The sequence below is a fragment of the Pseudorasbora parva genome, chromosome 11 (genome assembly GCF_024679245.1).
Source record: "Pseudorasbora parva isolate DD20220531a chromosome 11, ASM2467924v1, whole genome shotgun sequence".
Classification (NCBI taxonomy): domain Eukaryota; kingdom Metazoa; phylum Chordata; class Actinopteri; order Cypriniformes; family Gobionidae; genus Pseudorasbora; species Pseudorasbora parva.
Genome location: NC_090182.1, coordinates 16534779 through 16606867, shown reverse-complemented (window position 1 = coordinate 16606867; position 72089 = coordinate 16534779). Strand labels below are relative to the sequence as shown.

At 37.4% G+C, this 72089-nt stretch overlaps 2 protein-coding genes across 3 annotated transcripts in view; both read right to left on the bottom strand.

The window, feature by feature from the left end:
* ldb2a (LIM domain binding 2a) overlaps window positions 1-27455 on the bottom strand; it is a 75990-nt gene extending 48535 nt beyond the window's left edge. For both annotated transcript variants that reach the window (XM_067457228.1, XM_067457229.1), the window contains exons 1-2: window positions 27185-27455; window positions 4398-4500 (exon numbers count right to left, since the gene is read on the bottom strand). In XM_067457228.1, coding sequence (XP_067313329.1) covers window positions 4398-4500; window positions 27185-27316 — 235 coding nt within the window. In that variant the 5' untranslated portion in view covers window positions 27317-27455. The remainder of the gene's footprint in view (window positions 1-4397; window positions 4501-27184) is intronic.
* Window positions 27456-49873: 22418 nt separating this feature from the next.
* qdpra (quinoid dihydropteridine reductase a) lies at window positions 49874-60815 on the bottom strand. The gene is made up of 7 exons (XM_067457227.1): window positions 60645-60815; window positions 60328-60420; window positions 58254-58350; window positions 57948-58088; window positions 55516-55624; window positions 53908-53991; window positions 49874-50385 (listed from the first exon to the last, which is right to left on the bottom strand). Exons 1-7 carry the CDS (start codon window positions 60729-60731, stop codon window positions 50283-50285), a joined length of 714 nt encoding a protein of 237 aa, XP_067313328.1. The 5' UTR covers window positions 60732-60815; the 3' UTR covers window positions 49874-50282.
* Window positions 60816-72089: the final 11274 nt, after the last annotated feature.

The window sequence follows — 72089 nt, the reverse complement described above, 5'->3', positions numbered from 1 at the left end:
TTGTGTAACCTTAATGTAACTATGAGCTTCAAATGATCAGATGCATTTGAAAATTTATTTCAATCAAATGCATCCACTCAGTCTCAGTCTCAGTCTTGCAAAGTGTCATGTTACGGTTTCACCAAATGAGAAAGCACTCAAAATGATTCAATCTGTGAGTGAGTTGTTTGAATCATTCAGATGGAATCACTAACCTACTGGACCAATACATTAAAAGGAACCTACTCAAAGTAGGAAAATTAAGCATCGCTAGTTCTGGGCTATGTTTCCCAATGTATCTATATACATCAGCAGCGCTGATTTACATATAGCAGAATAAAACGAACACATGACATGATTGCTGGAATATTTTAAAGGTTCTCAGGTCCGTAAAATGTAATCTTCTTTGATATTTATCAGTGAAATTTTACAGGGGCTTGTAACATGTTTGAGTCTTAAGTTTGACACAGATGTCATTTTAAAGCAACGGAAACCAACACAAAAAAGCAGATTCCAGCGGTGTTAATCCAATGTGCTAATAAATTCATCATTTGTTTGTTTGTTATTGTCTGATGAAGTGCTGCATTTCAGTGGTGGAAGTTTTCAAGGGTATCACAGTTGCAGGGGCATTGCATCACGCCTTGAAATTCTCCTCGCCTTGCCTCAGCCCAAAACAAGAACAGTGTTTCAGATCAGATATTAATTATTCCCCCGCTAATAATGTCCACAAGGAGAGATGTTAAGAAAAATCTGAACTAAAGCACTTCACAGTATTTCAGGAACAGGCTAAAAAACACAGCAACGACAACGGTTAGAGTATCGGCAATGGTCTTCTGTTGCTGTTGGGTGCTGCAGATCAATGAGATAAAATGTTCTTTTGAAAGGTTCCCATTTTAGCTGATAAATGTGGTGAAGTCACATACATTGTAAGTCTAATTCCAAAGCTAAGTGAGTTGCTGTCTCTAGTCTACATACTATAGGCAGCTGCCTTCTAAGATGAAATCCTACCTGAAATGGAAAGACATAAGTGACTGATTTGGAACGGTCTACATAGGCAGCTGCTCCACGCTCCACATTCTTGCGTGAAACACACAGGGGACTTGACCCACTATTGATTTCAATGGAGTTTGAAATGAACTAATATTTACATTATTTTTATTAAAATAGATATAAATATAAAATAAACAAATACATATGTTAAACAAATACATATACAGAGAAACATACAATGAAGAAACTAATCTTTTATCACTTTAAAGCAGAGGAGACAAGAAATGAGAGTGAACTAGAAGGAAAAGACTTCAGTCCTGGAGAATGAACTTGAGAGACAGAGAAAGGAAGGCCATTTAAACTAATGCATTTCAATAATCTATCCATTATCCATCCATACACAATGGTACTGCGGTGAAATAACAGCCACATCTTGCATCATACATGTTTGTGAACATAAGTGCAAAGACCTTGCTCCTTAAACTTCAATGCCTTTTGTTTTTCTGCTTGTAAGTGATATTTTTAAATGCTTGTAGATGGTTTAAGGAGATTTCTCAGTACTGAAGGAAGGCTCATGCAAAGCTTTTAATGTAATTTTTCAGCTACCCCAAGTTTAACAACCATTAGGAGCCTTTCTTTATTCAAAAACACCTATGAACATGCAACGTGAACGGGCATCAATTTTGAAAAAATAAATTATATTAATAAAATAATAAACATTTAACATTAAATGAAGAAGTGAAAGAAAACAGAATAATAAACATATGCATTTCTGTACATGGCACTAAAGATGCCATGCTCTGACCAAAAGGTTTGGTGTTCTTTGTCATTTTTCAGGAAAGCTGTGGTTTTATTTTGCATTTTGTTTTATTTATTTTTTGTTGCTGCCCTTTTGGATTATACACTTAGCCTCTTTTCTTTGATATTGCTTTTTGCATTTCATCTTTTTTTTTTTTTACATTGCAGAATATAATGTGTTTTGAGTACAGATATCATTTAGCTTAAAACAAATAGTTGAAATTCTTCATATTTATATTAACAATGTAATATATAAATCAGCATGAAATTAAATGTATTAAAGGTCCCATTCTTCGTGTGTTTTCGAAGCTTTGATTATGTTCACAGTGTGCAATATAACATGAGTTCATGTTTCGCGTGTAAAAAAACAGTATATTTCACACAATTGACTAATCTGTACAGCGCTGTTTTCTCCGTCCTAAAAACGGCCTGATGATTTCCTTGTTCTATGAAGTCCCTCCTTCAGAAACACGTAACGAGTTCTGATTGGGCCAGCGGTTCCCGTGTTGTGATTGGACAGCAGCTTAGCGCACTTTGCCCGGAAAGGTCCCGCCTCTTACCATAACGGAGAGATGCAAGCGCTGAATGCGCGCTCTTCTCCACGTGAGAGAGCAACAAGACCACGCCCCCTATTTTGCGTGTTCCTGTGAGCGGAGGGTTGGTCAACAAACGATTCTAGTGACATCATTACATCCCTGCACTTCCTGCTGTAGTCCGAACCGGCTGTTCGCTGTAGGCTTTGAAAGGGAACTTCTGTTAAATAAAATATCTCGCTTGGCATTGAACTTTGAGCTTTATAATTTTACAGGTATTATTTATGCTCTAACAGCAACATTACACACTAACTCAAGTTTGAAAGATGGAATCGCGAAGAACGGGACCTTTAAATTTAGTTTTTAAACTTTAAAGTTTAGACAAACAAAACATATGTACAATCAGAGTCCTTATTACTTATTTATGAATTATTTGCAATAATGACTGTCTGCTGACTGTACATTATTCTGTTTATTCGGCTACTTAACAAATAAAAAAATAAATGTACATATTGATTTTAGAGCTAACTATCTTATTAGTTTACTTGTAGATTATCTTAACGCTTCCGCTAAGGTTATCTGGGACAACAAATCAATTATACAGGTTAGAGGATTTATAATACAAAAAAATCTGACCACAATATCAAGTATTCCAGAGAGTGCATTAAAATGGGATACTGTACGTGTGCGATACGACCTTATTTTCTAATAAATAATTCATAAACAGCTAAATACATTAAATCAGAACATGGTGAACAAAAAGTGAATTATATTATCTTTGATCTGATATCTTGAAATAAAGCAGAGGAATGAGTTACTCAATAAAACCTGAACAGTGATTACTGTAAATATTTCATACAAAAACAAGCAAGAATAAGCAAGCATACAGATGTGAGGCTATACCGAAGCTGAAAATCCTTAATGATCCTTGGTGGAGAGAAAATCGAGAAATGTAAAGAGCCAGAGTAAACGCAGTATGCAGCGCTCGCTCGTGTATGTGTGTGTGTGACAGTGATGGAGTGAGGGTGTATGTTTGTGGCTGAAACTAAGAGGAGTCATTTCTGAAGACTAAAGATGAGCTGTCACAAGAGACGGACTGAAGTCCCCATTCAATCGATAAGGGGGATTGGTTCCCTATGGGCCTATATGCAAGATGCAAGATTTTGGTCTTTCCACTTTTAAACACTGTATGTGAGAATTACAAAATATTACTTTCCGCAATGTAGACTTAACATACAAAAAACCCTTTGAAACTATATTGGGGAAAATATATATTAAATGACAAATTATCCATTTTGTTCAATTAAACTTATTCAAACTGCACAAAATGAAGAAAAATAAATTGCCATGTCTTGAAAATGGGCTAAAGCTGTAGCTATCGGAATGCTGCCCACAGTCAAATGGCATATTCATTTTGCATAATAAAAGTATATATTTCTGAATCTATCAGCACTACAAAGACCCCTGGGAAGGGAGAGGGCTTCAGTCAATGTTTGACTCACTCGTTCTTTGCAACAGGCAAAGTGTTCTGCATGACTAACCAAAAGCAGAGAACTCAATAAGGACAGACAACGTAGCTCAAATCATCAGAGAGAGAGAGATAGGCAAAGTGTACAGAAGAGAAAAAAGACAAAAAGAAATGGACAGGCTAGCAGAGCTTTAGCAAATGCAGCCAAAATTACATTAGGGAGCTCACTGCAAACAATAACTCTCTCATGGTTTTTAAAGTGGCAAATTCTAGCAGACCTGCAGATAAAATAATGAACAAATATGAAGTCAGTTTACCAATTACAACACTTTCTTAGTATAGCTCTCGATACAACATGGAAGGAGATTAACAACAGTGTTGCTTTTATGTGACGTTGAGGGGCAGTTTCTGAAAACTTGTTTCCTGAAAGACCAATAGTCAATAAGATCTGAAACTGCCGGGTTTTGCTGAGTCAAAGTTCTCTAAAGATTTTTGTAAAATTGTTCTCTTCAACATTTTCAGACTCCACATCCCAATTGTGTACTCTCAAGCTTGTCTTTTAGCTGGCACATGTACAAGCACATTTGCAGACAAGACAACATGGCACAAGAAAAAGGCTTAAATCTTACTGTATCTTTTTGGTCCATCCTCCAAACAGAAGGAGAGGGTCAATGTAGCATCCTCCTCAAAGAACTCTGTAGCAAACGCATCCCACCACAGACTATCGCTCTCCTGGGGAAGAAGGAGAGTCACGGTTAATTAATAGGAGTTAATTATATGGTGTGATATGCTTTGTCAGTCTTACAAGTCTTTTCAAAGGGAGTATAAAAAAGTGAGAAAAAAACTAAGGTTTTGTGTATATACAGTAACTCCACTTATGAATGGATTTTATACACAAAATGTTTTCCATTTAACCATAAACATATAAGGAAACTATTTTGTTTTATGAGGGAGGAACAAAACACTGAACTTGGTTAAAGTATTTATCTGATAAAATGATTTGTCAAAAAAAGGCAACAGCTGCAGAATTTATTTTACTATGCAAAAAATGCATAGAATAAACTCACAGGAAAAAACATACACTGACTACAACATAATTAGTTATTAATATTTCATTGTCTCTCTTACATAATCTTTTTATACTAATATGTACATTTTCCTGGGCTAGACATCAATTTTGTTAACTTGTGTTTTTTTTAAATAAATATAATAAGTTTAGTTCAACATTAATGTAATCCTACCCTGACATGTTTCTGTTTTTAATATTGAATTATAATTAATAAGTAATAAACACAGTCACCAGGCGCTTGCTTTCATGGTTAAGAGGAACCTACCTTCCCTGATGTCTTCCTCTTTTCTCTTAAAGGGGTCATGCTTTGTGAAATCAAATTTTCCTTGATTTTTTACATACAGTAAGAGGTTACTATATACTATACATATCCTGCGAGTTTTTAGAATGCCAAAAAACAGCTTTTATAGAAACCAAGCTCAACATTTTGTCACATTATTATGTCATAGTGTACCGATAGACTGCCACTGCAGAAGAAGATCAACAGCTGTGTTCGAAATCGCCCCCTATACCCTCATTCACTATTCCCTACACTACTTCACTAATATAGTCCTTGAAGGAGTGAATGAAAACGAGTTAGTGATTTTGGACATTGAGTACACCGGAAGTTCTGTCAGGACCACTATCGTAAAAGATGATTGATTGATTATCAGCATAAAGTTTGAATTGCCGTTATGGGCAAGAACTCCCTGCGCATCCATGCAGCCTAACATGGATAAGAGCAGGGAGAGCAGCAATAACCCTCCTTAGGGTAAACAGAACAATACCAACATGATGTATTGCAGATATCATTAATTTTGGTATTAAATGTACAAAACTATTCAGGAATTTAGTCTGATTCAAGAATACCAAATCCTGTGACTGACAAGAGGAGGAGCTGGAGATGGAGGAGGGTAAATGAACTCTGGAGAAATGAGAAAGCTGCTAATATTACTGAGGAGCTTATATGCTGATAGATGTCGTATTCCTATAGGTAAAAGTGATTAGCTGACAAGCCAGCTGATGCGAGCTTGACTTACATGACCTGCCAGAACTGACGCTATAAGCTTGATGGCTATCGCTTTTGCAAAGTTTGTGCTTACTGTTTAATGATCACTTGAAACTTAGCAAACTGGCTTGAACTATAAACAATTTAATAATCAAGTAAAAAGGAATTTTTACTTGTATGATATTATGCTGTAGCCGCATTGGACCAGCGGTTTGGAAAATGTATGGATGATTCAGCTGCGGGTGCCATCTTCTAGCGAGACATGAGTTAATTTGGTGAGACCATCATAATGCATTATGGGTATCCTCTAGCCATTGAGCGTACATCGATTGTCCACTCATTATTGCGGTGCATTGTGGGATTAAATAAGTGTGCTTGATAACGTCCACTATAGTTTTGGCTGTTATAGTGCCCTGTTTAGGGGTATGGGGGTGATTTTAAACACAGACAACATCTATTTCTACATCATTTCTTCTTTAGCCCCACCTACTGACTTGCTCATGTCATGTAGTAGTTTAGTATGAAGTGCAAAGTTGTGGAAAACAGTCTTTGCATTGCCTTTTTTGTGATCATTAAGAAGACATTAAAGCTACACTGTGTAACTTTTTTAGTTTATTCTTAACTAAAAACACTTAGTTCTTTCAAAAATATATGTGCTCATTAATGTATATTTACTTCTTTCAAGTAATAAAGTATTCTCGTAAGTTTATAATATGCCATTGAAAATACATATGGGTGAGGGGTTCGAATGCCGGTCGCCATGTTGCCCCTCCATCTTGAAAGTACATTAGCCAAAGAGGGACATACCCGTAAATTCAAGCTTCAGCTTTCGCGTTTTAACACGAAATTGATTGCCGTGTTAAACGAAATCAGAATTTAGAGGAACAGAAACTATTATTCCCTGGATTATCATATACCTTTTCACTGCTAGTTGGGGGAAAATATCACACAGTGTAGCTTTAAAGAAGCCCCAGTCAGATACAGTTCGTTTGTTCACTTCCTATGGCCTAGCCTACATGAACGAAAGTGCGAAAAACAGTGGTACATACACCACAATATATTATTGGTCAACTATGTGTTAACTTTAAGTACTTAAACTTTTTTGGCCACAACCAAGATTTATGAAGCATATGTAATTCTAGTATGTAACGACTATGACAGCATCTGAAGTTTTTAAAGGTCCCGTTCTTCGCGATTCCATCTTTTAAACTTTAGTTATTGTGTAATGTTGCTGTTAGAGCATAAATAATACCTGTAAAATTATAAAGCTCAAAGTTCAATGCCAAGCGAGATATTTTATTTAACAGAAGTTCCCTTTCAAAGCCTACAGCGAACGGCCGGTTTGGACTACAGCCCTGCTTTTCCTCCTGAGATGATGTCACTAGAACAGTTTGTTGACTAACCCTCCGCCCACAGGAACACGCAAAATAGGGGGTGTGGAATAGGGGGCGTGGTCTTGTTGCTCTCCCACGTGGAGAAGAGCGCGCATTTAGCGCTTGCATCTCCCCGTTATGGTAAGAGGCGGGACCTTTCCGGGCAAAATGCGCTAAGCTGCTGTCCAATCACAACACGGGAACCGCTGGCCCAATTAGAACTCATTACATGTTTCTGAAGGAGGGACTTCATAGAACAAGGAAATCATCAGGCCGTTTTTAGGACGGAGAAAACAGCGCTGTACAGATTAGTCAATTGTGTAAAAAATACTGTGTTTTTTTACACGCGAAACATGAACTCATGTTATATTGCACACTGTAAACATAATCAAAGCTTTGAAAGAACGGGACCTTTAAAACAATTCCATAGGTGTAATGGTGGGGATGTTGCAAATCCTTTTAATATGCAAAACTGTTACCCAATCATGGCAGCCATTTATTTCCAGGTCTTGAATGCGGCATGACCATCAAAAAAAAAAAAAAAAAAAAAAAACAGGATAGAAAATAGCTTATTGCAGTACTTCTAAATTAGGATGTTTTTGATCATAAGTGGACCCCAGAGAACATTATATAAAAAAGAAAAAGCAAAGCTGTTCATGACCCCTTTAAAAGCTCATTTTGAGACCATTCTATGATCTAGCATTCAACTTACAGGAGCTCAAGGCTTATAAATGCAAGATCTTTCCTGAACTGAAGACTGGTTAAGTAAAGGGCACCTGTGCACTGTTATTAAAAGTCGACAACAACAACCAAATTCATTATAAATAATGTACATCCAGGGCACCTAGAAACTCCAAATCCACTGCTAATGGAAAGATTTAGTAATTCGCTTGAATTAAATTAAGCCCACTCCATCAGATGGGCACGCTAGCTGAGAACATCCTCGGCGTATGTAAAATTAGACTCCACGGCGTCCTGTGATTGACAGAGTTCTGATTCTAACAGACGTCGTTTAGGCCAACGTTGCCATCTAGCCGATGTTGCCTGGTGACAGATCACAAGCCCTCTCAGATGTTTACAATTAGGGCTGTCGACTTCAGGCAGCGTCACATTGCATAGTGGCCGACCCTGGAGACCTTTACTCCTGAGTCTTGTATTCGAGAACCGCTGTTTTCTAGCGCTGAGGAAGCGGTCCCGTCTGCTCTGTGTTTTGGGAGTGAGTCAGTGCCCTATTACGATCAGCCGTCTTAGTCACTGTAAGTGAATGATCAGTTTTGACACCTTTGATCGTTTTTCCATTCAATAAGGCAGGAGAATGATGTAGTCCAACACAGCTGGATATTAGCACAACGCTATCACCCGTAACACACACACACAGTTTTGGCTAACACTCTTTTCCCTGCTTTCTACTTGTGTATGTGTATTGTGGATGTGTAGATAGATGTGTGTTTTCGTATGTGTGTGAATAAACCTGTAGACACACTCAGCAGGATGCATGACTCATCAGATAATCCTGTTTTCTTTGTTTTTACCTTTTTTCTTATCTTGGCCTCTTGTGGATTGTCAAACTTTTTTTTCTCTAAGCACTAGGCCTGGGTATTGACATATTTCACAAATCAGTTAGATTTTGATCCACAAGCTGATTCATAAACTATGTTATAACTATGTTATAGCATTACTATAATATTAAAGGTTAAAATGAACAAGTTCAAATTAATTTTAGATATCATAACACTCAAATGTTATGTTTTATACTAACATTTAAAATGCACATAAGGCAGTTTTTATATATATTTTTTTTATTTATGGTTCTACTTCAATTTGTTGTGCAATTTAACCATTTAATGGTGGCTGTCGTACCTATAACACTTTTCATGACAGATTTATTCAAACATACAATAAACGAGACATATATATTAATAATGAATATGTAATTTAATGGATATATTTATTAAAATAACTACTCTCTATCTAGATTATTCTATCTGACTAACAAGCTATGGCTTTACTGAGGTAAATGTAACATCACGTGATATGTTGTTGACAAGCTGTTTTATTGATGTCTTTCTGTCGGCAATTATATAAGATTATATAAGAGTTTCACGAGTTCACGCTTCGAAATCATTTATGGAGAGTAAATTTAAATGTGTATTTGCCGTGCTGTCTAGGGGGAGAGCTTAGAGCTCAGAATTTGGCCCGCACCCAGAGTAGTCTACCCCCCGTCTATGTAAGTGGTTTAGAACTAAAAAGTGTGGAGAAGGTGTAGTGGAGGGATGCTGATAAACTGTCAACAAACGGAGGTAGGACTGCTGCGTATATATATATCTCTATTGTTGATTGGCTGAGTGCTTTCCATCTGTGTCAGTTATCTAAACATGCTCATTCAGCACCTTGTTAACTCTTTCCCCGCCAAACAGAATTTTCCGTTATTTGCGAGAAAACTGAATTTTCTGTGTTTCCGTGTTTTCACTGTAATTCGCTAGGGGGCGCTATTATGCATCTTCTGAATGAGTACTGAATCTCCTGATCAAAACGCACGCGAGGAAGATGCAGTGAAACAAGCGATAGTATGTAATCATATGCATATGAAAATTAACTTGATTATCAACATTAAAAATCATATAAATCAAAACTGCCTAATGTTAGTTAATGAAATGTGGACCCAGGACAAGCTACAGGAATGCGCGAGCATTAGGGGTGTTGATGGACTCGGTCTACTCCATCTGTGTTTGATCATCACTCTGAATCTGATCTGGATTCCGTCTTTCACAAAAACATGATTTTCTCAGCTTTTTGTTCAAAATGTTGCTTTTTTTATGAAACTTACCCATATTCAAGTGTTGATAAAAAAAGGAATGCATTAACTTAGAATAAAACAGTTTAAAAAAAAAAAGAAGAGGGTCGGTTCTTTCTGTTGATATATTCATAAAACAAAATATTGTATGGGCTATTACATTTTGGTGAAAATGGTCAAAAACCCTGGTGGTGGCTGACAACTTTTTTTTTTTTTTTTTAAATGCTGGTGGGGAAAGAGTGATCATGCCGAGTTTCTGACAGTCAGAAAATTGTCATAGGCTATCTTTGGTCTCAAGAATGTGACAAATTTGAACCTCTCATTTTAAAACATAGGACCACCGATTAGGGGCCACGATCACAGAAATCGTCACGATTGTTTCACAATGGCAATCTCATTTGGGACAGCTGAAAACTGTGCAGTGTTGTTTTCTTTCTGTTGCTTTTAGGTCTGAAAAACAGATCTTGTTGAGTCTGTATCTTTGCTCAGTCTCATATCCTTTTCAGCCATATCGCATCACAATGCAGTTGTGATTGAAATCCCACGACTGTCTGAGCTCTCTTACAGTTCAATATCTCTTTGCAGCTCATTGATGGGTGCTCTGGAGCTGAGCTTATCAAACATGTTTGTATCAGCAGGTGTTGACTGCTCTCTTTGAGTGTTCATTGATCTCCTCCATTCCAACATCTTCCTGGTGCTGAGGTCAATGCCCCGCAGGGGGATCCATCAATGCTGTAGTCACATGAACTCCCCTCCACCAATGACCTTTAACTTCAGGTTAGGTCCAAGTGAATAACGCTGATGAAGTAGTAGTTTAAGTAGACTTTTTAGACTGGACCATAAAAAACACCATGTATTTAATTGATCTAAGGTGACAGTAAAGAATTTTACTTCAAGTAAAGAACTTTTAACTTTCTAATTATCGAATAATCCTGAATTCATGTATCAATTCCTACAAATATATGAATCAGCACAACTATTTGTAATAGTAATAAATTATCTAACATTGATAATAATAATAATGTTTCTTGAGCACCAAATCAGCATATTATAATGATTTCTGAAGGATCATGTGGACACTGAAGACTAGGGTAATGATGCTGAAAACTCAAGAATAAAATAAATATTATATTAAAAGAGAAAAAAATAAATAGAAAACAGTAATTTTAAATTGTAAAATTGCAAATGGGTGATCTCACATGCATTAGATTTTAAGAAACTGCTTTTCAATGTCATTAAAAATAATGATAACATTTATTTGAATAAGTGTTTAAAGGGTCAGATTATCATAAAACACATAACAAATAACATTTATATTTATGTCTATATACAGTGCCTTGCGAAAGTATTCGGCCCCTTGAACTTTGCGACCTTTTGAAACATTTCAGGCTTCAAACATAAAGATATAAAACTTTATTTTTTTGTGAAGACTCAACAACAAGTGGGACACAATCATGAAGTGGAATGAAATTTATTGGATATTTCAAACCTTTTTAACAAATCAAAAACTGAAAAATTGGGCGTTCAAAATTATTCGGCCCCTTTACTTTCAGTTCAGCAAACTCTCTCCAGAAGTTCAGTGAGGATCTCTGAATGATCCAGTGTTGACCTAAATGACTAATGAGGATAAATAGAATCCACCTGTGTGTAATCAAGCCTCCGTATAAATGCACCTGCACTGGGATAGTCTCAGAGGTCCGTTTAAACCTCTGGAACACACCAGGCAGATCCGAGATACTGTAGTGGAGAAGTTTAAAGCCGGATTTGGATACAAAAAGATTTTCCGAGCTTTAAACATCCCAAGGAGCACTGTGCAAGCGATAATATTGAAATGGAAGGAGTATTAGACCACTGCAAATCTACCAAGACCTGGCCGTCCCTCTAAACTTTCAGCTCATACAAGGAGAAGCCTGATCAGAGATGCAGCCAAGAGGCCCATGATCACTCTGGATGAACTGCAGAGATCTACAGCTGAGGTGGGAGACTCTGTCCATAGGCCAACAATCAGTCTTATTCTGCACAAATCTGGCCTTTATGGAAGAGTAAAACCTTATAAAGCATCAATGATTCGTGCACTATATTATAAGTGTTCTGAAGCCATTCCATCGTTTAATGCGAGTACAGATTAGTTCACGTCAATGCTTCCCTCCACTGCGGCTGTCAGTCACTCTCCATTCAGCTTTAAACTGTCGCGTTCGGTTATGACACTCAACACAATGAAACTTTCCAAGATTATTTATTGTTTCTGTTATTATGCTTGATCTGTAGATAATGCTCTAACGTTATGGTTTCTCAAAAAAATGGCTATCTGCTGGCGTTTATTGCTGTAAACCGTGTTACTTTCTACCGGGTGTCAGTTAGATCACAACACTGGACTAGTTATTATATTGTTTTTCACACACAGTAACTGAAATGTTAAACTATTAAAATAAACGGCTTATAAGAATACTGCATAGATATACTAAGCGTCTATATCTTGTTTTAAACTTCTCGATGCGGACGGAGCGCGGCGCGCTGTGAGCGTCTATGACTGTGGCTGTGAGCATGTGACTCCGTGTTGCTTCAAGCCCATCATCCTGCGCACGGGATGCGCGTAAGCGCTTTGTGCCGCTCTGTATTATGCTACTGTTGCGCTATGAAAGCCTTATTAATAGCTTTTCTTGTTCTGCTCTATCTATATGTTGCTGCCTCATTAAAAATATGCATTATACATTTAAAATAAATGCAATTTCTTAGTATATAGGCCCTATTTCTATAAATATATTTACTTGTTTTTCCTGAATATACTTTGTGTAACATATTTTACCAGATTTACAGCTACAGTTATTCACTTTTGTGGTTTCCTTTATTTTTTCCCAACTAAATGTTTTTAGTTATTTTTTATATTTTTTTCCCAACTAAATTCTACATAGACAAAACTGAATTGGTATCGGATCGGTTTAGTATCGGTATCGACTGATACTCAACATTTTTAATATCGGATCGGATCGGTTCTGGAAAAATGGTATCGGTGCATCCCTAGTTTAAAGTTTGCCACAAGCCACCTGGGAGACACACCAAACATGTGGAAGAAGGTGCTCTGGTCAGATGAAACCAAAATTGAACTTTTTGGCAACAATGCAAAACGTTATGTTTGGCGTAAAAGCAACACAGCTCATCACCCTGAACACACCATCCCCAAAAGGTGGCACTACAAAGTATTAACTTAAGGGGGCCGAATAATTTTGCACGCCCAATTTTTCAGATTTTGATTTGTTAAAAAAGTTTGAAATATCCAATAAATTCCGTTCCACTTCATGATTGTGTCCCACTTGTTGTTGATTCTACACAAAAAATTACAGTTTTATATCTTTTTGTTTGAAACATAAAAATATAAAGCAAGGCACTGTATACTTATTACTTGTATACATTGTATACTGCACTATCTATACTTATATATATACAATATATATATATATATATATATATATATATATATATATATATATATTGGTATACAGTGCCTTGCAAAAGTATTCGGATCCCTTGAACTTTGCGACCTTTTACCATATTTCAGGCTTCAAACATAAAGATATAAAACTGTAATATATATATATATATATATATATATATATATATATATATATATATATATATATATATATATATATATATACAATAAATCTCACGATTACATAATCTATTATATTTTTGATCCCTATTTAGCCATTCTATAAAAACCCTTCAGTACATAATGAAGACAATGACCCACATGTAAACAAATGGTGAAAGGGTGCTCCATTATGCTGAGAAAACAAGATATCCAGTATATAGGTTGAGATAACACAGACAAAATATTGAGTTAGCATGTAACATAATTACTTTACACTGTCATTGTTTTAATTACTTGGATATAAGCTAATTACGGAAGAGCATTAATTGCCGCTAACAGCATTATCAGTCCCTGCAACAGGACTCAGTGTTATAGGATTTCATTTATCTGGAAGGCAATCTGCACTGTCACAATCGATAGGAAATCTGATCACCCGCTTGCACAAATTAACCCTATTTAATGCCTCAGCAGTCCTTGCAAACAGTATCCGTAAACTTTTGTACAGGTATGTGATGTGCCAAAGTTGGAAAGGGCTGGATTTTTAACAGTTGAAAAGAATCATTTCTTATACTGTATAGTAGTTCCCTAGCGACGTGATTTGCATTTATAGTGATATATCTGTGCACCCCTGTTGTGCTGTTCTTGTATTTTATTTTATTTTATTTATTTTTTGCTCTTGACTGACTGATGGAATAAACCAAAGCTGCTGCATTTCAGAGACATAGATCATGTTTGATAAAGATGACATATAACACTGCAGCCAAAGGAAAGAGTCGGCTATAGATCAGTAATCTGTTGCTGACATAGAAAATGAGAGGTTCCTGCCTTCAGTGCTGATTGTAGCTGTCTAGCGTGCTATAGCTGATAGTGAACTTTGATGTACACCGCACCGATCAGTCCTTCAGGACCTCAGGTGAACTAACATGGGCATCTGCACGGGCTGCCTGAAGATAAAGCCGTATTGATTGGAATGTCTAAAGGGATTCATCAATGTGCCAATGGTGGCTCTCGACCCATTCACTGCTCCACAGGGGCCAAGCAGCTCAGATTTATGGTAGATCCGTGAGCTTAGAAAGACAACAACATCCCATATCCTTGGTAAATAACAATAGCAGCTGCTTTTTACAACACATGTGCAATCCAGGTGTCCAATCCTGCTCCTGGAGGGCCACTGTCCTGGAGAGTTGAGCTCCAACCCCAATTAAACACACCTGAACCCGCTAATCAAGGTCTTACTTGGCATAATAGAAACATCCAGGCAGGTGTGTTCAGGCAAGTTGAAGCTAAACTCTGCAGGACAGTGGTCCCCTAGGACTAAGATTGGACACCCCTGCCTTAAACCTACCCATTACAGAAAGTGCTCTGCATTTTGACATTTTCAAAGATGATTTATATATACGCTGTTTTCTCATTGGGACCAAACAATTTACCCACAGGGTCAAAAAATGACTGGTATTACTATCTTTGTGGGGACATCTGGTATATCTGAACCACACACACACACACACACACACACACACACACACACACACATACACACACACGCACACACACACACACACACACACACACACACACACACACACACACACACACACACACACACACACACACACACACACACACACACAATTTAGTATTAACAATTTAGTATAATTTATAAGAGGTTTTCCACATGGGAACCAAAAAAAAAGGGAGAAATTCAGGGTCATTGTCAAAAATCTCAACGTAGGGTTTAAAATTGGCAAGCTTAATCTTTACAAATTTTGTTTGTGGCTGTTTGCATCAAATTAAGTGAAATAATTTAACAAATTTTCTTTAACTCATACAGTTGCACCATTATTTGTGATTTCCTGCATGCTGGTTTATTATTGTGATGTCACTGTTTTCAGATTTACCTGCTACTAGTAGCACATTTTTCATTATATATGACAATCTTTTCCTTAATAGTTTACAATAATAACCCTGCTGACATCATCTAAATGTAAGTTTAGTGCTTGGCAAGCACCAGCTTCCAATGGCTGTTGGGTTGTGCTGGATCAGTGTGTTCACCCTGTTGGTGCTTGTTGTTAAAGTTTGAACAAGACAGTTGTGTTTCCACCTAAATCAAAAACTGATTTTGTTAAGAGGCAGTGTGTTACAGCATTAATAGTACTACGAGAAGTATCAACATCTCCGTTTTAAATGGTACTGTGCTGAAAGCAACCTAATCGTTCACAAAACGTGGGAATCGGTGTGAATTGTCCTTATATATCCACATCTGCGAACTGACATTTAAAAAGTCCTTAGCCAGGCAGACTCCATTTAGACTCACCTTTCAGGACTCATGAAATGTACACAAGGTCTTTGATGAGCTAAACAGAGCTGTGTGTGGGCAATCACGCGCAGGGTTTGTACAACTGCTGTTGAACTTCTTCCACCTACATATCAGTGACAGCCGCCGACAGATCTCAGGGAATACTAACGACGTAAACAAGCCAAAACCGCAGTAGAAATGGCAGTAAACACGCAAACAATTCATGATACCTCAATTTTCAACAAAGACAGCATAAACAACGTTTATGGGTATTTTTTTTAGCAAGCTGTTCTCATCTGCTTGTCCTTGTTCTGCTGTTGTTTTAAGAACAACTAAATGTTGACATGAATGTTGATAAGGTTAAGTGCACGTGAATTATTCAAATACAATAAGGCACGGGGAAGTGAACTAACGCCCTTCAGAGAGTCCTCACCGTATATGACACACAGCGCTGACTGGACCACTGAAAACTACTCCAGAACTGTGCCAACATTGCAAAAGCTTGATGTCAGAAAGCCTTTTTTTTAGATATTGAAATTAATAGATTTATTTAGCAAGGGTGCATTAAACTGATCAAAAATGACAAAGACTTTTTAAAATCTCTATTTAAATTAAATGTTGTTCTTTTGAACTCTCTATACATCAAAGAAACACAGTTCCCAACTTTCCACACACACGCGCACACACACACACACACACACACACACACACACACACACACACACACACACACACACAATTAAATAATAATAATTAGCATATTAGATTGGTTTCTGGATCATGTGACACTGAATACTGGGATAATGATGCTGAAAATTCAGCTTTGACATCAAATAAATACATTACATTAAATATTAAAACAGAAGTTAATATACACAATGTTACTGTTTTTACTTAATTTTTAATCAAGCAAATGCAGCTTTGGACTCAAAAATAATAAATAATCGTTTGAATGGTAGTGTACATATTTCTAAATGCAAAATGAAAGTATTAATTTGGTGCTAATAGATAAAGATGCATGAAGGTTCAACCTGTCTGAATATTGATGAAGTACTGTAAAAAACAACACATGCAAAACGTTGACAGCAGAGAATTTTATCAATGATAACACATTTGAGGCTCCTCAAAATCGCTCAGGGCTGGACAAAAGGAATCAAAAATATGATGCAGAAAAAAGTCTAAAAACAGGAAGTTGGTAAAAATGGGCGATCCCTCTTTATCTGTTATCAGCGTAACAGTGTAGCCTGGAAGGAACTTTGGGAAAGCCGCAGGAAAAAGGTGGGACTATTGTCCTAGTATCCTGCCAGTTTGAACACCACCTTATTGTTCCAGAGAATCATTTTTACTTGTTTTGTTTTCAATGTAATATGTCACATATCAGCCAGAACCTCATAACCTGTTTTTGCATAATGCAGCCAATTGATAAGAGGGTTGTAAGTTATATTTGGCCCGTAGTGAGTGCAAAATATTAAAGACTAAGTCCACTGCTACTACTAAAACCAAAATACAGATGATACACGTGTATTAATCGGAACACAAATGGATCGTAATATAATTGGATCTCAGCCTTATATGGCTGACTGCTTAACAAAACTCGTCAATTTGGGCACATCAATTGATGCTAGACTTTTCATGTGCTCTTAAAACACAATCATCGTCCATCACCTGCTTTCTACAAAACCAATTAAGTAGCATGTAATATAAATGATGATGGACATGGTTAGACTGATTTGCCATTTGGTGCCATTTTAAGCTCTTATGGGACTGTGGAAGATCTGCGATGATTGGTTTACCTCGAGGACTTTGAGACTGAGTTTCTCCACAGTGAAATGCATTATCGATCGCCCTCAGATCAAAACGAAACGCCGCTGTGAACTCGCACTGCTCCTTTGCATAAACGCATACCATTCCAAAACCATTAGACATATTAATAAAGCTAGCCTTTCAGTTGTTGTCTTCCTGGTGACCTCTCCTTCTTCTTACTCTCTCGGAGCTTGCGAATATTAAGAAGCATTATGCTAATGAGCTTATACCAGCTGAGGTCGACGATACTCCTCCTCTGAATGTTAACCAGCATACTTGTTTGCATATGCTTATGTGGCGGGTTATCCAGCAATCCTTTTAAATGGCAGCCAGCATGTTCCATGGTCTTTCAGCATGCCTGCCTCAAGGCAAATGCGTCCAAATGCATGTTTGACAGCGTACAAAACTCTATATGGCTTCTATTAAAGGAGCACTCAGTCATTTTTTTGTTTATGCTGTGCAGCAGTCAAAATGAACGGTGTGGATGCAGCATAATGTAAAAGCATGCTATTGTATAAATATTCAGTTCAGTCAGCCATGCTTAATTTACTTTGCAAGTGAAAGTGTCAAAAAAACATGAGAACTATAGGATAAAGTCTGTCTAAAGTATCAAAGTCCATTTCAAGGAAAGTTAGTTCACTCGGCAGCCATATCTGCAAAAGTGATGCCCATTTCACAAATTAATTTTTTTTTTTTAACTGGTTCTTATTAATGATCTGGAAGTTCACCAAATTGGTTGCAGCTCAAGTAAGCACGGATCTACAAGTTAGACTATCAGAAGTTACTTTCGGATGTGGCTGACAGTCACTAACTCAGAATTAGCTGATATTCAGGACTAGGAACCCTATAAAGGATGTTGGTGTGTGCCATCTTTATCAGCACTCCAGTTAATCCAAAAGCAAATGAAACAGTCTTTAGGACATATCCGACATGCTAAGGACTGTCTGTCGAGGTAGTATGTTTCTTATGTATTTTGCTGAAAATTATAAAGTACAAAAAAAAGTGTTAGAAATATGACAGTATCTGATAGCAGTGGCTCTTAAGTCAATAGCAGTACTCTGATAGCAGTCAAGAGTCGGTAAATTAATTTTAAATCAGCAACAAAATCTGACATTATCTTCTAACGGAAGCTACAGTGACACAATGAATTTATCTATTGACTACTGGCCCTTTTATTTAGAGGGATGTCTCTTATATATTACGCATTGCACTTTCTCACATTCTTAGTAATATGAGAGGCAAGGCAATTTGAGAATAATCTTGGTATATATACAGTCTTTATTCACCCGTATGAGCCATATGTGCAAATGTAGCCTACTTGATATTTTTTAATTTAATAGTAAAAAAGTTAAATGTTATTGTTTATATATTCTAACAGTTTTTAGAGGAAATATCCAAAGGCTTAATAAGTCTTTACATCAAATTAAAATGCACTGAAGTTTTTGAACAAGTTAGTTTTGCATGTGAAGTTGGAAATTTCCATAGGCAAATCAGTATCTGAAACTAATGCTAACTACTTTCTTGTGAAGTGAGATTGCAAAATTAGACTTAAACGCACAATATGTAAGATTATTGGATAAAATTACCCAACAACTACTAGAACAATGTTATATATATTTTTGACTTGTGCACTTACATTATCCCAAATGTTTCAAAGAATGTCTAAATCCTGAGAAATAAGCTATTTTAACCAAGACACGGACCATGTCGGTGCGTCACCTATCAATGACCCATTTACCCTCGATTTTATTTAGTAGAAACCCAATACGCTTTAATATGTGTTTTATTAGACAGGTGAGCAACTGTTTAGATACATTCATTGACAGAAAACTAATAATTGTTATATAGCTCAACACAGTTAGTCTTTTTGTTTAAAGCCTGTTTTCCTGATTTACTGCGAGGTCCCATGTTTTACCGTGCATTATATTGATCTAGCTGACTGCAGTGTGCAACAAGTGTCTCATATTAACCACTGAGCAAATGCACAGAGTAGCATTCTAACAAATATATGTAATGTATATATGTAATGTGGATATATGTGTATATATATATATATATATATATATATATATATATATATATATATATATATATATATATATATATATATATATATATATATATATATATATATACATATATGGAAGCGCTCGTCTGCAGCATAACAAAAGCTCAACGAAATCAAAGCGCTATCAAGCTACACCTTTGTTTTGAACAAGCGACCTCTAGCACCGAAAAATTACAAAATGTGGCTATAAGGGAGTACAAACTAGTGTTGTCAAAAATATCGATATTTCGATATATATCGATACTGGAATATCTGAAACGATACGATTCTCAGTTTTTACAGTATCGATATCAGCTGCGCTCTCCTCTCTGACCGTCAGCGAGTTGACACACACACCGCCATATTCTCACTCAGCCCGGTTAACCTCTGAGCACGGCGAACGCGTTCTGCAGTGTGTTAGTGTTAGTGTGTGATCGGTCTGAATTTCGCGCGGGATTGCACATAAATTAATTATACTAATCCCCGCAGATTTCGTGCTCCACATCTGAAGCGCACACACACACATTGCCTACCGTAATAAAGCCGCCTCTGACATGATACAAGTGCAAACATTTGCTTCCTTTTCCAGCTTATTATTGGTCAAATACACTCAAAGAATTATCAGTGCACATCTGGAAGAGTATTAACGTAAACACAGTCGCAAACAGTTCAGGAAGAACGAGTAACAGGAACAGTGTTTAGGATCCATGCGTCCGTTAGTCTTAAAGGGACCGCAGTCATTTGCTATTCAAACTACAAAAAGACAAACGATCAATCTGCTCTCTTATTTTTTTACGGTCTATGCTCTTGACTGATCAACTTGTGTAACTTTAACAGTTTCATCTGTACGCTATTGAATTTTTTTACAAAGAACATTATCCAATGTTGTTTTAAATGTAATTACTATGCATTTTTTTAATTCAGTTTCTTATCTGAATGTTAGACTTACCTGAAAAAATAAAGCAGTCTGTTTAATTTGTATCTTCTATTCTATTGCATTTATTTGTGCTATTGTTTGTAATCTGTTTATTTGTTCTTATTTTATTACTGTTTACTCGTCTTTTTAAATTCAATTTACCATTCGAAATCAAGCTTTCTTGTGCTGTGTGTAAGCTATTGCAACACAATTACCCCATTGTAAAAAATACATTGAGATAGCAAAAATTTGTGAGATAATTTTAATAGTAATTGATCAATTGATCAATAATTGTTCAAATCAAAACGATGCCCAACCCTAAGGAACATGCTGGCCACATGAATTTTTAGTAAAAAATAACAATGAATAATAAGTTCTGTTGTCATATTAAGCATCTTATTTATTTATTTATTTATTTTTTTACTGTGGTATCGATTTAGTATCGATATTTTAGTCTGATATCGTATCGAAGTCATAATTTTGGTATCGTGACAACACTAGTACAAACAACTGTTAACTGGTTGAATATTTCACATTATGCAAGCCACTCCCAATACCAACAAACATACCTTGAAAGGTAAAAAAAAATATTTCATGAAAAGTACCAGCTGGATTACTTCTGGCGAGATTATGAAGTGAGCATCTGATGGGCACTTTACTATCTCATGAGCTCACAGGACAGGATTTGTTAAAGGCAATGAAGCAACGCAACTGACACTACTAGGTCACGTGACAGTGACAACATGGCATATGTAGTCCATCCAAATTTCACTTATGCAAACCATTTTCATAATATATATGTGGCGAGGTGAACGAGCGAGGGACATGGGAGAAGCGAGTGAGACCGGGGACATGATTGCGAAGGAGCGTCACCTGCGAGCCATACCGGTCTCGAGTCCTCTCGTGAGGGAGCTCGGAGGCATTTAAGGACGAGCGAGTACATCCATAAAATGTTGGATGTATGCCAGAGTATTTCTGTGCCAAATACACTCCTTCAGGATCCGAACATGTTTCTGAAAGGTTTTCTTTCCGGATATGGCCCTGTGTGACTTCACTTCTCCCGGATGAGTGGGTGTGCACATAAACCAGAGCGAGAGCAAGAGCGTCAACAATGAGCTTCGTTCAGGTTACGGGAGCCGTCGGCAGCACTGTCATTTTGTTTTTAGACCACGAAATCAACAATGTCAATAAAGAACTGTGTTTCTGGTTGCAAGGGAAATATAACCTTTTTTCAGATTCCCAAATAACCTGGCATTAAGGAAACAGTGGATGCAGTTTGTTTTCCCGAAGCAACGGAGTTCTGCCATTGTGTTTGTTTGTTCCCTGTCCTGAGAAAACCACAGGCAGTGAGTGAAAGGGCATCAAATGTCTGTTTTTTTGTTAGCAATTGGCGCGTCAATTCGACCTCATGGTAATGCGCAATAAGAGTGTGAAATCTCGTGGAATGGATACGCCCAAATGAGTTTTGGTGTGCATATGCTACACAGTTTTTCACGTGCATATGATACGCACTTTATGCCATGGATATGGCATGCTCTTGGGTAAGATTAGGGTGGTGGGGTGGGGGGTTCGTACGTACATATAATAAGCCATAAAGCATGCGCGCATCTCACCGACACACACACACACACCTCACCGACAGTGAGCTGGTTCAGTATTTCTGGATCTCCAGTAAGGGCTGTCTATTTTATTCATTTTAAACATCGGATGAAATTATTTCTCTTTTGATACAGGCGATGCTGAGTCATTAATACATCACCAAAGACAAACAATTAACGTTTTGATAGTGATCATGTACAAGTCCGATGTTTTAGTGATTATAATTTGGTACAGTTAGCGTTAGCTTGTTGTAAGTCACCCACCCCAACTAACAAGGTAATAAGCCTGTGTGTGAATGTAGTTAATCTAGATTTACCTCTGTGTTGGGCTCAATGTTATATGGAAGAACTTCGAAGAAGCAGGAATAATTTAATAATTAAATTCCGTGTGGTGAACATGAACCTATAATAAGCAAGCAGTCCACGTACGCTGCTGTTTCATGTCGGATGCGAGATCAACAAAATATCTCCAAACCACTGAAGTTGAGCGAACTAACTTGCCAAAGATATCTTTGTCCTCCGAGCTGGTCGTGGGCTCTGAGTTTTCTTCACTATCGCTCATTTTCCTTGCTCCACTTCACTCCGATCCTCCAAGCCTGTCAGCCACTGACTGTAAACAGCAGCGCGTGCATCACCGAGAAGCCCGGTCTACAATACGCATGCGCAGCATTACGCATAACGCGTAAGCATTATATCGAGAATTTATCGAACTGTTGTTATTGTTTTATGAAGGAAAATTATATCGTGATAATTATCGTTATCGTTTTATCGCCCAGCCCTAATGCACGCTAAAATTCATTTGCCATATACATTCCACGAGATTGCACACTCGTACTATTTATATGCATTTTCGTGAGATTGGGCTGGGCGCATAAGTGCATATAATGTCAAAACATAAACATATAGTGAATCGAAAGTTATCCAGGGAATGTGTTCTCGACATTCTTTAGCTCCGCTCATTGCACACCTTCAAACTTTGGCTGTTTTTGGAAAGAATCAGTCCAGCGTATCTGTCTTTTATAAATATGATAAAACTAAAGACCCTTTGGAGATATGAAGGGTGCAACACTACTCTATAGGTACTCAAGATTAACATGAGATTAGAAACTCAGAAACTGAGTGTTATGCCGCCTTTATTGCATATAATCTAAATGCATATTTTGAACATATTCATACTAACAGTCTAAAAACTCATAGGGACTATAAGGATGCCTTCAAACTTGGTTCGATTGCCTGGACTGAACCTGAGTTTGATTGCTCCCCCCTCCCCCTGCCCCCGCTGGACTGTGTTCATTTTCTGTTATTTGGTCTGAACCGGGGTTAGTTTGCATCATCAAAGCAGCAGCTGTTTACCCGGTTGCTTAGTAACGACAGCGAGCATGAAGGCGGCGAAATCCACACAGTGGAAAGCGTTGCTCCCGTCACTTTTATATTTTTGTTTTTGAACCGTTGATTTTGTTACCAAAGCTTCAGTATGTAATGGCACTTGCGTCTATCTGCCGCGAATGTACTTCAAATCCTCTAAAGAACGCTAAAGGCGAGCAGAAATGAAATTTACAGCTCTCTGCTTGCAGTATGTCAGTGACACTCGTCAGGTAAAGGAGTGAAACACACACAAAAAACACACATTTTTATCAAATCATATGTCATTAACAACAGTGGTTCACTTCTGCAATTTAGTGCGATGGTGTTCACATCAGCAGCAAACCGTACCGGAGTACACATGAACAGAACCCCAGACCACCGTTTAAAGTGGACTCGGATACGGTTCGCAGGTGCGCTCCTTCTCTTCACATCATCCAAACGAACCAAACTCTGAGGTCAATCGAACCCGGATGGGCACCAAAAGTGCTAGTGTGAAAGCATCCTAAAGATCTAGATCTAACACATAGCCCCGCCCCAAACTCACGCTATTGGTTGAGCTTAATTATAATACTCCATGACAAACTCTCTGGTGCTCTTTAAAATGCAACACTCTTAGCTGCTCTGCTCTGAAGTTAGTTTGCTGCCAACAAATGGGCTGAGCAGTTTTAGCCTTTGGACAATAAAATACATCAATCACCAGCTTCTGTACTGAGAACTCTCAAGTCAAGAGTCGGGACTCTTGAGTCCACTTGTCTAGCTTTCCTGAGCTCTTTCCTGCTTTTGTTTAATTCTACTTTCACTCCAGTCATGTGATATGCACAGTAGAGCATAATTCCCACGTTAAGCACTAATATATATATATATATATATATATATATATATATATATATATATTAGTTAAATGATTAAATGACTGATGCAGAGAAATGTAGAGGCAAGTGGTTATCAAACGCCTTTGTTTGACAGTGGCTACTTTAGCGCTGCGCTCTCCCTGTCGTTTCAGTGTTTGCCTGGAGCTTTTAAACTAGGAAAGTCTGCATGTCTACATGATGGATGGCTGTGGGGTAACTCTCCCTTGTAAAATCTGTGCTAAATTACCACTGGCTTCAAATGCACATCAGCGTGCTTGACTAATAAACATTGCGCTCACTGTTTGCAAAGATATTAGCAATAGAGTTACATTATTATTTACGTCTGGCGCTAGACCCATACGTGCTACAATTTGCAAGAAGGATGCAAGATATCAGACCTTTTACAAACATTTCTACCATCTGCCAGATGGATTTGTGTTCACAGAGCAGAGATGTTTGCTCATTTCTGGCCGCCATCCTAAGCAAAATTCTCAATGAAACCCGAAAAAGACAAGCAAAAAAGACATCAGAATGTTTGTTCCAGATGTGTCAAGTACGAAGCACTAAGTAAGTTGTGTGGAGTGTACGTTGCTGATTGAACTGGCTAGTATTTCATCCAATGTCTATTTAAGTGCGATGCAATACAATTTAATAACACTGTGTTTAATTTCAGAAATCTTGTTCCAATATTAACTATTTGATGAGAAAAAAGTTCTTAATCTGCATTAAATTAAATTACACTTTGATACTTTAACATTATTTAAACAAATCTCTTTATTTACTAAAATTTGTATTCCTCTTCATTGTATTTCTATTTATGCTTTCTCTCTTTTTAACGCTTTAGCGATGCAACAGTTTCCAGAAACAAATCACATTTGTCAACTCATTGTTACCCTCACAATGAAATATCTTATCAAGATCGATTAGACATGTAAAGATTTAATCTTAGCAAATGCCCTTTTATGTCAAAGGGAGATTGTGAAGATTAAAATGATATATTGACACATGTTTATTATATAGGCTGTTTGGTAAGTGCCGTTTCAGAGTGGAAGTCTTCGGGGTTTGGGCCGTTGCGTATGCATTATTCATGATGTTGTTCCATTGCATCTCTGCAATACAGCCCAGGTCTCCTTAAAGTTACAACACCTCCATCAAACACATGAGCAGAGGCGCACGTGTCAGAACTGCGATAGGCTCCAGTGCCATCGTTAGCATATTCAATGCTGCTTTTCAATGGGACAATTAAGATAATTGTCTAAAGCTGTCTATAACATCACAAATTGACATGACTGATTGTGATAAAGGTTATATATTCTTTTTTTTTGACAGTCGAGTGGAATACGGAGGTAGAGGTTGCAAGAGGAGAGGAGACCCAAGGGGAATTTGTCCAGGGCAGAATAACCAGCAGATATGAAAACATGAGTTTCCTATTGGGATCAACATTTCAGACATGTTCCTGTGTCACAGTTCAAATACTTACAGCCATTTTATTGTGCTTTTTTAAAAGTGCATATAGTTTTTGTCATTAAACTGATTTCATTGATAATAGAGTTCCAACAGAGTTTGTCAGAATAAACAACTTCGTATCGAACAATAAATGTGATTTCCCCACATGCACTGCAAAATTAATAATTGAGCTTAGTGTTTTAGATTTATTTTTATTGTATGCTAAATTTATTTACTGTATGCTGCTTTGGTTAATCTTTTGTGTAGTGATACTAAAAATCTTTTTGCTTGTAAAATATCACTGTTATTTAGGTTTACGTTTGCCAATCTGTCCTTCAGAGTTCCCTTGATGTTAAGTATTCTACTATGAAAAAGCATAATACAGCTATGATAATAAAAATAGTTGCCTTGACAACAATTAATTGGCTGAATGTGACTTTTTTAAATTAGTGAATAAATTTAAATGGACCATGGTGTTGTTTTAATCGTTTAGCTTTTCCCAACAATATATTTATTATTAATAATTATTAATAATAATGATTACAAAATGATTAACTGTTTGAAGTGGATGACAACATGCAAACATTTAAGTTATGAATGCATCTAAAATATTCAAATCAAACGACGCTTATACTTCCAGTGCTGATATCACTTTGCAGCAAAGTTTGTAGACCATTCATGTTCTCTTGCACACCAAACGGTTCTGCTTTTTTTATTTTTTTTATTTTTTTTATACACTTAATCATTTTCCTTTATCCTTCTTAGTAATAGTCAGCTCATTAACTTGTATAGTTTTATTGTATACGTTCATTTAAAAATATTCATTTAAAACAGTTGTGTTTCTCGAGCATCATTCCCCTGCGCTCGTGCGCTGTTCATTAACTTATTGCCTCCATGTGGATTTTAATTAGTCAAAGCTTATGTTGCTTCTGTACACAGCAGCTAAAGGATGTAAATTCAGAAAAGCTCGCTGGAAAGTCCTAAACATTTACCTAAATATACATTATGTTTGAGAAATCGCTGTCCAGAGTAAAGGCTACTAAAGAGGTCCGAGCAATGTCATCACAATGCTCAATATACACTTGTGCATCCATGCAACTTGCAGAGGACACAAAGTCGCAGTTACAGAACTAAAACATTAAGTTTCATCAGTTAGTTCACACTCCTAGTTTTGTACAATCAGGAAAGAATGATAATATTTTTGCAAACGCACTGGCCAACATAACTTTTCCCAAACTACAGCTGTCACTGTCTCATGTGGAGCGATGCCAAACTCACCTCTGTCCGGGACTGGAGTCGTTTGTTCATCTCATAGATTCTGTACTCGGGCTGCACCATGTACGGTGAATGTCTCCGGTAGAACGGTCCGAAAGGGGACGAGTAGAACGGGTCGTGCGGAGGGTTGGACATGTTGATTCCGTGTCGCGTTTACAGCAGCGCCAAAGATTCAGCATCCATACAGCGCGCGTGCAGGATCTCCAAACGCCGCGAGACAGCAGCAGCAGTCAGTGGCTGCACGCGGAGCGGAGAGATGAGAGCGCGCGGAGGAGGCGGGAGAGGAGAGCAGAGGGAGGAGGGCTGGGCTCTCATTGGATAGCCGCAGGCTGCACTGGAACATTGTTGAGGGTGAGCCAAGCAAGTCTTACCATTCCACAAAAAAGCAACTTGTGTTAATGTTTGTGTTCGGTAACATTGACATTAGCGTGCCAGTGAGTCAACACAATATCTCAGTCAAACCGGGGCTAGTTGTCACATGGGGAAATTTGGGAGAACTTTGTCAATAACTAATTATTTTCTTCTAGCAGTTGGTTCCAAGCGTTTAGTTCAAAAGCAAAACTATATTACATGATTTGATCATTTGTGAATTATAGGCCTATCCTTCAGATTACATTTCCAGTCATACTTTCCTTGTAGGATATCACACACTGATTGAAGTCCACACAACACGGAAGTTGCGATAATTTTTTCTTCCCTATTTTGATGTATTCCCGAGTGAAACGGCTTCTCGAAGATGAAAAATGTATGACAAAGGCTTGATTTTGTGTATCGGAAATTGGATGGATTGTTGGATTGTTGTCATTTGCTATTGCCCTGATGTTATGTGAGTGACAGGTTCTCCCGCCCTTGCGCCAGTAAACACGTCATCAGAGAAGAGAAGAGAAGAGAAGAGAAGAGAAGAGAAGAGAAGAGAAGAGAAGAGAAGAGAAGAGAAGAGAAGAGAAGAGAAGAGAAGAGAAGAGAAGAGAAGAGAAGAATGACTTCTTGTCTCACTGCCTTACAGGCAATGACTTTGCAGGCAGGGTTTGTGCTCGAAAGGCACCTCAGGAAACTGATAGAGCGAGCTTTGGTGATAACAAAGCGAATATTCAATTACTATTAAAACAGTACTTTATTGATAGAAATGGCATCAGAAGTGGAAAACTTTGGTCAAAAACGCACATTAACTTTCAGATGACATCTTTTTCTAGCTCAGCTGCCACTGAATGAAAAGCACAGGATTGTGGGATATCAAAGGCAGCGAAGGATATATCTATCCTGCCTTCAGAAATCGATCAGATGAAGGTAGCCTGACTCGGGAGACAGGAAGTGAAGCTAACATTGGATTCGGATGTACCTTGATGTGTTCCTACCTTGGTATATAGCATCCAAAGGCAGCATTTTTTAAGTTTTCGGATGCCACCGAGATATCGCTGCAAGAGAGCAGACACATTCATTTTAAATAAAAATAATAATGTGCAAGGATAAATTCCATACTGCAAGAATCCATAAAAAGGTCCATTTTGATTTCATCCAAGCAGGCCAAGTATTGTCACATTTTACAAGGGCTTATTCAATAAATCTGAACAAGTCAATGTAATGGTATACAATTCAGTTCAAGCATATGGCAGGTTCCCATTGTGACAACGTACCCCATATATATGAACTGCATCTTTCTTTCCTGGGTTATAATGGTGGAAATATTCATTATCTTTATATATACTTTATATGACTTTATGCCAGGGCCAGAATGTAATGGATAAAAATGCAAAATTCTAAAATGTAACCTTAATAAATTATCCTGTTTGTATTAAATTGTATCTTAAAGTTAGGGCTAGTTACACTTAATTTATTTGCTTATGCAACACACTGTAAAATAATAACTTTTATGTGGTCAAAAATAATGCTAAAATGTGAGCCTCATAATATCAATGTGGATTGATGAGGATATACATAGAGTATAACATGAAATGCCTCTTCAGTAAAGAGTTATAATGTATAAAGGGCAGAATATGATGTAATGTTTGGGTACATTTTGACCCACCTTGAATAAGACTATACAATATTATCAACAAAACTATTAATCTCACATTTTAAGGCTTAGGTAGTGTTAATAATACAGTATTTCCTGTACTGTATGGCATATATATGGCAGTATGGCAGTATACTAATACATTATAGCTCCTAAAATAACCTCTATAATTTAAAACTAATATAATTTAGCAATTTATAGCACATCCATATATCAGAATAATGGCCCCACCTGAGGCATCTCTGGTCTAGCAGCATCAGTTGTAAATAGAGTAAAAAAAATATATATAAATAGAAGCAGAACATATGCTTAAAAACTTACATTTTTACATTTTGCTCAGTTATTCAGAATTGGAAAATTATTCAATGTCTATTTTTTTATGCTAATTTATTCTAATGCTGATGTTGATACATTTTCGCCTTTCCAAGTCAAGCCCAAAAATGCTCTTTCAAAATCCATTTTTTCAGTTTATGCTAATTAGCCATTATAAGAATTATTCCTATATTGTGCGTTCTGTGGAAGTATTTGAGGCTCAACAATCTTAGACAAATGAAAGTTCAACTCCAAACACTCCAGGCACAGAGATAGGTAATTATGAAAGTTGGGGTGAAAATCTATTAATAAAACTCTTAATTAAAAATTACATTATTTAATATCTCGAAAACTTTCTATTCAACATTTCAGAAGAAATGGCTGTTTGCTGAAAGCACTTCCCTGCAGAGTGTGACCAAAGGCTATGCAGCTCAAAAAAAAAGCTCTTGTCTTTTCTTTGGTTGCCATATACTTTTAATTTTGGGTTTAAGCAGAAAGCGCCTGGAATTGAAGTGTTTTTTTTAATTAGAAGTAAAGGCTGAGCGTGGAGTTAGTGGTGTTAAGGGAGATATATGTGGTAAGGTGAAAGAGGAAGAACACTTCTGGGGGAAATCGAAATGGGTCAGGACACATATAGACAATCCTTCGCAAGGCTCCCCACTGTTACTATGGTAACATACCATGGTGCGTGGCGGATGCCGCCTTTTCGGCAGGTTTGAACCCAAACACACACACACACACACACACACACACACACACACACACACACATAAACATGGCTTTTACCTGCAAAAATCTCCTTCCCGGATTTATTGTTTTGAACATGTTTATCTACAATTCACTTGATTATTTAAGTAAACTGTGGCTTAAATAAAATAGACATCCTAAAATCATGGCCTAGGGACCATAAAGATTCATTTTATATGATTTTTTTTGTTTTGTTTTGTTTTTATTTTTATAGATGATAATAGTTTTGCAATCTATTATTTTACAATTTGCAACTTTGCTGGATGTATAAATCCACATAATTATCAATTTTACACCCATTCTGCTTTATTTTTTCAATGCTCAAAAACAAAAAAAACACAACAATAGATTATGATAAACAACAGCATCAGCAAGCCTCACAAACAATTTACTGTATGAAAAAGCATTTTAATTTATCAACCCAAACAAACTTAGTGAATTTAATAATGAATGGTGTGTAGTCTTGTTCGAGTAATACTTTTACACATATCTTCACTGCAGGACATGGGGTAGATGCGATTGTGATTTTTGACCCCCCCCCCCACACACACACACACACACACACACACACACACACACACACACACACACACTCTAATGTTTTCTGAATATGGATGAAATGTACCCCTGTGCTCGAGGAAGAACTGCTAGTTTTGCTGGAGAATCTCATTAGCATCGTAATAGCTTGCAGCCTTATTTGCATATTGCCAAGAGTGATTTTTTTCTCCTTTGGATAAAGGAGAGAGAGAGAAAGAGAGAGAGAGAGAGAGAGAGAGAGAGAGAGAGAGAGAGAGAGAGAGAGAGAGAGAGAGAGAGAGAGAGAGAGAGAGAGAGGGGTGGTAAAAGCTAAAGCTAAAACTTTGAAGCTCCGTATATTTATTTCATTATTTAAGTTAAATAAATTCTAATTGAAAGACGCCTTTCAATTATGTGTCCCTGCTTGTATTAGATACAAATAGTTGACTTGTTGAGCATTTGCTGAGAAAACATCCATTACTGCTGAGATAAACATCTTTTTATTATTATTATAAAAAAAAAAAAAAAAAAAAAAAACGATATAAACAAAAAACATCATAGTTTGTCTCTCATTTAATCTGAGACTTAAGAATGACTACAAATGTCATCTGAGGGACATTTTAGCATTAAGGAACACACATTTTTGAAAATACATTTTTGAAGGACTGTACATTATCTCAAAAATATGGAAAATGAAATAGTCATATTTTGTGTTATGTACATTTGAACTTCACTTCTTCGGATGCCTTCACTGTAGGCCTGTTAAATCTCCTCTGCATACTTTATTACAGGTGACCTTTCCATGTGGTAATTCATTTCAGTGGGATATGACATGTTTGGGATGTGAAAGCGATATTTACTTTAATACAGTGCTGCTGGTGGTCACCAAACAGCAGTATCTCACACATACTCATTTTCCCTGATTGTGACATTCTAAAACCAAACCTAGAAATCTGGAAACCTTTTAAATTTCCTACTGTAATAAAAAACAGAAAAAAACAGAAAAAAAAATCTAATTTCACAGTTTAACATGCTTGGCTTGCCTGACTTGTGTCACTTGAGCATGCAAAACCTAACTGTTGACTTTCCCCGAGTGATTTATGGGAAACAATTATCTTGACTTAGTTTAGTTGCAAGCTGCATAGAATAATTTATTTGTGTATTTTGTACATACATTATATCTTGTGCCTGAGTAGCGAACATAAAAGTAAATTAAGGAAGGCTGTACTTAAAGAATCAAGGTAATTATTCTTACTAAACAACAAGAGTAATCTAAACTGATTGGTTTTAATACTGACTGTGTGTGTGTGTGTGTGTGTGTGTGTGTGTGTGTGTGTGTGTGTGTGTGTGTGTGTGTGTGTGTGTGTGTGTGTGTGTGTGTGTGTGTGTGTGTGTGTGTGTGTGTGTGTGTGTGTGTGTGTGTGTGTGTGCTTGTGTAAGGGGGTAATCCATGGCTATAGCTGTGCATGTGGATTAAACAATTTTAGTAAAAAACACCCAACAACTGTATATAACTGCGTGTGTGTGTGTTTGTGTGTGTGTGTATATATATATATATATATATATATATATATTAGAGAGAGAGAGAGAGAGAGAGAGAGAGAGAGAGAGAGAGAGAGAGAGAGAGATTTGGCATTGCTTTATTTAGTGGATATCAAATTATTTATTTTGATCAAATTATTGTCAAATATTATTCTAAACTATTATTTAAAATAAGTTGTAATAATAAATTATTTTCTATTTTAATATATTAATTTTTTAACATTTTATTCCTGCAAAGCGGAAAGCAGAATTTTCAGCAGTCGTCACTTATTATCTTTCAGAAATCAAGAAACATTATATATATATAATATATATATATATATATATATATATATATATAAATATAAAAATATATATATATATATATATATAAACTTACTGACCCAAACGTTTGAACAGTATTATATACTGTATATAATTTATTAATAAACTAATTTAATAAATGATATATACATATATACGATAATTGCTACAGATATGCTATATATAATTTTATAAATCTTTGTTACTATTTCTGAACGACTGAACTATACCAACTACTGGCACTGCATCGATTTAGCATTGAAGACTCCTGTCTTTCTCTCTTCAGCACACACTGTTTTTCCCTCTTGACATTTTCACTCATTCGCTCTCACGCTCTGCCTAGTCTTGAAGTCTACATAGATCTTCACCATCATCTAACATCTGTTTACAATTTCAGTCATGGGGTTGAGGCCCTTTACGAACACTTATGGATCAACTGACACAACAGTCTCATGGTGATCTGTACCAAAATTGATAAATGACTTTTGTCCCAGTGTCCTGTGATCTGATTTCATCATTTCGTACTGGGGAACACCCAGTTTTATTGATGGAGAAAATGGAAGAGGGAGGGAGAAAGAATGTCAAATACAGTACACACATCTATAAAACCAGCAACACACACCGATTCCCTCCCCCATCTCGACTTCCTCTCCTCTCCTGAAGCTTGCTCGGCTTCCCATCCCCCTGCAGGTCAGTTAATAAGAGAGGAAGCCTGCCTGAACCTCACAGTCTGACTGAATCACTCACACACACACACACACACACACACACACACACACACACACACACACACACACACACACACACACACACACACACACACACACACACACACACACACACACACAGAGAGAGAGAGAGAGCGAGAGAGACATGCACATATGTTGACTGTTCATCCAGATATATTAATGTATAACACCATAGGCCTACATTCAAATGTTTTGTGAGTATGTGCTGTGATTTTTGTGTATATTTGTCTCCCTAGGGCACACACAGTCCAGTCTCAAGGGAATAAGTCTCAGGCTGAACGTTGAACGAGGGAGTGGAATTTTACCCACACTCCACCACAGCAGGAGACCTGAACACACACACACACACACACACACACACACACACACACACACACACACACACACACACACACACACACACACACACACACACACACACACACACACACACAGAGGGAGAGAGAGGTGCACCTTGTTTCTATCGGCCTGTCTGTTTTGTTCCCCATAGTTGCGTCATGATTATTCCTTCTATCCAGACAGAGAACGACAGTGTTGACACGTTTCCACCTCTCTGTGGATTCAGAAACAGTTCTGATGACTAGCATCTTACTCACATCTGATGTTTTGATGTTTCACCTGACTATAAGAAGGTTCATATTGAAGTTACACTTTGTATACCTTTGGCTGATGTACGCCAGATGTGACTCTGTGATGACTGAGCTCAGAACGAAACCTTTTAAGTGAAAATGAGACAAGCAACAGATAAATTATGCCAGTCGGCTGTCTTTAAAAAACAGAAATGGTTACACCGTATGTGCATGTGTCTCTTTATGCAGTGACCACAGTGGTGAAATTTCTGAAAGGGTTAGCTCAGCCAGAAACGAAAACTCTGACATCCTTTACTAACACTTGTGTCATTCCAAACCCATAGGATTTTCATTAACTTCGGCAACCAAATGAAGATATCTTCATTAAGAGATCGTAAAATAAATACATATTGAGTGCTTAAATTCAAGTCTAAAATTTCATTTAGGCTTTTATTCACATATAAACATTTATCAGACACAAAAATCAACTGCTCGAAAGAGTAATTAACGTAATGGTAATGTATGTGTGAACTGTTCATTTATTTTGGCATTAAAAATAATAAAATGGTTAGTAAGGTAACCAAAATGTGCTTCATGTGGTAACATCAGAATGAACTGGTTTTAGTTAAGTAAAGGGATACTTTAGCGCTGGGTAGATGAGTCTATATTTAAACTGGTCTGTATTTAATGTGGTATAAATGTGAAATATTTTTTTTATTTGGTGCCTTCTAGACTGAGAAAAGACAGAAAATGTATTTTTGTCTCATGGGGATGAAAGACAACAATTTTCTGTCCTGTAAGGCCACTTCCAAAGCCACTGCTACTCGATCACTTTCCCACCACGTTCATTTTCATAAAATCAGTTCAGTTGGAGAACTGACACTACAATTAAAAACTGAACGAGTCTGTTCAATATAATGAGTGAGTCACCGAGCGAGTGTAATGGCACAAACGCTGCATGAGTCGGATTACATTCACCGTGATGAATGAGCACTTGTGATGAGAGCTGATCTGTGAGTGCACATTCTGGCACATTCATTCGAATATACTCCAGGATTTCTACTGATACAAATCCATATGCTAATCGCTGAAGTAACTCTTCTTAGAAACGCTTCTTACTTTTTTCAAAACATTCAACATTCAAAAAGTAACATTCATATGATGTTTCTGAGATTCCCTTTATGTTTTTACTAACCTTTGTTTAAAAAAGTATTGAATGTTCTGAGTACATTCAGAACGTTTTGGTTTCCACGACATAATGGGAACATTATCAAAATGTTCTTATAGAACATATTTTTATTTTTATTTTTCTCTCTCTGTCAAGCACCCCTTGGTAAAATTACTGTAATGCACAGCCTTATTTATGCATAGGGGAGAGTGGGGTAAGATGAGACATTTTTACTTATGGTCCTTAAGATGAGAGAAAATATGGCAGAGGTACAATGAAAGAATCTAAAGTAATTTCAGGATGTTTGCTATCATTTTAAATGGTCAGAATGCATCTATGACAAATTATCTAAAATTTCTAAAATTCTATTCTAAAGTTCTAAAAATATGTCTTCTTATTAAAAAAGTGTAACCCCCTGGTTAGGGGTAAGTTAATCCAAGTCAGTAGCAGACTCTCACAGACTCAAAGATTCTGCTTGTCTGTGATCTGTAATCTTCTGTAAGAATTCGTAATAATTGCATATTATCAGCGAAAAGAAGCTAGCAAAAAATCCAGTGTGTAGCCTATCTGTATTTGCACTCGTCAAATTATTACAAATTATTACATTTCCAACATATTTTCACCCTCTGTGAGTATGTAGCCAATCACAGACATGTTTGTAGACTTCTACAACGCAATTGGCCAATCTGTTGAATTTGGAATCACACCGCTCGAGTGTTTGTCCAGGCGCTGAGTTCAGTTAAACCCGCGCGTCAATCCTCTGTAAGTGCAGACATTGTGAAAATAAGAGATTCATTGTATACCGTCACTGTGGAACTTTGTGAGATTGCGTTTTTGAATTAGTGACAGCTTTTAGTAAATATAAAGTATATTACCACCACTACACGCTTCAAAACACTGACCCATCCACATATACATACGGGATTCACTCAAAAAATGTGATGAATGACAGTTATAAACAATCATGTCGAAATCAGGCTCCTAAAAATGTCAGGAAATCATGTGTCCTGGCTGCATATCATTATCCATAAATCACTGAATCTTTGGTAAGTTGTTAGGATCGTTTGCTCTCGTGTTTTCCAGTATTAACTCCTGTCGCAGCAGCTCTTCTCCCACTCAGCCCCGGCGTGTTATGGCGGGAAAGTGACGTCGATGCATTCCCTCTATAGATGGCGGATAAATGACTATCCACCTGCCACTCAAAGTAACCACGCCTTTAATTATGCAGAACGTTAAGGCTTTGTATAATGTAAACGAATGAGTTATAAAAAAATTCAGCCCCCTGATAGTTGTCATGAAGGGCTGTATAGCTGTATAGACCAAAACCACAATTTGTACCAGGCTGTAAACATGTTTTTCTGCTGTAAAGTTGGGAATTTTAACATGGGGCTCAATGAGATTCTGCTCGTTTCTGGAGCCTGTCCCTAGTGGCCAGTCAAGAAAATGCAGTTTAAATCACTTCCGTATTGCCTTCAAAAGAGACCGCGGGAGGCGGGAGGTTGCCGCTTGCCATTTATACATTGCCAAATCACCAATATTGATCACATATATTTTAGATCTGGACAAATTTGCTTTGATGCAGCAGCAATTACATCTGTTATGCTAAGATTTTTCCTCCCATGTGTTTCTTAATTTTCACCGTCTGGGAGAAATGATGGGCTGTTCCAAAATATATGGTCACATGACAATAAAAGTGCACAGTTTCCAAGATAAAGGCGCTGGGTCAATTTATCCACTGGCTAATCTTACCCCACTCATCCCTACTGTGCATAAAATGCAACAGATGCATACACACAAGCACAAACACAGACAGCATGACTGTAGGAACATCAGTGGTCAGAGCTGCAGGCATTCAGAGTATGAGAGAAAGGCAAAAACCTCTAGCGACAGATTATTCGCACACACAACTGGAGATTACCCGACAGCCCAGATGAGATTATCTTTCTCGCAGATTCTAAACTCCTGTTGTTGGAAGATAGCAGTTGGCTTCTACACCGAACATTCTGACTGCACAGAACTGGACCTGATCTGGATGATTGAGAAAATAGCATCTGATGTGCAAATGATCTTGATGCACATTTAATAATGCTCCTTTAATGCATTAAATATAGTACTTTGCAAATTCATATGCTTTGACAATGCCCCCAAAAGGATTTGGACACTTCAACCAAGAATTTCATTGCACTGGAGAATAAAATATCAAACTGAGTGGCATCTGCAAACAAAAGATGCCAGTTCTTTTCTCTAGTATCACTGTTATGAGCCATTTTTACAATGAGTTAAACTGGTCTCAAGGTGGCTTTGAATAGCTGTATTAAGTCATTTCCCTAAAGTTCATAGATCTCCTATACTAGAGTGACCATATTTTGATTAACGAAAACCAGGACACGGCCCAGCAATGAGATACTCAAATGATACTTTAAAGTATGCCCCCTCTTTGTGGATAAAACATTTTTATATTACAAAATACTATCTATTACCAAAATCTATTACCAAAATGTCTATGTCTTGGGAAAACAGGACATTTGGTCACCCTACTCTATTCACTGGAAAAAAAAATGGTAACCTGCAATTATTATCTCTACATTTACTGTACCTCAAACAGATGCTACTAGAAATGATATGGTCATGGGTTAGATTCCCATGAATGCATTAACCAATAAACTGCATATTATAGTTTGAAATTTAGTCGCATTGGAAAAAATGCATCTGCTAAATGTACAATAGAAACTATACAGTATTTGTTAAACATAATTGATTTAGTCTGTTTAAATCACTTAAAATGAACACTATAATAATAATACTCATTATTATTAGATGTTCATTATTTAGGTTACCAAAAGAAACCCCCGACATTACATTAGCTATGCACAGAAAGTGTTAAAATACTTATCCATTTGACAACATATCTATTGTTTTAGTATTAAAAAATTAGCAAATAAGTATATGTGTATGATGTATCTGTGTGTGTGTGTGTGTGTGTGTGTGTGTGTGTGTGTGTGTGTGTGTGTGTGTGTGTGTGTGTGTTTTCCTTCAAATAAATGACACTTGTATGTGTGAGTGTAGAACGGGGGAGGTGTGACCATCCACATTATGCACATAAAGTTATTTCAATGCCTGAGCACCAAACCGGTTTCTATCTGTGTTGTCTAAGATGGGCTTCTTTGCTGTTTTTTCCCCCCCTGTTCTTTTCTGGATTTAAGCCTTCAAAAATTCCTTTGGGGATTTTCTGTGCTTTTCTGTGCAGTCACAGTAACATTGACCCCTCTCTGCCTCTCTCTCTCTCTCTCTCTCTCTCTCTCTCTCTCTCTCTCTCTCTCTCTCTAGCTTTTTTTTCTGCTGTATCTTCTTTTCCAGAATTCCTCTCCTTCCAATCTCTCACCCAACTCTCATTTGTTTTCCTCTCCTGTCACATATATCTTAATGTTTTTCATTAGTGCCCAGTATGAGCGTGGTGGTCATTTCTCTCTGTTGCCGTGCCACAATGACCAGCACTGATGCCAGTTTGGCACAGAGACTACAGACCGCATGACAGGGGTCATTTGAGGGCCATGTTCCACACTCTAGGGGGCAAAAGCCAGCTTGTTAAACTGGCCCCCGGCCAATCACAGCCTCTGAGTCGCTCATTTTTCCAAAACGGAGCTCAGAATGCTCAGTTGGATCAGTCGGAGCCACTTCATCATATAAACAACATACAGTATTAACTAACTACTAAGAGTTTTGCAATTAGTTAAATCATAACACAAAATTATTTTAATGTGTTAGAATTAATTCAATTAGACAAGGGAGTCACTGGAGAGTCATTTTAAAATGTAGCATATGACACATTTGTCATTATTAACAGAAAGGAAAAACAATATGTAGTAAAGCAAATGAGTCAATCAGCAGCATCAGCTCTACTTTGATTTTTCTTTTTTCATCCTTTTGAGTCTGGCTGCAGTCCTATAGCAACAAAGATGTATGCCAAAAATGGAAAGAGTAATAAAAAAGGCAGACACATCCGATGGAAAAAAGAAGTGTGAGAAAGAGAGAGAGAGGAATGGAAGAAATGGAAGAGCAACAGGCCCTTTTTACTGCAAAACAAAGTATCTCAGGTTACAACTGTAACCATGGTTCCCAGAGAAGAGGAACAAGACACTGCATCTGGATCATCACTATGAGGAACGCCATCAATGTGACGTGTTTTTGAATGACTTGCATAGATACAACAATTTCATTACCCGATAACAGTCCATAACATCACTACCAGAGCGCCTGTGAGTATAAGTGAGTTTAAGTAGCCTGTGAGTAGGCTTTTGCAGAATACATAAACTCATGCAGTCATGCTTGAGGAATGGCAGCGAGACGTTCCTCTCTCAGGAAACCATGTTACAGTCATAACCTGAGATAGTCCCTTTTAAAATAGTCACGAAACAAGCGGTTTGTGTGAGAAAACGAACAGTATTTATATCGCTTTTACCTCATGCACACCACTACGTCCGTTTCGTGTCTTAGGCCATCAGTGTGTACTTACGATGGGGGATTGTTTAATTTGGACTTCTCTGTGTATGCTCTTTGAGGTGGTGAAACGGTTTGACCTAAAATGATCAAAATTGAAACTACTGGGGAAACAAATTCTCCTACATCTCGGATGCCCATGAGGTAAGCTAAAACATATCAAAATTTAATTTCAAAGTGAACTATCCCTCAGCACTGCATCTGCACCGACACTATGGGGAACAAAAGCAACTCCACCATTCCGAGGGAATGCCTGCCTCATTAGCTGTGTCTATACACTACAACAATGAGCAAAGTATTGGACTTGTTTAGCTAGAGTCAGAAGTGTTAATCATGCAGGGCACATCATACGACTCATAGATTGTCAAATGGTACTATTTCCTAACCATTATCCAAGCTCATAAACCTTGTGACATGGGAAGTCTTTTTCAACCTTTCTCCTTTCCTTGTGTAGATGGAAGCAAACACAGGGATATTCATTTAGAATAAATGTACACCCTCTTCGTTATCGGAATCCACAAGCCAGCTTCAGTTCTACTAACCCAGAATGAGCAGGGATAACACTCACAACCTGCCTGGACTATTCCAGGGTCCCAAGACTCCAAGCACCTCACAAAGGTGCCTGATAACAAGAAGAGCTGTCAGAAGACAAATTAACCAGGTTTTAAGGGACCTACATCCAACAGAGAGCAGAGGACCCTACTTTAAAAACCCAGACAGTTGGGGAGGGGTTCAAGGACTAGACCTGTCCAGGGGCCAAGACTCTCAGCACCTGACAAAAGTGCCTGATAACAAGAAGAGCTGCTGAAAGGCAACTTAACCAATTTAACCTCATCGTTCTACAGGACCAGTTGATGCTCCAACAGATAGGGGAGGACCCTACTTTAAAAACTCTGATAGTAGGGGAGGATTCTACTTAGACCTGTTTAGGGTCCCACATCTCCCAGCACATGACAATAGGGGGCTGATAACAAGAAGAAATGCTAAAGGTAAATTTGTTAGGTTCTCGGGAAACGCTTGAGCTTCAGCAGGGAGTGGAGGACCCTACTTCAAAACTCCTAGGGGTTGTTAGCTACTCTGTGAATCAGTCTTGTTTACCAAATGGCTTCCTTTACGCTTTCACGTCAAAATTAAAAATATAAAATATTTCAACATTACACATTGACGTGGTTATTTCATTATATTTTATCGACTTTAGATAAACTGCCTTTAGATATCTAACATCGAAAGTTAGCATTCTAACGCAAGCTCCCGTGTTGTCTCCATTCACAGAAATATGTCATGCCTGGTATCATTGTAAAGCTCTCTGTCTCATCCATATATGTGCATTTCCTTTGTAGAAATATTTTATGCTTATGCCAATAACAACCTCGAAGTTTCACAGTAATATCTTCTAATAAAAAAATAATCCTATTCACCTGTCTTGCCTTAAGACTGTGATGGACCAGACATTAGCAAAAGTCCAGTATGAATCCCCCTCGCCTCTCTTCTGATAACTGTCTCTACAGACCTGACAAAATGTTTAGAGGGGGAGACTGGCGCATCAAGGAGAACGTTTTTTCTCATTCAACTTGATGTCTGCCAAGTTCAACCACAGATGCCTCTCCATAACCTCCATTGCTGCCATCGAAGAGCAGCAGACTAGACTACTGCCATGAGGGACTTCCTGTCTCTTGTGTCCCTAAACCAGATCTAGTCTAGTCATGGCACAGGCCATCACCTCCAGCAACTCCTCGTAATAATAACTGGCAGACTGTGAGAGCTCAATAAATGCAATATTCTCACCCTCATCAACCACATCCGCCTCATTTTTTTTTTTTAATTAAAAAATGACATGAAAGTAAGCTAGCAGGAGTCATCTCGAAAGTAAAAGTACTGTCCCTCAGACTCCTCCCACACTCTACACAATCCCCATGATCGTTCCTACTTTGGCGCTATGGCAGCCATGGGACCCGAACTGTGGTGTATAAGCACTCAACTCTCCTCCCTCAAGAGAATGTCAAGCATAGGTGGAGCTTTTCACTGCAACCGCATTGCAAAGCATGCATTCCCTTAAAAGCCGAATGGGCTCTGTTCAAAGCCAGATTCTTATCATTCAGTCGGGAATGAAGCAGAGACTGCTACCATGAATGCAATGAACACAAAGCTTCTTGCCAGTCTCTTTCAGTCAGTCTTGCGAATGCATCATAGTGAGCACATCCAGCTTCTTTGAGGAGTTGAACGTGCTCCACTCATAGTGTTTTACACATGCATACAAACAAGCATCTCCTGAAGACAAACAATGTTGATGATGAAATGAAAATCTTGTGCGGCGTGCGCTTTAGACACCAGTCACACTAAAAACCGTTCCTCATAGCATCAGTCCAGACGCAGTGTTGAGTTCCCCTTAGAAAGGGAACTACTGTTAGCTTGAACTTTGGGATAGTCATGACCAAAATACAATAGATTGATGCAAAAGAAATAACATTCCACATTTTTGGTTGCCAATATCTTAAATTAAAATGGTTAATTCACCCCCCCCCAAAAAAAAATTCTGTCATTAATTACTTACACTCATGTCGTTTGATACCCGTAAGACCTCTGTTCATCTTCAGAACACAAATGAAGATATTTTTATTGATATCCGATGGCTCAGAAAGGCCTTCATTGACACCAATGTCATTTCCTCTATCAAGACCCATAAAGGCACTAAAGACGTTGTTACAAAGCCCATCTCACTACAGTGGCTCTACAATCTTTTTATGAAGCAACGAGAATAGTTTTTGTGCCCAAAAAACCCCCAAATAACAAAACAGTGATGGGCCGATTTCAAAACACAGCTTTCTGAAGCCTCTGAGCTTTATGAATCAGTGTATCGATTCATGATTTCAAGTTTGGTGGTTTGACATGCAATCCAAATCCTGAATCGATACACTGATTCATTAAAGGGTTACTTCAGTGATTAGCATATTATTAGCATTTGTATCAGTAGAAACCCTGGAGTATATTCAAATGATTGTGCTTCCCCCCCTCATATCCCCCTGAGAGGAGAGATTTATGCATTTTATTTTTGGAAAAATTCCTCCCATGATGCAAATATCCTCAATTTGCGCCATCGGAGGAATTGTTGGCCAGAGGCTAAAGAATACAGCCAGCAGAGGGAGCCATTTCCGCATGTTTTCAACTCACGCGTGGGGGATGGGAGATCACACAGCACTAGACTCAGCTCGCAGCTGCAGCCTCAGTCATTCATGTTTAAAGGTGCGGCCAGCAGAGCAAAGTAAGTCTTTCAACTTCTCAAACTAATTCTTATGAAAGTTAAGCTTTCAAAGGCATGAACTGAAAATGCAGCAGACTGAACACGCGCTGTGAATCTATGCCGCGAGTGCCGTCGTGTTTACCTCAGCTTTCATCACGAGCTCATCCATGACTGTCAATGTGACTCCTGCAGCGTTTTGGGCTGTGAGACTCCCTCAGCGGCTAAATCACATATTGAACAGGCACGTTCAGTTTTTAATTGTATTGTCTGTTCTCTAACTGAAATGATTTTATGAAGATGATCGCGGCTCGCGGCTGTGGTGGGAAAGTTATCAGTGATTCAGTAATCTAGTCTAAAAAAAAAAAAAAATCTAGTAGCGGGGGTTTTAGGGAATGGCCTCGTAGGGCAGCGAAGCATTCTGGAAATTGTTGTCTTTCATCCCCATGAGGCAAAAATACATTTTCTGTATTTTCTTAGTCTAGAAAGCACCAAATAAAAAAATAATTACACATTCCTACTACATTAATGACCCAGTTTAAATAGAGATTCATCTTCCCAGCGCTGAAGTACTCCTTTAAGCTCTGAGGCTTCAGAAAGCTGAGTTTTAAAATCGGCTATTTCTTTGTAAGTCATTATTTTTTTACATTTTATTTTTGCGCACAAAAACTATTCTCGTCGCTTTATGGGTCCTAAGAGAGGAAATGACATTGGTGTCAATGGAGGCTTTTCTGAGCCATCGGATTTCAACAAAAATATCTTTATTTGTGTTCTGAAGATGAACTGAGGTCTTACGGTTGTCGAACGACATGAGGGTATCCAATTAATGACAGATTTTTCATTTTTGGGTGAACTAACCCTTTAAAGCTGTTGTCCGTAACTTTTTTTGTGTTCAAGATTTACAAAAATTATATAATGAGAATGTACAACATGAATCCATTTTCCAAACCGTGTTTTTGTCTTACCCTGAATCATTATGGTACACTTATAATAAGTGTTTATATTGGGACTATTTGAGGCCAGACTGGTACCGCTGCGGAGGAGCAAAGTCCCTGTGTGACTCGCCATAGACATAAACAGAGAGAAGTAGCTCCGGCTACAATGTTCTTCCGCAAGACGCATACAGTTCTGTTTATAAACCACTAGAGTGCAAAAAGTTACGGACTGCAGCTTTAAGTAGATATCAAAATGTTTCAAAATCATTGTCTATTTAACATTAAATTTTAATTAAGATTCAACTTTCAGAAGTGATGACTTTCTTAAACAAAAACGAACAGTATTTAGGAGAGCACTATGACTTATATTTTTATACATTAAAATTGCGATTTATTTTCTTATTTAATTATTTGTCCAAGTAAATTGTTGGTGAGGTCTTGACTCCTCATTATTATTTATTATTATTACTTTGTTCACCTGAACGAAGTGTGTTCATTTTTATACTTGGTATGGATAAAAATATATATTTTTTTTTCATTGCAGTCTCGCTGCTTCTGAATGCTCAGCACAGGTGCAATTTACAGTACACAACCAGGACTCAATTGATAAACTCATCATTAATTTAGACTGTAAATCTGAATATTTCTAAATGCATTTTTCTGTGGCAAAACAAAAAGGTTCATAGTAGAAAACAATGCCATTTGTAAAATATAAAAAGAGACAGAAAAAAGACAAAGACAGAAAAAAAAAGATTTTCCCGGGTCCTGGATTTGCAATGGCATCCTGTGTTCTTGGATGTGCCGTTGCCAAGGCAACAGTAACTTGGTGACCTCGTTATTTCAGCCTAATCCAGCACTGAAATTATGGTTGCTCCACCCTTTTGCCTGGCTGCCCTGATAACATAATCATTGCAAATGAGGCACAGGAAGAAGAGCGAGATAGAGGGAGAGGGAGAGAATGAGAGTGACAGAGTTAGACTGAGATCCAAAGATGAGAAGAGAACGAGAGAGTGAGAAAAAGAGAGGGAACCAGAGCACTAACATGCAGAGAATGACTGCACGAGTTAAGGAGTGTTGGTGTGACTGATGAATAAATCAACAGTGAATCAAACCATAACATATAACTACTGTAGTTTTTGAATAGAACAACTCCTGAAATAGCTTGGAGAACAGTCATTATCTTGTTTCAAACAAGATCATTTTGCCAGCTTGCAAAAAAGATACCATAACTGCACTTAAACTGTAATCTGACAATACACTCTTTAAAATGAGGAACTAACAAGGCTGCAAATTAACAATTTACATATCTGACATGCATTTAGCATAACCAGACATTGCAATGAAGTTGAATAGGAAATAAAACCTAAGGCAGTTTTTCTCAGACTCTATTATTTAAAGCAAAGGGTTAAACTGATGGACCGTTATTCAGCGCTGTCAGGTAGCCCTTAAACACTTTTTCCTGATATAATATACTCACATTTTAAATTCAAATAAATGGCTTAATAATTGATTGAAACGTAAACTACCATCTTAAAGAGCACATCGAGTGATTAAAAATATTTATTTGAAATAAACATGGGAACTAATATGAATCTTCATCTATGCCTCTTTAATAATTCACCAAATTTGCATATCATTATCTGCATATCTCATTACCTCTGACAGAGACACTTACATATTCAAAAATATCATTAGGCTTATATTCTATCGCATAAATTAGCATGAATAATGTAGGGCTGAACTCTTTAAACTGCTTGATAAAATTGTGCTGATGATTTTGTTTCTTTTCAGATCATTTTGTAAATGTATAGCATACAATTTAATAAAAAAGTAAATGTGTCCCCTGGTCATACGTTTCACAGTAGTGTCGACCTGTTCATGTTAAAATAACTTTCATGCTGTAAAATACTGTGTGTATGTGCTGGTGCATGTCTATTTAAAGGGTCATGACTTTTTGGAGATGTAAACATATGTGAATGCTTTTCACATTATTGAAAGCATTGATATCACATACATTAAGGTTAATGTTAACATTTAAAAAAACAAAGTTGGGGCAACATTTCTTAATGTAAGATGGTGCACAAAAAAGTATATTTTTTCATATTATTTCAACTTTTATCTCAAAACAAACAGAAAATGCTCTCATAAAGGCCTAATGTGTATAAAAACACCAATATACAGAGCAAAATCTTTGAACACTTCTGGGTTTGACAGTGCTGAGAAAGCAGAACAGATTAAAGTTAACTCCCAAAAATTAAGTTTTTGCTTTTCTGAATAATTGATAACCATTCTGCAAGTCTCAGGCACTGTCTCTACAAAATTATCTGAGGACTTCAGTCCATTTATAGCTCGTCACACTTATAGAGAATCTGTCATTTATTTTGATTGATGCTTGCACATAAAAGGATGTAACAAAGCTATGAAAAACCTTTTATGCATAACCAGTTACATTACAGACAATCATTTCCCAACCATGAGGCACATAACACACAACTGAAAGTTGCTTGAGAAATTATTGATTTGTCTAAAACTGTTCAGCACGTTTACAATCATGTGGATATTGACTCTGTTTGAAGCAGGTCATGGCAACTTTAACAATGTAATGTCTTTTTACCAGCCCGATTCAAAACATTATTTGAAAATGCTTTACTTCTTCTTCTTCTTAAAAAAAAAAATCCAATATAGTTTTTGCCTGTGGTGGTTTCTGACCTCATGTACTCAACTCTCTTTGGTCCAAATACACTGTATAGACAGCCTGGTACAGTTGAAACTAATGCAGAATTTAGCAGAGACATTTAAAATGTGTGAGCAAAACAGAACAAGAAAAAACAAAGATGAGAAAGAAAGAAAGAGAGGCAAAGAGAAAAGGAAAGACCTGTGAACATTCTACCACTACCCCTAAAATCGTCTGTTGTTGAATGAATGTTTATTGCATTATTTTCGCGTCATGGTGTTGTGTTGGAGTGAATGACTTCTGTAAACCACCATTTATAAACTAATTCAGCTTGTGGAAAGGCTACTTATGAAGATTTTTTTCATGATGTTTCATGTGGCTTCCTCTTTTATCACCTGTATTATTGTCAATATAGGTACAAAATATATTTAAGTAGCAGTGTGCATTGCTGGCCATACCAGGTTAAACTGCAGTGTTCTTGTTTGTAAATTGTAAAAATTTACAGGTTGTTAAAAATGTTTGCATTTTACTGTTTTACTTTTTACAGAATTATTCTGGCAACCAGAGTTGTCAGGATTATTGGTAAAAACAACAGGATTGTTTTATATATAGTGTTGGGTAAGTTAACTAGTTATTCCCAAAAAATAAAATAAACAAAATTGACTAGCTATTAATTACATATTCAACAGTATTTAGAGTGTACTAAGTACTATCTCTCTATAAAAGTATTGCATTACTTATTACTAATTACTTTGTAAATCCCATATCAATCTTGACCAGTTGAACAATACACAGAAAACACAAAACTACTCTTTTATTTCTTTCAGAAAAATAATATAAAATTGCATAAATTATTCTTGAACTGACCGAAGTATTTAAAGCTACACTGTGTAACTTTTTTAGTTTATTCTTAGCTAAAAACACTTAGTTATTTCAAAAATATATGTGCTCATTAATGTATATTTACTTCTTTCAAGTAATAAAGTATTCTCCTAAGTTTATAATATGCCATTGAAAATACATACGGGTGAGGGGTTCGAATGCCGGTCACCATGTTGCCCCTCCATCTTGAAATTACATTAGCCAAAGAGGGACATACCCGTAAATTTAAGCTTCACCTTTCGCGTTTTAACACTCGATGGCACCGTGTCGAATGTGAAGAGGGGGATTGCCGTGTTAATCTTGGGCTAAATCGCCCACCGTAGGAGTTAAAACGAAATCAGAATTGAGAGGAACAGAAACTATTATTCCCTGGATTATCATATACATTTTCACCACTAGATAGGAGAAAATATCACACAGTGTAGCTTAAAGACTCGATGGCACCATGTCGAATGTGAAGAGGGGGATTGGCGTGTTAATCTTGGACTAAATCAGCCACCGTAGGAGTTAAAACGAATCCGGAATTGAGAGGAACAGAAACTAATATTGACTGGATGGTCATACCTTTACACCGCTAGATGGGGGAAAATATCACACAGTGTAGCTTTAAAGGTAGAAGGTTACACTAAAAACATTTTTTTTAGTAGACTTAAAATTTTTAAATAAATAATTGTTATAGTCTGTAAAGTATTAATTGCAATTACATCAGAACCTTACTGATAAATTAAGAGTCCTTGTTTTTCAAAAGAAAATTAATGAATGTACAATTCTCTCTCTCTCTCTCTCTCTCTCTCTCTCTCTCTCTCTCTCTCTCTCTCTCTCTCTCTCTCTCTCTCTCTCTCTCTGTGTGTGTGTGTGTGTATTCAATAAAAGTGTTGATTTACACTGCATTACAATCTTTTCTGCATATAAACATTACACATTTTACTTTAAGCATTGCCTAATTTTCTGCATATAATTTCTAAGGTAAATTATGGATATTGTAGTACATTTTGTGTAATATATTTCTATTATGAAGAAAACTTAATTGTAGTGTATTGATAACTGACTAGGAGATAAGCAGAGAGGGATACAAAGAGAGTCCACGTGTTGATTGTTGCCCAGGTTAGCGAAGTTGCTTACTAGTGCCATCTGATGGCAGATCATGGCAAGAGCTGCACAGGGGTGTGAATTGTTGTTAATTGTGCATTTAATTAACATCAAACAACTCGGCTAACATTTGTGAGTCGGATACAAATGCCAAAATGTGCATGCTAAACATTTGGAGACAATGTTTGTCCACTATTATTTACTCTGTTCTCTCTCTCTCTCTCTCTCTCTCTCTCTCTCTCTCTCTCTCTCTCTCTCTCTCTCTCTCTCTCTCTCTCTCTCTCTCTCTCTCTCTCTCACACTCTCTCAAACTCACACACACACACTCACGTTCTACTGTCCTCACACTCAAGTTACCATGGCTGAACTAACCACTTCCATCTGTACGCTCTTCATTTATACCGTCACCACGCTTGCCAGACAAAATGGCTTCCACATGGCAATCAGACGGAACAACAACAACTGCAGGGAGAGAGGGAGATTTAGCCAACAATATCCAACACTGCAGAGAGAAACCATCAGCCAGACAAAACAAAACAAGACAAGATACAAGAGTCAAGACAAACCTTGTCTTCAGCACATCCTGACTGAATACAAACCATCAGCAACTGTCTGTTCAAATAAACAGACAATAAATGAATGAATGAGAGAATATTATACATCTTTTTTGTATAGGCTTATTATTACTATGCACTTACACATATCTGGTAGAACTAATATCTCTTAAAGGAAAAGCTAACCTCAAATATAATTATTTTATTCTCTTACCGTTTTTGTAAACCCATATGCTGTTAATTTTTTTGATGGAGCACATATCTTTTATCTTCATACAGACTTTCATGGTTATATATATTTTTTGCAGCAGTGGTAGCTAAGATAGCAGGCTAATGGTTTTTAAGATAGGAAAAAGACAAACGACACATTTCGTTTAGTTTATCCATTTATAACTTCTGTTATAACATCTTATTCCTATTACAATTGAAAAAATAGTTTTCAATTTGTGTGGCGACCAAAAGGTTTTTGGGTGAACAAAACTAACTCACATTGTCACATTTAATTTATGCACTGAAAATGTGTCCCTCTACTGCAGCTCATAAATTTCAATCGTGGTTGTGTTTAGATTCTTTTTTTAAAGGGCACCTTGTGTGCCAGGTTTGACATAATCAAAAACACCAATGGTTATCTGTTACAATATAAATTATGTGCCAGTTTCAAATTTGAGGGGCGAAAAAAATTGAGAGCTGCAAAAAATTAGAGCAGTAGAGTAGATCTGAACTGATATATATATATATATATATATATATATATATATATATATATATATATATATATATATATATATATATATATATATATATAAAATATATATTTTACATCATCTATTCCAGAAAATAATACTTGATGTACATAATGCAAATTATTGTATTAATTCAAATAATGACATCCATGTTGACAAAACATTGTTTTTATCTGTCTTTATTATGCAAGTATGGTCTATACATATTAAGCACCAATACAACGTTTGGAAATACTTCGAGGGAAGATACAGCATCCACACATGATTTCATTTCAACCGGTAATCACATACACTCACAAACATACACAAACTAAGGCCACTTCTCTGAACAGAAGACTGTACGTTTCACATACGACAGCGGCACACATATCGTTTACAAGATAGATGTCACAAATAAATGTTATTACTTTGGTCAATTTGAGATACTATACTGTGTATTTCCAATAAGACTGGATACATGGAAATGCCATCTGTTTTGTTTGACCTCTCACCTCTGCTGCACAGTATTTTGGTAAACATTTCTCTTCTCCACTCTTTATATCTTTGTATTTCACTTTTTCTCTGTTCCCCCTTTACTGGGCCGCCGAGGCCTCGGTTTTCCCCCCAGTCGTCACCAACTGTATAAGGCTGCCTGAGGCTGGCCGATCTGACCCAGTGGCCCAGCCGTAGAAGGTTCTGGAACAGAGAAAGAAAGAGAGACAGGTGTAAAATGATGGTGGTGAAGGATGGGTAGAGAGAGAGTGTGAGATAATGAGAACAGAGATGGGAGGAGGGAGACGGAGAGAGGAAAAAAAAGAACCGAACAGCAAGCCTTGTTTACTCTGGAAAATTTGGGAGAAACTGTAGACATTTTAACCCATTGTAGCAGCTGAAGTAAGACATATTAATTACCTCTAACACAAAGGCTATTTATACTCCTCCATCTCTCATGTGCTTCTCTAATCCAGCCGGGTTTGCTGTGGCTCCTCTGGGATTATGGAGTTGCATCAAATCCTCATCCTAATCTGTGCTGACTGGCAGTAGTGCTAAATTTGCAATGAACATGTTTTTGTATTCCACTGCATGTCTAGGGGCCAAGCATTGTTCTGCTTGCGGGAAACGTATAAAATGTAGCATAAAGAAACCTACTTTTTCCAACTCCTCATTGGCTGTTGCTCGGATTTCCCTGATTTTTTAAACCATATCATCTTCAGACCATGCCGACAAGAAGTTATGTAATTTAAGTTCATCAATCATCAAGAATCATCAAACAAATGTTATAGTTTGTGCAAATAGTCGTAATGTATCTCAGCAACGCTTTATCATATTCAGACCAACTTTGGTACGTGTCATCACAAACATAACCTGAGGTTACATGCTGCTTTTTGGTGCAATGCCACCTACTGGTCCGGAGATACAAATAAAGGGCTATTATTGCTTGTTTACCCAAAAATCATAAAAGTGGTCTCATTATGGTAAATGGACTGCATTTATATAGCGCTTTTAACAGATCCTATCACCAACCTTCCGGTTTGTAGACAATCTACATGAACCACTGCCGTTTTTCTCCATATCAGCAATTTTGGGGGTCAACCATTCAGAATTTTGTATTAAATACTGTATTTTATGAAAGATTTTCCATATTGTATGGAACTTGGTATGGGTAACCAGCACAATGCCCTGATTAAAGGGTTACTTAAGAAATTAGCATGTGGCTTTGTATAAGGAGAAACCCGGGAGTATATTCGAATGATTGATAATTGTAGTGTCTGTTCCCTAACTGAACTGATTTTATGAAAATGAATGCGGTGGACAAATGATCCAGTGATCCAGTAGCAGTGGCTTTGGGAGTGGCCTCATAGAGCAGCGAAACAAGTGCATTCTGGGAATTGTTGTGTTTCATCACCATGAGACAAAAATACATTTTCTGTCTTTTCTCAATTTAGAAGGCACCAAATTCAAAAACAAGTTCACATTTCTACTTCATTAATGACCCAGTTTAAATACAAAGCATAATGCTAAATCACTGAAGTAACCCTTTAAGGATCCAGAGAAGTTCTGAGCCAGCGCCACCTAGGGGTAAAATCAAACAAGTTTGTGCAGTGCTCTGGTCCACCTCTTCCAAGCGGGCCAGGCTAAACAAACCGCACCCGGGCACGGTACGGAGTACTCACACTAGTCAACCGATCCAGACTTTGGGGATCTAACGTGCCTGGGCGAGAAATGACCCTAGGGGTAATTAACAGATGGTTACAGAGTAGATCATTCTCTGGGATGCGTTTTCATGAAAATCGAATATAAAGAGTTTTATCTCTAAAAACAGATTAGCTTTTAACGCTTGTCTATGGGGCAAAGGGTAAGTGAAATTAAATCGCTAGTTAATACCACTAACAAGGCTCAAAATAGCCTAACACTAACACGGTAGCATAATGAGGGTACCTACATGCAAACCGAAGCACTGAGAACTTTGTAAGTGTACAAACAGTTTAATAAGAAGATACTTTATAAAGACAGTGCATTACGCGTTTACGGTCAGGCGCCATCTTGGAAAACAGTCTCGACTAGTCGAGCGACGAACGCTGTGCTAAGTGAGCTGGTCGATAGGAATTAAGGTTGTGAACGATCAGTTGTCCTTTAATAGTAAGTGGCAAAAAATTCAATCAAAATTGGGTGTGGTTCATTGTTAATGTGCTCATAAATATAAATGTCTATAACTCCTAAAAAAATGAGAGAGTTTCCCCAAATTTGACAAACAGCAGTGCTTTTTTGTGTGTCCTCGGAGTGTCCTCATACGCAAGCATGTCAAATAATAATTGAACAAAACATGAAATTGGCTCTAACTACAGTACTTTTGGTCTGATTGACTTCAAAATTGACACGCAGTGTCTTGGTTTCAGTTGCTATCATAGTCCATTATGACATTGGTGTACCTTGAAAAACATGGTCATTTTGGCCTGCAATGGTTTTGTAAACTACAATATTTTACAAATGTATTGGCATATTGTTACAAAACTCATTATGTCTTTGGCACCATGCTCTGAAGGTACTAAAAACATCAGGGCAGCGCCCACTTGTGGTCCAAAATTGTTATGAAATTACATTTTAAGTAATTATCTCATTACAACTTAATGTATCTGATTATTTGTAAGTGTGTACTCATTAACTGGTTTTCTAATGACTAAATACTGTAGACTGTTCACATCTTTTGCAGCACATGACACAAAAATGTTAAAAGTTTAAATTTCAACTTTTAAAAAGTTTTTTTTTTCCAGTTCCACTGCCCTGCATCTCACATTTATTGACCACAAAAATGTGTTCTGTGTGAAAGCCCCTAAATAATTTCTTATTAGTTTTATTGAAATCTTTCGAGAGGAATTTGTGTTAATATCAATTCCACTGAATATAAATGCTCAGTGTTGATGCTCGACATTATTCACTTAATTTCTGTTGTAATTAAATTATTCAGACAGGGTATGTTTGCTTCTTAGAGGCTTTTACAATTGCCTGTTTCTTTTTTGGTTAATATTACAGTAGCAAATCAAATGCAACATTTAAGGAAGGTTTCTAAGACCTGATTTTAAACATTTCTAATATATGGGAGCAAGATTCTGTTGAAGTCAAATCTGGGATAACAATAATTCTAGGTGGATGACATTAGACCATCATAAAATAATTCATAACAATGGATTTAGGATTAATAAAGTGTATTTAACAATATTCAGATTCCTGTTTACATGAAGCCGACATAGGGTCTCTTTTGGAAGAACATTACTGCCCTCTTCTGGTGAGAAATAGCAGCTTCCTAGATTATCCCATTGTTGGAGACTGTCCTCACTGCAGCCTATAATGCGATGACATACTGCATTATATCCAAAACATAGTAGATGCATGCGTTTTATTTGTCCAAACTTGTTTGTTGCAAAATCTGCCACGCAGTTGATTCTAAAAATTACTCCTGTCAATCACAATGCTGATTGCCTACAACAGATACTAACCCCTAAAACTATCCTACGCCCTAACTGCTTTGAGGGAAAAATACATGCCCAGTACATATTGGATTTAATGCAGTACGTCATTGCACTACTGGCTGCAGCGAGGACATCTTGTATTGTTGAGGCTTTTTTCTAATTTCCAAACAGGTCTAATCTGCGATTCGTCACACTATCAGCAAACATAATGAAATCTGGTGCTCAGTGGACATGGGGAAAGTGCACTCACTCTGCGATGTATTCCAGCGGTGTCCAACTCCCAAAATCTGCGTCAGGCATGAATTTTCTGTTCATTGGTGTATCCAAGGTAACCCTGGAGGACGATGACATAATGTTGTTATCTTGGTGGAAGATGAGACAGTAGAACAGAGCCTGCGGCACTAGCTTAGACTAGCCTGGCCTTGGAAAGCACTCACACCTCATACGTTCATTTAATGCAAACAGACAGCTGTCCAAAATGTACCACGCATGCAGGTCACTAGAGCACAAATGACAGCAGAAGCTTACACACAGAGAACAGAAACATGCATTCATTTATATAACATATGAACATGAATTATAGAATACTTAAAAACAAAAGGCTAGTAAAAGCATCACATTTACTTTCCTAATGCACGTCCCTTGTGTCATTGTGTATGATTTGTTGGTACACAACATTTCAAAGAAAAAATGATTTTGTAATCATTCAAAATGTAATATTGTGCACTGTGAAATGTGTCACTTTATGAACGTGAAATGAGTTTAGAATGCCTTTTCACATTGGCTGTATTGAGATCATCATTATTATTATTTAAAAAATAAATAAGAAATTTATACTTTTATTCATTAGTATTAATAAAATATATATTTATTAAGATTTATATGTCAGATAAATGGTGTTATTTAACATTCATCAAAGAATCCTGAAAAATGTATCATGGTTTACACAAAAATATTAAGTAGTGGCAGAAATGCTTTTATTTCAGAATGTGCCAAGGGTGATGTCAACGTGTGGTGAAACTCCACCTCAACAGAAGAAGAACGCCTGATTCTCTAGCCCCGCCCACTGACTCGTGGCACTGACATGATAAATAACATAGGGCTACCTGGAGCTAAACTGGATCGATTGTCCAAGCAATAAACATACCGCATAAGTTTTATTCAGATTCCAATATTATGAATGTATGGATGAACTTTATCTTTAATGAAGATCCAGCTAACGTGGGGAAGACATTGCACGTTTATTCCTCGCAAAGCCCAATGTCCCGGGGCTATCAAGTTATTCATTCTCTCTTGAATTTAACAATCGTGGAAGTTCTGATCATGCTGATTTCTCTGACTCTGCAGTGACTCTGCAATGAGCTTCGGCCCCCTCGTGAGTACCCGATCTGTGGATATAACCGCAAACCGTGCATCAACTAGTGCACACACAGTGCACTAGTTGATGCACGGTTTGCGGTTATATCCACAGATCGGGTACTCACGAGGGGGCCGAAGCTCATTAAATATGCAAAGCTTATCCAATCGAAGCAGTGGGAATTTACTTCCAAGTCTTAAAACACATAAAAACCAAGCGTTCCAGGACAGAGGCTAAAACCAGGCTAGAAAATAGCCTATTACTTATTCATAATGATGTTTTTGAATGTATAAACCACGCAAATGTCACAAGTTGACTTCAGACAACAGCATAAAAAAAATTAAAAAGCCAGTTCATGACACCTTTAAAAGTAGCCCAAAACAGTACTTTAAGCAGTACTCAATATTTTCAGTTTGGATCTTGGGAGGAACGAGGAAGCATAACTAAAACAGACAGATCAGTGTATGTAGAGAGATATGATGATTTGACAAACGCTCTTACGGAAGAATGGCCACAGCTCCAGCTCCAGATGGAAGACCGCTGTTCTCGCCAGCCAGACTTTTGCACAACTGATGGACTGCAGCCTTGGCCATGCCGTACCCAACCATTCCTACATTCAGAGAAAAACGTAAAGAAGTGAATGGAGAAAAGAGCCCTCTTCACATGCTTTGTGCTTCAGCTTTCGCTCCATACAGCAGACTATGGGACACAATGCACACACACAGCACTTGAGAGCATGCCAACTACACAATTTGCTTAACAATGTCTCATAGGCAACAGCTGTGGCTTTGAGGTTTGGTCAATAATAGTTTGGTTGGATGCCTCAAGCAGAGAATAAAATGGATTTTGCAATACAAAACAAGCAAATTGAATATGATTCCTCTTACACAGTAAGGGCACAGACCATTTTAAGGGGTCACATCATGAGGAATAACATTAGATTTTTCAATATACTTTAACACTATAACTGAAAACTTCAGTTCTATCTATTGGAACAAAGCTGCAAAAAGAGCTCATTTGAAAATATCAAAAACACAAAATGTTACAATATGACTTTAATGTCCTGTCTTAAAGGCACAGATAAAAAAGTTAAGTTTAATTGTAAGGTGTCAATGAGAGGGTGAACATTTAGTTATTAACAGAAATTATTAATTATTTACTGATTGTTTAAAAAAAAGAAGATTTTATTATCTTTCGGAGGGTGGGTGGAGGGGAAAGTAGTAAAACCAAAAGAATATTGCTTACCAACACATTTTGTATAATATACATTTTTCAGTATAAGAACAACACATTAAAAAAAAAAATTATTACATCCAAAACGCAGATAGGTAGATAGTTAGTTAGTTAGTTAGTTAGTTAGTTAGTTAGTTAGTTAGTTAGTTAGTACTGGGAATACTTATTAGTTATTTTCAAAGTAGTGAGCTTGTCTTTCCAACTTTCTCTTTGGATGTTTGTTGGCTTGACATCTGGAATCAATAACCAGCATTGATGTAATAAGGGGGTTAAATACTACTTTCCACCCCAACCAAGAATGTATTTTTTTTTTTGCCCTCAAACCCTGAATGCATTATAGCTGTTCCAAAAAGAAAAAGAAAATCCTTTAAACCCACAGAGCCAATAAGAAAGAGGGGTGGAGAAGTGTTTCAGCCATTCTGCATGCTGAGTTTCAGCCATGCTGCATGACCCTTCATGACTCAATGAACATTGCGGGTCACAGTTAAATCACATGTCCTGTCCTTCGGCTTTGGCTAATTCTCTTTGTTATGTCTGATATCCAGACTGAACTTTAGATTTGAGGTCAGTCAAACTCCACCAGAACTTTGAAGATATCGCAGCTTAGGGACAGTTTTAATGTATTATACAACATTTAAGGTCGATGATTTAAAACATCTTTTATATATTATAACAAAAATAAATTAAAAGATCAGCTAAAAGTCATTTAAAGTGCAACATTGAATGGTCTGAGGTTTTGGGGTTGGGGGATGTGTTGTTGGTATCTTATATTTAATTTTACATTTTAATTTAAGTTGAATATACCGTTAGGTATGTGGTAGTAATTGTAAGTTTTGTTTTTGCATAAACCATTTATAATGTGTAATTACAAATACTTTTATCTTGCAAAATTGCCAATAAAATATTTAAAAAAAAATGCATGTCACTCTCGTAATAAGAACTCAAAGTCTCAGTGTTTCAGATTTTGGTGTGACTAGCATATGATACTGATCTCGTATGGTTGTAAGAGCGGACAGCCTGATCAGAAATGTTCACTAGAGCTTGCTCCTGTCTCTTTGAACAAGATACATCAAACGCTCCAACTAGAGGTTCCTTCATATCATATCAAAGTAGTGTTCATCGCTGCAGGGCATTTCCTGTCTAAATCTGTTCTGTGTTGGTAAGGAATTCAAACTTCCAAACACAGTCCACATGTGTTCCCATCTCCAAAAAACCTGCTGACTCATTTCCCCTCCCAGGCCTCCCAGCCAAACAGAGCAGTATGCTGATGCTGGAGATTTTGAATAGGCTAGAGACAACCTCTGTTGTGTGCTTTATTGAAATGTGTCACTAAAGCAATGGAATGGACATTTCACATCTAGGGCTATGAAAAGACTTGGAATATGAGGGAATATATAAAACTAATTAAGTACAATGGATGTGACAGCCAGTTCAAAACTATATACGCTTACAGTGGCAGTGAAAAAACTTTGCTCTTATAAATTAATTATATTACTGATTTTACCCACCTAAGGGAAAACCTCATGAATGTGTTTTCTTTCATAAACAATATAATTTAGCCACTTTTGTGTATAAATGTACACAATAAACATCACATTTTGAAATGTCTTCAGTTAAACCTGTGCTAAAACATACATTTACAAGATGAGTTTTCCAGTAGGCAACAAATCTCAAGAATAGTATAGATGATCCTACTGTACCTGGAGTGCCATCCAGTGAGGCCTTTGCTCCAGAGAGAGTTAGCAGGCCTCCTGGCTTCAGATGGAGCGATGCAAGATGACTGGAAATGGTTGAGGTCCAGACACTCTGTTTCCACATCATATCAGTGTTCTTATACAAGTCTAAAACGAGTAAGAGAGAAAGAGTTGATACTACTCGAGAAAAATCAATTAAATTATGGACTGATAGAAATTTAATATAAAAAAAACTTCAGAATCCCTCAAAATATGTAGAACTTCAGAAAAAAAATGGAATAAAATAAAAACAAAAACTATAAATATGCTCACCTTTTGAGCTACAATTTCCTCCAGCCCATCCTCCAGCCACACAAACAATGGCATCAACCTTGTGTTCCCCCAGTAATATGGCTACATCAGATGTTACCTGCATTAAAACCATACTTTTACAATTCAGTGGAAACAACAGTTCAAACTTAAAGGGTTAGTTCAGCCAAAAATGAAATTTATGTCACTAATGACTCACTTTAATGTCGTTCCACACCCGTAAGACCTCTGTTCATCATCGGAACATAGTTTAAGAGATTTTATATTTTAGTCCCAGAGCATATGCAGTCAATGCCCACTTTACTGTCCATGTCCAGAAAGGGAATAAAAACATCATCAAAGTAGTCCATATGGGACATCAGTTGGTTGATTAGAATCTCTTGAAGCATCCAAAATACATTGTGGTCCAAAAATACCAAAAACTATGTTTTATTCAGCATTGTCTTCTCTTCTGCGTTCCTCCAAAAAGATTCAAACGGTGTGAATCGATCAATGATTCGGGTCGCCAATGTCACGTGATTTCAGCAGTTCAGATCGAGTTGGATGCTTCAAGAGATTCTAATCAGCCAACTGATGTCACATACGGACTACTTTGATGATGTTTTTTATTTCCTTTCTGGACATGGACAGTAAATTTGACATTGACTGCATATTCTCTGGGACTAAAATATAAAATATCCTAAACTGTGTTCCGATGATGAACAGAGGTCTTACGGGTGTGGAACGACATTAGGGTGAGTCATTAATGACATCAATTTCATTTTTGGGTGAACTAACCCTTTAATGAAGACTTTTGACATATAAGGCATGTAACTTTACACTACACAGCTGTGGAGTTACACTCTTGTAATTTTTAAAGAGGAGGATGAGCATCACTTTTAAAGTCAGCATGATATGGAATGTGATGCATATATGAGTAAAGCGGCTTCTCAAACAAGAAAAAAATGTAAGGTGGAAGTTAATTTTGTCCATCGAGAATTGATTGGATCATGTGGTTTGTTACTGCTGTGATGTCAGAGAAGATATGTCAGATGAGGGAGGGGAAGTTATTTTGACTACAGATTACGAGGACACATTAAAGCTACACTGATATTTTCCCCCATCTAGCGGTGTAAAGGTATATGACAATCCAGTGAATATTAGTTTCTGTTCCTCTCAATTCCAGATTTCGTTTTAACTCCTATGGTGGCCTATTTAGTCCAAGATTAACATGGCTTCCAGTTCGACCTCCTTCATGACTGCCATCGAGTGTTAAAACGCGAAAAGCGGAGCTTGATTTTACGGGTATGTCCCTCTTTTGGCTAATGTACTTTCAAGATGGAGGGGCAACATGGCGACCGGCATTCGAACCCCTCACCCGTATGTATTTTCAATGGCATTTTATAAACTTACGAAAATACTTTACTACTTGAAAGAAGTTAATATACATTAATGAGCACATATATTTTTGAAAGAACTAAGTGTTTTTAGCTAAGAATAAACTAAAAAAGTTACACAGTGTAGCTTTAATTAAAAATATAATGAGAAAATCCTAATAAATACTGCAATAGTTTTATGTATTAGTATTATGAGCTGATAGAATGTTACAGCAAGTGGTTTTAAAACAGACAATCTCTTATAATCTGTAAATACTTCATTAAATATTCATGTGCTTTGCACTGTCCCAGAAACGTGCATGTTATGTCCGTGTATAACATCAGCAGTGAACCTGTTATCTGGAGTGGTGAGGAAGGTTTATAATGGCACAGGGTTAACAACAATTTCAAGAATGAAAGTGAAATAGTGTTACAAGACCACAAAACGAGAAACACAATGCTGTGCCATAAGGAGGACAGTACCAATGGTGTGCTATTTAACTCAGACTATTAATAACAGCATCTGAAGTCAATGGCAGACACAATAAGGCCAATAATGAGAAAAGATTGCTTGTCCAGAACACTGGGGATGTCATGGCAAGGCAGGAAATTACTTTGGCAGTGTAAATGGAAAATAAATGGCAGCATGACAGGCACTTTAATAAGCCCTGTGTGCTGACAGACACAAGCCGATGTGACGTCAGAACATTGGCTCCACCCACCTGCGCGGCTTGATCAGTGAATGACTCGCAGAGCTTCACCAGAACGTTTGCGTTCGCTTCTTCATTCGCTACAATGTCAATGCTGGCAACCCACTTTAACATAAAAAAACACGTTATTTCTATGAAACAAGTTAACAATGCATGCTATTAAAGTATGTAAATTATTAAAGTATTAAAGCCTATGCAAGTATAATAATGCAAAATGGAAATCCCTATCGCATCAACATCAACAGGTGTCAGTTTGAGCACACAGACCAACTCACATTCACAGTGACTCGGCTCCTATAGAATCAAAAGAAAGAATAATTTCTACTCACCCAGCCTTTCGACTTAAAATAATGCACACATGCCGAGCCGAGAGCTCCTTTTCCTCCGTAAACAAGGACACGGTTCGCAGCTGCCATGGCTTTTCTTCCTTGTGTGAGACGCTTCAGCAAAGATGATGAGTATCCTCTCAGCACAGAGAGCGAGAGCGAAAGAGAGAGGGTGGGATACACACGCGCTTGTGTAGCGGTTAATGATTGGTTCAAACCGGTATTCCGCCCTAAACGCCACAGTAAATTCAAAACATCTTTAAAAAAGATTAGGCCAAAACGAGTTCCTAATCATTTTTTAAAATTCAAAGCAAAAATAAAATAAAAAATAAAAATAAACTAATGATTTAATGATTATCAACTTGACACACTATTTTGTATTTTATATTTTTTATATAAGTTATTTTACTATACCTTGACACTCTATTTCAATATTTCAGGATGTTTTTTTAAAGTGAATTTCTTATTATCACCTATAACAAGACAAAAATGTGACCGCATGCTTTTAAGCAAAACCAAAACTTTACAACAATTATGAAACAAATTTCCAAAAATATAACAAGTTAGCCAAATGAAAAATAAAGCAAATGTTTTGTAATTAATATATTTTATAAAATTACAACGTAAAAACATATAATGCGCCTTACATTTATGAAAAATAGATCTATTAATAAATCTATTTAAAACAAAATCAAAATCACTGAAAACAAGCAAAAACATCCCTGTGTGATAAGTATCCAGACTCCTAACTTTATGCAAATTCAGATATTTTAATAGTTTAAAAGTATATTTGAACTATATTTGAATCAGGACAATACGAACTGAACCAACATTGCTCATAAGTATGTAGATAATAAAGTACAAAGTCCTCCCATCTCTTTTGCCAAGTCATGGTGATGTAACTTTAGCAAGCCTTGTTGTGTGCTATACAAGCAGATCAAATATGTACCTCAGTGGAGGATGGCCATGTCAAAGTACCTGAAGAACAAAGAACAAGATAGCAAGATAGCAACCATAGATACAACCTGTTGATAATGTTAGAAACAAGTCAGTGAGAAATATATTGCAGCCTAATGGTGCAAGGTTACTTCGTAAACTTTATGTTATTTTTCAATGCAATTCAAAATTACACTAAAGCAGTCGTAAATCTCCATGAAAATTTGATTACTTTCATTTAATATAAAGCTGATTCATTATCAACACACACAAAGAGCTTTTGGTACTTAATACTGAACATGCCCAGTTTTTCCACAAGAGAGCAGCATGCACTTATGAAGAACCAGAGAACCAGAGAAGTCGTGAAAGCACTTCCCATGCGCTCTTGGAAAGAGCAGGGGTGTCGCAAGCAGGGGGAGAGGTGGGGTCTGACAACAGGGGGGCAAGAACCATGGGGCCAGAGGACCTGTACGATTTCTACTGAGATGTTGCATATTATGTAGAGCAGTACATTATCTAATATGCTTAAGCCGGGGTTTGGGCACACCTGCTATAAGTATACACTCTACATTATCAACCCATTCTCACTCCCAAGGCGTCAAAATCCGAAGCATGGTCAAGTGCCTTCCGCGTCACAATGAAGACGCTAAAGGTGCCCCTTGGCATCATTTTTCTACGCGCTGGGTGCTCCATTCATTTCAATGATAAACCTTTGGCGTCATACACAAACGCATTTAATTATTTGCGTTTATAAAAGCAGACATGATTTTATTAATATTTAAAGGCTATTTTTATATTTTGGAGCAACTAACCCAACTCCCAACCTAAACCTACCCATATCTAAACAATATAAAACACATAACAGACAAATAAATGTACAGTCACAAGTGTTTATTGCAAAAACTGACCAAAATAGTATAAAAGTATTAACTCATGTTGCATTCCAAGTCTTCTGAAGTCATACAATGTCTTCATGTGAAGAGTCGATCTTGATGTTTTAATCGCTGAAATGATGATCCCGCTGCCCCGTGAACGAACTCATTCATATATCATTCAAATAATTCAAAAGACTCCTGAGCATGACGCAATCGGTCACAAGACACACGAGAGCCAATGACATTTTACAGTCACTGCTGACGTAATGACGCAATTGGTCACAAGACACACGAGAGCCAATGACATTTTACAGTCAATGCTGACGTAATGACGCAATTGGTCACAAGACACACAAGAGCCAATGACATTTTACAGTCAATGCTGACGTAATGACGCAATTGGTCACAAGACACACGAGAGCCAATGACATTTTACAGTCAATGCTGACGTAATGACGCAATTGGTCACAAGACACACGAGAGCCAATGACATTTTACAATCAATGCTGACGTAATGACGCAATTGGTCACAAGACACACGAGAGCCAATGACATTTTACAGTCAATGCTGACGTAATGACGCAATTGGTCACAAGACACACGAGAGCCAATGACATTTTACAGTCAATGCTGACGTAATGACGCAATTGGTCACAAGACACACGAGAGCCAATGACATTTTACAGTCAATGCTGACGTAATGACGCAATTGGTCACAAGACACACGAGAGCCAATGACATTTTACAATCAATGCTGATGTAATGACGCAATTGGTCACAAGACGAGAGCCAATGCAATTTCACTATGAAATCTCACGTAACAGGCGGCAATATTTGAAATTTGATGTGTTCATGATCTTCGGCGGATGGAGATGCCTATTAGCCTGGATGCCAGCCGAATTTAGCCCCGCCTACAACATTTTTAGGTCGGGCAGTTTAGTCTGGCCTCGCTCCATAGAGGAGTAATTATCTCTGAACAGAAACTGATCGGACCAATGAAATCATCAGGGCGGGCTTTAGACGATGACGGACAGATAATCAACAGTAACGTAATCAAGCACGTCATTAAAGTGGCTTGGATTATATTTGTTCAAATCTTAAACGGAGAGCTTGTTTGTATATGCATTCACCTTCACTATTTCTCTCAAAAATGATGATCATGTTGGGTAAGTACTCAGTGTATCATTACATTTTTTTATTTTTTTACAACACCAGCAAAGATTGTTTATTCCAGCGCACGTGCAGACAGGGTTGCCAAGTATTTACCACAAAACCCACCAACTACTAGTCCTAAACAATAGCTTCTCGGGAGATTCTCCAGAAAAAAAGGGTGTTTGGGGGGTAAAATGTGTCTTATTTTGGCAAGGTTGCCTGCTAAAATTCGCACTCATGGGTCTATATATCACATAACGGTTGCTTCAACCGTTAGATAGAAAACAACCTGCGAAAAAAAAACGCGGACTTGGCAACACAGTGTTGAGCTCTTTTGACTTCACTTCATTGCTCTGATTGGTTGTAGGTCTATTCAATTGAGGTCTTTCCTGGTTTGAAACACAACCCATAATCACAGCCCAATGGAGCCGATTCAGACTCTTATTCTGACTAGAATTGAGTATGACCACGTCAGGCTAGATGCCTATCGCTTTTAGGGATTTTCTTCAAGCAAATCAATCGTTCGGCCTCGGAAAACTTGGATTATTTAACTTTTTTGAATAACTCGTGGATGCAGTCGTATGTTATATCCTGTGTTTTATATCATGTTCACACAAATGGGTAGGTTTAGGGATGGGGTTGGGTTACATGTTAAAATGTGTCTAAATAGCATAAATAAAATAAATGTAAATGAAATTATGCTTGCTGATTAAATTGAGAATCACACTCCAACATGTCATAATGGAAAAATTATAAACCAATACATCATCTCAATAAATAAATCAAAAAATAAATTTCACCATGACGATAATATTCCCACACCCATGTCCGTGTATGACGCCAAAGGTTTCTTATTGAAATGAATGGAGCACCCAGCACGTCGAAAAATGACGCCAAGGGGCACCTTTAGCGTCTTCTTTGTGACGCGGAAGGCACTTGACCATGCTTCGGATTTTGACGCCTTGGGAGTGAGAATGGGTTGATATTATGCATTACAGCCTTAAAGGGTTAGTTCACCTAAAATGTTTAATTCTATCATAATTTTTCACCTCTATGTGGGTAAATGATTAAGTGGTTCAGTCCAAATTTTCTGAAGAGACACAACTGCTTTATATGATGAACAATTTTATTTGAGGCTTTTATTCACATATTAAAATGTATAACCTATAACACACCGGTTGTGGTAAAAGGAAGCTCAAGCATGTTTGCTTGACGTGTGAGAACCAATGAGGTTCATTCTTGTGTTACACAGAAAATTTTGTGATGAATATAACAATGCTTGGTTTGTCTGCTGCTGTCACGTGCTGTCTGGATGAAGATATGGAGCAGAGACTGCTCAGCGAGTTCTGATGACAGAGTTTAGTGATTTGGAGAAGAGAAAACTTCAGAATAATGTCACGTTCATTCATGAAGTTGAATAACACAATAATTTATATTTTTTTCTTTACATTTTAAAGAAAATCTCAAAGTGCAACAAAGCAGGTACAATTAAATAAAGCAGTTAGAGCAATTAAGAATTAGGTTAAATTCAGCTACCAACTAAAATTAACACAAAAGAATCAAATACTAAAAGCAATTTTAACATTGAAAGACTTTCTAAACAGGTATATTTTTAGTCCCTTTTTAAAAGCACCAGTCACTTGTGGGGCCCTCAGATGTTCAGAAGAGGGCGTGTGGAGCAGCGGGGTTGTCTTAGTCCTAGAGGGATGGAGACGATGAGTGTTTGTAGAGGGAAGAGAACGTGCTGAGATCTGTGGAATAATGTGTTCTTTAAGGTAGGTGGGAGCATTGATATGGATGCACTGATGTGTGAGTAGGGAAACTTTACACTCGATCCGAGCGGAAATGGAAAGCCAACACTCTAAAAAATGCTGGGTTAAAAACAACCCAAGTTGGGTTGGAAATGGACAAACCTAGAAATTGGGTTGTTTGAACCCTAGTAAATGGACCCATTCAAACAACCCAGTTTCTGGGTTTGTCTATTTTCACCCCAATGTAGGGTTGTTTTTAACCCAGAATTTTTTAGAGTGAATGTAGAGACTGAAGAATTGGTGTGATGTGTTCATATTTATGCACTCTTATCAGAATCCTAGCAGCACTGTTCTGTATGTGCTCGAGTTTCTAAATGCTCTTGCTAGGAATCCCAAAGAGAAGAGTGTTACAACCCAGTCTCAAGGAGCCAAAGGCATGAACGAGTTTCTCAGCATCATGAACGGTGAGTGAGGGACAGAGTCTGGCTATATTCCTGAGGTGACAAAAATATGTTTTGCAAAGATATTCAATGTGGGCCTCAAAGGTTAGGTGCGGATCAAACCTAACACAGATATTCGTGACTATGGATGACTATGGATGTCCTGGCCAGAAACTGCAGGTTATAATGGATGATGTGATCTGATGAGGCAAACCAATGGGGATGGTTTATGTCTTAGAGATTTTCAGCTGGAGAAAGTTGTAATTCATCCACATCCTTATCTCATCCAGACAGGCAGCAAGTGTTGTTGATGATGATGATGATGATGATGATGATGATGATGATGATGATGATGATGATGATGATGATGATGAATGAGAGTCAATTTTCAGATGTAATTGTGTATCATCAGGAAATTAAATTCCCAAGCGACTGATGACTTTACAGAGAGGAGGCTTGATTGAATAAGATAGGTCCTAGAACTGAGCCCTGAGGTACCCCGCAACCAACCACATGTAAAAGGGACCTTGAGCTACCCATGGCCACAAATTCAGATCTGTATGTGAGGTATGACTGAAACCATTGCAAGACAGTGTTATCAAATCCAATATGTCGTTTGAGAAGTATACTTTCCATGGTCAACTGTGTCAAATGGTGCAGAAAGATTCAGGAGGACATGGAGTGATGGTGAACAAGCATCAGCTGTCATTACCAAGTCATTTGTAACCCTCACTAAGGCTGTTTCCATGCTGTGGAAATTTCCAAAATGTAGTTGTAGTTGAGGTGGTCTTCGAGGTGTCTGGCAACTACATTCTCCAAAACCTTAGAAATAAATGGCAAGTTATAGGTCTATAATTAGTAAAAGTTTAAGGATCGAGGGAGGGTTTCTTGAGTAATGGTATATTTATAGCCGTTTTTAAGGCAGACGGTACCTGAACAGCCTGAAGAGATTGGTTTATTATCATGGTGATGAGTGGACAAATGGCAGTAATATTTGGTTTTACCAGAGCTGTAGGGAAGGGGTCAAGTGCACAGGTGGAGAATCTCATCCGTCTGATGGTTGCCTCAACCTCAAGTTATCAAGTAAATTCTGGGAAGTGGCAGAATAGCCTCGAGATACCAAAACTGCGAGTCGGCAGCTGTAATGGACATTGTGGAGAAAACATGGAGAGATGAACGAATTTAAAGGGATCCCCTGGTGTTGAGACTTGTATGGCTTAATATAACATAAATGATGTCTCTTACTGAATTATGTAGTAGAAAACCCATGAAAGATCTACGTTATTTAAAAAATCGATTTTATATTTGGACCATGGGCGGCGCCATTTTGTTTGTGTTCTAGGTTGATGACGTAGAGTGGTTGAACTCCTCAATCAGCTGGCGTTACCCGTAGCTATTTTTACCACAACGCAACTCGAAAATTGTTTCAGAGTTAAACAAAACCAATGAATTGCTTTGTAATTGTACTTAAAACACACTCAAACAAACATGTGCAAACAAACTCACCTACACAAACAGATCGGCGGCCGGGAAAACACACTGACAGACTGCGTTGTCTCAATCGAGATGTTGGGCTGCTCAGTCTCCATGACAGGGGCTGAATCCGAAATCGACCCCCTATACCCTGAAATAGGGCATTATTTGAAGGGACGGCCATTTGTAGTGTTGTCCGACATCATAGTGGACATGTTCAAGTGCAGTCATTCAGTCTCACACCGCAGTGTACAGCCGATTTACAACAGCTGTCCGACTTCACGCACCCAAACATGTGGACACAAACTCTCTCGCTCACACAGACTCACACACACCCCAACAGATCGGCGCGAACACACACACACACACACACACACACACACACACACACACACACACACACACACACACACACACACACACACACACACACATATGAGGCGCGAACAGATCGGCGCGAACACGCACTGCGTGCGCACATCACTATTCCCTGTGTCCTAGATAGACTGTTGATATGCAGTAGATTAACTGTAATGCCTATGTTTCCAGCAGAGGGAAATATCTAGGTAGGATGATGGGATAAAGTTAACGTGAGGAAGAGAGGCAGGATGTTTTGGTGATGATGCATGGGATTGGTTTGTGCATTAAAGTTTGAGCACGCTCAGTGAAACCTCAATCTTTAAACTTTCACTTTTAAGACACAAATTACTTTCGCTACTTTTGTTCACTAATACAACTTGAAGGAGTGAATGAAGAGTGCGTGAAGTCGGAGCTGTTGTGTGTAAATCGGCTGTACACTCGTTATTGCGGAGAACGTGAGACTGAATGACTGCACTTGAACATGTCCCTATGGTGTCGGACAACACTACAAATGGCCGTCCCTTCAAATAATGCCCTATTTAAGGGTATAGGGTCGATTTCGGATTCAGCCCCTGTCGTGGAGACTGAGCAGCCCAACATCTCGATTGAGACAGCGCAGTCTGTCAGCTGTGTGTGCCCGGCCGCCGATCTGTTTGTGACTTGTGTAGGTGAGTTTGTGTGCACATGTATGTTTAAGTGTGTTTTAAGTACAATTACAAAGCAATTCATTGGTTTTGTTTAACTGTGAAACAATTTTCGAGTTGCGTTGTGGTAAAAATAGCTACGGGTAACGCCAGCTGATTGAGGAGTTCAACCACTCTACGTCATCAACCTAGAACGCAAACAAAATGGCGCCGCCCATGGTCCAAATATAAAATCGATTTTTTAAATAACGTAGATCTTTCATGGGTTTTCTACTACATAATTCAGTAAGAGACATCATTTATGTCATATTAAGCCATACAAGTCTCAACACCAGGGGATCCCTTTAAGGAATGTTACAATAAGGTGTTTACATACCTGTTAAAATTGGCGTACACCACCTAGTTTAATGCAATTTATTTTTTGCAGTAGTTTTGATTACTGTGATTATGAGCTTAATCACATTAGCTTGATTTAAGTATTGCGTTTACACAAGGTAAAGTTTAATTGCAAAATCCCATTATAATCACATAATGATGGTGTATGTTAACACACTAAATGTTTAAATGCAAATAAAAGCCTACATTTAATCTGTTCATCATTTAAAATGATTGAGTCTCTTCAGAAAATTTGGACCATGCTATATACATCTTCAAAAGAGAACCTTAAGCAGTAGCTATATTGTAATGAATGGCTTTTGGTTTCATATTCAAACACTAGGGACTCAACAAGCAGCAGAGCAGAGTTATTAACCCCAAAGGGAAGTTTCTCTGTTTGAACCTATGCTCTTGCTACATTCAAAATTCACCAAAGAGTTTCTTCAGGCTCTGTAGATCCCCTGAGTGAGTGATGAATACATTAGCTGAATACATTGTGTTTTTGAGAATGACAACAACAACAACATCAGTGCTGGGAACACTGAAATTTGAGCCCGATCTCACGAAAATGCGTATCAATAGAACAAGTGACCAATCTCGTGGAAAATGAGTTTTGGCGTGCATATGGTACACAGTTTTTCGCGTGCATATGATACGCACTTTATGGCATATTATACTGTATGTATGAACCACCCACCCCACCACCCCCAACCTCCCCAAGAGGTGCAAAGGTGCGTATCATATGCACACGGAAAACTGTGTAGCATATGCACAAACTCACAAACTGAACCACTGCCGATATATCGATTCACAACATCAAAAGCTATAGGGAACAGATTGAGACGCATCTCAATGTGCACACTATCCATCCCTAATAGTATGTGAATTTAGTATTAGTATGTGGATAGTATGCACATTTGGTTGCAGGGTAGTTTACCCTTTTCCCATTTTGCCTGGTCATTATTGGTTTCAATAGTTACTCATTAGTCCCTTACCTGTTTCCATTTCTGCTGATTACTCTGTGCATTTAAACCCTAGTTTCTATTGTAATTTTTTTCATGTCATTTATTTTGAAGTGGTTGTGTTCTATGAGTTTTATTCCTGTATTTTCCAAGTAAAAAAATGTGTTATTGAATTTTCCTGAATTTTGTGCGATTATACAGTCACCCAAATCTTTACAGTAAATGAGACAAAGAGTTCATTAAATTGTCAGTATGTAATTAAGAGCAATAAAACAACAACAACAACAACAACAACAACAACAACAACAACAACACCACAGTATTGTCACTTGTCGTCATAAAGTCATAAACTAGTTTAGAAATAAGTTTCTAATCTTAATTTATGTTATTGCCACATTAGTGCTTTCTGATGCAGCAGATAATCATCTATGCTCATGGCCAGAATTTTTATTAGTGAAATGTTATGAAGAAAAGCCATGGTATTGGATTTGCTTGTCTTTGTCATATCTGAGGCCATCTTCATTTGTCTTATTGCATTAACAGGCTTTGCTTGCTGTCATGGCTGATAATAAGATGTCATGGCTGACAGTCATGCCACTCTTCATGATTATGAAATTTGATGAATTCAATCTAGCCTGGGCGCCCACTGAAAATCAAAATGTTCTAATCAGAGGCTGTGCAGATAGATTTTGTCAAATATTATCAAATTATTTACAATATGTGAAATTATTTTCATTTTATAAAAAAAATACTGGATTCAGCAAATATACTTATTATATTATATTATATTATATTATATTATATTATATTATATTATATTATATTATATTATATTATATTATATTATATTATATTATATTATATTATATTATATTAAATATACCCTTTATATTTTCATATTTTGCTGTTTTGTATGTTACAGTAGGCTATATACACTGTATTGCTAAAAGTATTGGTACACCCCTCCAAAACACTGAATTCAATTGTTTCAGGCACCAAGAATGTTTTGCTTTCAGGAGCCTAGTGAATTCAAGCGTGGTACTGTGATAGGTTGACACCTGAGCAATAAGTCCAGTCATGAAATTTCCTCACTATTAAATATTCTACAGTCAACTTTTAGTGGCATTATAACAAAGTGGAAGCAATTGGGAACAGCAACTTAGCCTTGAAGTGGAAGGCCACGTAAAATCACAGATCGGGGTCAGCGCATGCTAAGGCGTACAGTGAGTAGAAGTCACTAACTTGGACTCTAGATCAGTGGAAATGTTCTCTGGTGTGACAAATCTTGCTTCTCTATCTGGCAAACCAAAGGATGAGTCTGGGTTTGGAGGTTGCCAGGAGAACAAGACTTGCCTGACTGCATTGTGACAAGCGTAAAGTAAGTTTGATGGAGGGGGGATTATGGTGTGGGGCTGTTTCCTAGGGGTTCGTCGGGGCCCCTTAGTTCCAGTGAAAGGAACTATTAATTCTTCAGCATACCAATACATTTTGGACAATTTAATGCTTCCAATGGTGTGGAAACAGTTTGTTCCAACATTTTGTTCCAACTTTCTGTTCCAACATGACTGTGCAGCCTGTACAGAGTCCTGACCTTATCCCGATAGAACACCTTTGGGATGAATTAGAGCGGAGGCTGTAAGCCAGGCCTACTCGTCCAACATCAGTGCCTGACCTCACAAATGTGCTTCTAAAATAATGGTCAAAATTCTTATAAACACACTGCTAAACTTCCCAGATGAATTAAAGCTGTTATAGCAGCAAAAGGTGGGCCAACTCCATATTAAACCCTTCGGTTATTTATATATATATATATATATATATATATATATATATATATATATATATATATATATATATATATATATAGTGTAAAAATATATATATATATACATAAAATCCTGGTGAAGTTACAGTACATTCAGAAAAAATATTCAGACCCCTTCATTTATAAATGGATGCATTCACACACACATAGCCTATATATAGTATTTTGCCAACAGTCAATGTATGAATCACACATAAAGGGCATCTGAATTTCAATAGTGACATTGGAAAGTCTAAAACTTGGTTCCTTTATTGACAGGGGAAAAAAAGACACAGGCCAAAGGTCAAGGCGTTCATAGTACACATTGTCTCTTTTGAAGCGCACTTTTAAAAATAAATGTAATGCTACAATCTTCCTCTTCCTCCATCTTTCTCTTGAACATTTAATTGACACACCATTACACTAGAGAAGAACAGTCCTTAACAAGCAAAACATTTCTCCAGACTTTCAAGCGGTGGGTATAATCGACAGCCTATCTGAGGAGCCTATCTCTATAGTACGCACAAGGTTGTTAGATTACAATGAACTCACTGACTTGAAGACCGGAAATCTCTCGCTGTGTGCAATCTTAATGGGGCATGAAAGAAAAGAAAAAGGGATAACAATAAAAACAAGATATTTGTCCTCTGCTGCATCTTAAGAGAAACACTGGCCT

Bases quoted from the DNA above. Each gene is read 5' to 3' on its own strand.
- qdpra (XM_067457227.1), bottom strand. From the start codon at position 60,731: ATGGCAGCTGCGAACCGTGTCCTTGTTTACGGAGGAAAAGGAGCTCTC. The intron at 60,421-60,644 runs GTGAGTAGAAAT...TTTATGTTAAAG, and splicing joins ATTTTAAGTCGAAAGGCTGG to TGGGTTGCCAGCATTGACAT. The intron at 58,089-58,253 runs GTGAGCATATTT...TACTCGTTTTAG, and splicing joins AGGAAATTGTAGCTCAAAAG to ACTTGTATAAGAACACTGAT.